This window comes from Trachurus trachurus, assembly GCF_905171665.1.
Source record: "Trachurus trachurus genome assembly, chromosome: 9".
Lineage (NCBI taxonomy): Eukaryota > Metazoa > Chordata > Actinopteri > Carangiformes > Carangidae > Trachurus > Trachurus trachurus.
The window spans coordinates 3583880-3655968 of NC_139895.1; the positions used below are offsets into that span (position 1 = coordinate 3583880).

Here is a 72089-nt window from a genome sequence, read left to right on the forward strand (position 1 = left end):
TTCCCGGGAATCACAACAAGCTTTAGTCTTCCTCCATCGTCTTCCTCCATCAGGGAAAGTTTTTTACTGACATTATGAGTAGGCGCTGTTTTCAGCAGAACTGAGTGAGCTGGACGAAACTGAACCATCTGATGGAGAATCCTCAATAAATTATAATCTAATAATAATAAAGTTTTATACAGATTTCTATAAATGTTCACAAAGTTTGGTACAAAACAATATTTATTGCTTTATTTATTCATCTTATTGTTAGATTCTGTACAGTTTTACTCAAATTGAGGCCCATTATTGTCCTGTTTAACATTAGTGGATGTGGTTTGTGAACATAAATGGGCAAATGCAGCAAAGTCTAAATGTTGCATTCGAGCGTAAGTTATAAAATCTGCAAAAATGTTTTATAATTTGGTAAAAAAAAAAAGAAAAAAAAAAGAGGAAGAGCAGCTCCTTCAAAATGATCAAGTTTAAGTCTTTGTAAAGTAAATCACATTGAAAAGACACTTGAACAAACACTGGATGTATTTTTTATATTTTATGAATCAACTTTCTGGAATTTATTTCAAATTTGTGTCAAAAAAAAAGTTCAACTATGTAAAAAAAATCAATTTATTGACGATATAACAACAATTTGCTTCAAAATCTTTAAAATCATTTAAAACAAAAACTTAAAATACATTTGAATTATATTTAGCATCACATATGCCTATGCATCATATTTTGTGTTAAAAAAAATCTGATATGTCGTTGTCGTCCTAAAATATGTCAAAAATCTGTTTTGAAGGAGTGACACACACACACACAGGTCATTAAAAATTCCTTTTTCAGTAAAATTTTCCTTTCAGAGTTTAAAATGTCTCAACGTCCGGATGTTTCATCACATAAAGCAGAAGTTTCCTCTTCTGTGTCCATTTTTAGGCAACTGGAGATATTTTTAGATCAAGGAGGCGTCGTTGTTGTTTTTTAAAGAATGACATTTGAGTTTGCCAGTTTTTTTTATTTTTTTATTTTAACTGCTTGTCTCGACTCAAACGTCAATAATTCAATAACTTCTCTTCATAATTGGACTTTATGTTTCACGTTCAACAGATGGAGAATCAGTTCAGTTTGTGTTTAAATGTTCATTGTGAAGAATAAAATAAAATAAAATAAAATAAAAATAAAAATAAAAGTGAGTGAGTGGGATTTTCCAGCAGCTTCTCTGACATGTGAGCGAGCCGTGTTGTGTTGACAGTAAACTGATGAACATGTGAAGGTGAAGAGAGCGTGACAGCTCAGAGACAGCAGAGGAGACAGGAATCTTTATTTGTTCATGTTTACAGAAGAAAAACTTTTATCTTCATTGGATCAGATCAGAAATGCTCCTGAAATAGAAACACAAAAGAGTCCCTTTCTTCTTTTTCTTCTTCCTGTTTGTCCTGATGAGTTGTTGTTATTATTATTATTATTATTAAAGGGATAGTAGCATTTTTTTTAAAAGTGGGATTGTATGATCTACAAATAGCCCCTAAGTACTTTAATTGCAGTAGAAGACTCTCTGCACTCCTCCCGTTAGCAACGCCAGCCCATAATAGCCCTGCCCAGAGATTTACAACATACATTGTTGTGAACAGACCCAAAGAAACGGCCTATTTTCACAGCCTAAAAGAGGTTTTACCTGAAAAAAAAATACACAGTTCCATTGTTTGCTATAATATAATTTTTTCCAGCCCTTCAAAGTGCAGGAAAAACACAGTTTTTATTTGGACCTAACCAACTGCTGATCGGCGGGCGCTAACCCTGGGCGGAGGGATACGTGAGTTGGTTAGGTCCAAATAAAAACAGTGTTTTTCCTGCACTTTGAAGGGCTGGAAAAAATTATATTATAGCGAAGCAATGTCACTGTGTATTTTTTTCAGGTAAAACCTCTTTTAGGCCGTGAAAATAGGCCGTTTCTTTGGGTCTGTTCACAACACTGTATGTTGTAAATCTCTGGGCAGGGCTATTATGGGCTGGCGTTGCTAACGGGAGGAGTGCAGAGAGTCTTCTACTGCAATTAAAGTACTTAGGGGCTATTTGTAGATCATACAACCCCACTTTAAAAAAAATGCTACTATCCCTTTAAGTCTGGCGGCTGAGTGTGACTTCTACATCCAGTAATAACAAGTAGAAAAGCAGAATAAACATTTTGAACAAACACTCACATGAATCATTGGATCTGTTTCCAGAATAAAATGTGATTCCTGATTTAGATTAAATCACATGTTGCTTTGTAATTCAGACTCGTGTTTTTAACTTTTTATGACTAAATGAAAGTTTTTCATATGTTCATGTAATTATTTGATCTCTCTTTGTATGGTGTGTGTGTGCGAGTCCAAAAACTCAAATATCTTACCAAAAATATTTGTCTTATTTCTAGTTAAAATGTCATTTCTAGTCAAAATAAATCTCATTATACTTAAAATAAGACTAATCACATTAACAAGCAGCTTGTTTTTAGACCCTTTTTTTTTTTTTTACTTTTTTCAAGCAAAATTTCCACTTTAAATAAGTAGAAAAATCTGATAGTGGAGCAAGTTTTTCTTTCTTATTATAAGCACAAAAAAACCTGCTTTTACTGGCAGATTTTTCTACTTATTTCAATTGAAACAAGTGAAAATTATCTAAAAACAGGTTAATTTGTAGGTGATGAGTCTTATTTTAGGTGGAAAGGGATGAGTTTCGACTAGAAATGAGACATTTTTGACAAGAAATAAGACAAATATTCTTGGAAATATTTTGAGTGTTTGCATTGTAGTGTGTGTGTGTGTGTGTGTGTGTGTGTGTGTGTGTGTGTAGTAGTTGGTTTATGAATGAGTGTGATGGATGATTCACCTTCTGTGCAGCTGCTGCGGCTTCTAAATTACTCAAATGCAAATAGTTCTCTTTAGGTTTTTCCCACTTGAGCAACAGGGAGGGGAGGGGCCAGCTGCACGGGGCGTCTCCACGGCTACCTGAACTAAAAGTATAAAACCTGACGAGCTGCGGAGCTACAGCAACTTATTCTCTCTCAGCTTCACACACTGAAGAACTCCAAGACAAGAAGCGACACTACAGAGAACAACAACATGTACTCACGGACCAACAGCGTTACCATGACGGTTCCCCGCAGCACGGAGCCAGAGGTCTTCACCTTCGAGCGGATCCCGGCCCAGGCCACCGCCGTGCGCTCCTACGTGCCCATCCGGCCCAAGAGGCGCTGCACCCGGGTCATGTACCCGGCCAAGGTCCGCATGCACCTCCCGCCGCCGGAGAGGAGCCAGGCCAAGCGCTGGCTGCTGGTGCTGTGTCTGGTGGTGCTGTGGCAGATCTACACCGAGGAGCCGTGCGCCGCGGACAGCAGCCCGGCGGCCGCAGACTTCCAGCAGGGCTTCTCCTCCTTCCAGTCCGCGGAGGATCAGGCTCTCCAGCTGGACTCGGAGGAGCTCCTTTCCTCCTCCTCTTCCTCCTCCTTCTCCCCCTCCATCTCCTCCAACACCAACAGCTGTGAGGACGACGGCTCCGTGGCCAGCGACCCCAGCGCCAGCTACGAGCAGAGCACCGCGGGGAACGGCTACATGGTGGCTCTGCTGGTCTACCACAGGCTGGGCAGCGACAACTAAACAGTCTGCTGGGGGAAAACCACAATCCCGCCCCCCACCCCCCCTACCCCATGCTATGCTATGGGAAAAAGAACTAAACTGAGCCGAGCTGGAGATGGAGTTGCTCCTGAGAAGCTTCCGGAGAACAGCGGTGCGCCCTGCGCGGCGCAGCCGGGGAAGGAGCTCCATGCGCCGGCCTCACGCTGCCAGCCGCCCCGCTGACAGCAGCGGAGGTCGGAGGCCCGGGAAGGACACTTGACTTTAAGAAGAAAACCCTGAAACTTGAACTCACGAAAACTTGAATTGTTCAGCAACTGCACTTAATAGGCCTGACGTGGACATTTTTATTTTTACAAGTTGAATAATATTGTCACTGAAAACTGTCACTGCATTATAGGCCGAAAAGCTGAAAAACTGACACTGTCTGTCTGTCTAATGTGTTATTTAGTTATTTATTCCGTTATTTGCTATTTATTGATAATAATTTTATAATAAAAAGTCTAAAAGAAATTTCCTGTCTCTGTCCTCTGTGCTGGATCTGTGGTTTTTGCATGTTTTGTGTGTTAGAAGATGAAAATCCTGCAGCCTGCAAACGCCTCACCAACTCTGCATCACTTCATTCACTCACTCACATCCTGCAGCAGCAGACACTAAAACACACTGACAATGAAAACAGGTCGTTATTAAACCTTTTTACACTTTATTTGACACATCATCAGACTCTTTAAACCTTCACGGTTGTGTTGTTTGTAAAATAAATATTCAGGGCTTCAGAAAACTCAGATTTGCAAACACGCTGCAGAAAATCAACTTAGTGCAGAAACTCTTGACATGATTTGACTCAAAGAGACGAGTTTGCAGCTGAAGCAGGAAATTTAGGCTGAAAATCAAATGAAAGTTGTTTTCAAATCTTTCCAACCTGCTGCATCAGGAACATGTGTTGTGGAGCAGCGGTTCCCAACCCTTTTTTTGGCTCACAACCCCAATTTGACATCACAAATTTCAGGCGACCCCGTCGTCAATCAAGATGCACCAGCTCAGATGTTTTTATTTGCTGCATTTCATTTGAACTTGACTTATATTCGAGAAAGTGAAAGTATAGAATACAGTTGATTGAGATTGTGTGTGGTGTTTTTAGTTAGTTAGTTAGTTTCATTTAGTGTCCACGGTGTGGACATTTGTTTTTGGTCTCATAAAAACAACAGGCAGGACGACAGTGGCAGTTACATTACAACGCATCAACGGGGCCTGGTGTTCAGTGCCCCAATTGCATTAGGAATAAAGGAATTCTTTTTAAATATTACGATTTGCCCTTGGCACTTTGTAACGTCTACCAGAGGGAAGAAGTTCAAACTCCCTATTGAGTGGATGAGACGGATCGTTTGCTATTTTGACAGCTTTTTTCATAAGCACTTCCTCGTACATACAACTTAATTGTTTCTGTCTTGTCCCGATGATTTTTGAGGCAAGGTTTACTATTCTCTGCAGCTTGCTTCTTCCTTTTATGTTTAGATTACCGTACCACATTGCCATGTTAAAAGTTAGAATGCCCTCTATCAGGTTCTCATAAACTGTTTCCATAATGTTTACAATTCATGCAGGGCCATGCTTGTTCCTCAGCCTACAGAGATCAAGATATTTAGTTGTGGTGGGAATGAAACTGTTTCTGAAATGAGTTTAATCATAATCCCTAGGGTTAGTTAGTTAGTTAGTTAGTTTAAAAAAAATTTAAACTAAACAAAACACAACTGCGGCCCACACCAGTACGTCTTCCCCAGAATGGGGGAATAAATTAGCTCCATAAAATGCTTCTTTATAAAAGAAAAATAGATATTTATATAACTGTACACGGCATGTCAGCCACATCTGTATATATATATATATATATTTTAATATTTCAATGAATCATGTTTACTGTGGGCACTCCAGCACTCACTGTCCATTAATATGCATTGTCCCGACTAAATAAACAAATAAAGTAAAGTAAGTAAAGTACGTGGGGTTTCTCCTATTTTTTTTATTTAATTTTATTTTACCTTTTTATTTTATTTTTATGTTATTACTTATTTATTTTTAACAATTTGCTGATCGATAATAAGTTAGTTTACTTTAAATTTGGTGTAATAACTGTTCGTGTTTTTTTCTTTTTTTTTTTCCTTTATCATTATTATTACTTTTACTATTATTAAATATTCTTAGTTATTTACGATTACCCACTGGATACTTGTATTAGGTTATTATTGCTGACTTGATTACCAGTAATAGCATCTAACAACGTATTACCTACTATTATTTTTTTGTTCTATTTTTTGGTGTGTGGGTTTGTATATATATGAGATGGAAGAACTGAAGAAAGAAATTAAAAAAAATTATAAAAAAAAAAAAAAAAAAAAAGTAAAGTACGTGGGGTCCCGACCCCAAACATGTGGTCTGGAAGAACCGGACCTCCTGACCCCATTGGACCTTGCTGCAGATGTTTCCAGCAGTGTGAGCAGCAGACGGTTCCAGATGTGTGAGTGAGCTTCCTGCTGGCTGATGCTGCAGACGGAGCAGAAAACATTCCTCTGCTCTGCTCACTCACTTTCATTTTTTTTTTTGCCATAAAATGTGAGCGTTGCTGAGTCAGGTTACATCACAGCTCTGGTTCTGATGAGTCATGAGAAGACACAACGAGCAGCTCGGCCTCACGCGTCGGCCGTCAGCTCACTGTGACCTCATCACCGTCTCCTGGTGATGAGGTCACAGCTGGCTGAGGGCCACGGCCGCTGCCTCGTGCCGCGGGGCCTCTGGGGAAGCCTGTTGATGTTGTCGGTGGCGGTTGCCATGCAGGTATCCCAGAGTGACGCTGGATCCTGAGCTGTGGGACAGGTAACAGGACAGGTATGATGTGTATGTGCTGGGGGGGCACACGGTGTTCTCCTGCTGTGACACACATGTTCCATGAAACCAAACAATATGACAAGCGGATTTAACATTTAAAAGCTAAGTTTGACTGTCCAGAATTAACATTGTAGATATCAACAACGTCTTTCTGACTAGTCGTAACTACATTTTGAATAGTTGGATTTTTCATTCAAGATATCTGTAATTCAGTTTTGTCTCGACAAAAAGAACATTTCAGATATCCGCAACTAGGTTCTTCCTATAGGACAAATGACGTCACTTTTGCCGTTCATGTGTATGGGGTTTGTCATTGCAGATATCTGCTATGTGAATTACAGATATCTGTAACTGAATTATGACTAATACGAATTCCAGTTTGAGATATCTACAACGTCATTTTGACTAGTCATAATTCCATTTACAGATATCTACAACGTCATTTCACCCAGTCAAAACTTAATTTAAGATATCCGAAAAGGGACATGTAGATATCTTTAATTGAGGTGAATTAAAGATATCTTGAACTGGAACTATGACTAGTCAGAATCAAATTGTAGATATCTCAAACTGGAATTAGTACTAGTCGTAATTCAGTTACAGATATCTGTAATTCACATAGAGGATATCTGCAACTGTAATGTGTAATCTGTAATGACAAACCCCATACACATGAACGACAAAAGTGAAAAGTGACGTCATTTGTCCTAGGAAGAACGTAGTTGTGGATCTGAAATGTTCTTTTTGACTCGGCAAAACTGAATTACAGAAATCTGCAACACATATCCAGTCTGGCTTTTAAATGTTAAAATGGCTTGCCATAATACAAACGTAACAACCTGGTGGTTTGTTTCTCCTCAGTCTGAATCAACATGACTGACACCTGAGGAGATCTGGACCCAGAACAACTAGAAAGACGTTTATTTATTCAATTCATTGATTTAAAAGAATAGTTCACCCAAAATTGAAATTTCACTCATTTTCTCCCCCCCCTCATGTGGACTAAGGGCTGGGAGAAGTTTCAGAGTCCTCCGTGGCTTCTCTGAGTTACAGCGGGGCTCCGTGCAGCACTGCATGTCCATATGACGGTTGAGAACGGAGCTCACTTTTCTTCGTCCAAAAAGACACACCAAAAAACATCCAAATACCTCCATGCTGCTCGTCTGTAATGTCCCTCTTGTATTGAAGCCCCGACATGAGAAACTGTTCCGCCGGTCAGTGCAAATCACACAAGATTTGCACTGACACAGGCAAAGCAGTGAACTGAGACACTGGGAGCTTCCGCTACAAACAAGCTTAAAACCGAGACTTATTTAATTTTTTTCAGAAAAATTTCTCATGTCGGGGCTTCAATACAAGAGGGACATTACAGACGAGCAGCATGGAGGTATTTGGATGTTTTTTGGTGTGTCTTTTTGGACGAAGAAAAATGGTATCCATTCACAACCGTCATATGGACATGCAGTGCTGCACGGAGCCCCGCTGTAACTCAGAGAAGGCACGGAGGACTCTGAAACTTCTCCCAGCCCTTAGTCCACATGAGGGTGAGTAGATAATAAGTGAAGTTTGAATTTTGGATGAACTATCCCTTTAACAAAAACATCTACCTTTATACCGTATGGAGCTTTAATATGCAGGTTTGGTACCAGTCCTTTTCCTACTTCATGATTGAAAAATGATCAAATGTCACAGAAACACAATTTAACACAAAGTGAAACAAACCATCACAAAGACATGATGCATTTCACACCGACACCACAACACAACACAACACAACACAACACAACACAACACCACACCACACCACAGTGACACTGAGGTGAATGAGGTGTGTATCTTTGAGGTGCAGTGTTAAAACTGAGATGTTGGTTCGATTCTCAGTTCCTCCAAAGCCCACGAGTGGTCAGTCACTATCTCCCACTCTTCATGTGTGTGTGTGTGTGTGTGTCACATCAGAGGTGACGTCACGGCGGCTCTGTGTGTCATCGTGGTGGAAAAACACCGGTGATGACCTCAGCCCAGACGCCAGGGCCTCCGAGGGGCCCAGAGCTCCAGAGCTCAGACACATCCAAGACGAAGGAGAAGAATAACGTATAGAGACCACAGGTTCCTGAAAACTCCTCCTCTGCTCTGAAACTCTGGGCTTAGTGGGTTTTTTTTTTCTTTTTTCTTCTTTTTCCTGGAAGTTTCTCAGTGGAAACTAACTGGATGTAGGCCTGTGGTGCGTTCAGGGATTCTTCTTCTTCCGGGATCCTCCTCTGCTGCGCTGCTCTGGGCTCGTGTGTTACATAATTATGAGCTGAGTCCAGTCTGAACCTGCCCCGGCTTCACTGATCAACATCAACACACAAGTGCAGTGAAAATCATCTCCAAACACCTGCAATGATCCGATCCGCAACAAAAAACACTTCAAATGAACTGATGAAAGGTAAAAGTAAAAGGTACTTTATTTGTCACATATACAGCTAGTACAGTGAAATTCTTTCTCTGCATTTAACCCATCCCGTAGAAGCAGATCTTCACTTCAACTGCACACAAGCAGCATTTAGGAGAAAAACTACAGAAAAAAAGTAAGATATAAACAAATCAAGACACATTCATCATCAATAACAGTAATAACTATCAATCATGCATATTTGTTTATCTGTAAAAGCATTTTATCACTTCATCTCAGACACAAAATCAATCAATTTCAATTTGTTAATGAATTTGTGATCAATTTGACTGTTTCTACATTTTCTTTTTACTCCTTTATTGTAATTTACAATTAATTATGTTTCATATTTTATTGCTCTGTAATTAAGTTTGTTGTTTTTCCAAAACACACTAAAAGTTTGTTTTACTTGTTATTCAAAATGAGTAATATTCACTGATGAAGAAAAGTGATCCATAATTTAATCAAGTTTTTCTTTAAATTGAAAAAAACAGAAATGAACAGAAAACACAATCACACCATAGCCTATTATATAGAAAACTATTTTACACAATCATCTCTATGCTCAGATACAAGTTCATTAACCACATGGAGGTTTGCATTTGAATTTCGTTTATACCTGGGTATGAATGACAATAAAGGAATTCAATTCAATTCAATTCAATTATTTCATAATTTAGTCATTATTAAACTTTTTAAAGTTAAAAGTAGAGATAAAACCTTGTTGCTTTTCTTTCTCGTTATTATTTTGGTTTTTATCCGTTTCTATTTAGTTTCATTTCTGGTTTGGTTTCCAGAGGTAGTTTCCCAGTTCTTATCTGGACAGAGTTTTTCTGTGGTTGGAGGTTTCCAAAGAGGGAAAAAAACAACAACAACAACAATGAAAACATTCAACGCGACTGACGTTTTTCAGGACGTGTTTTGGTTTTTCCTTCTTCCACTAAAACGATTGTGGGTCAGTTTCCTGATACCGGCTGCTGAGTTGACCTTCAAAACACCGACCGCACTGATAACGCACACCGACACACAACAACAGAGTCACAGTGGCAGCCCAGCCTGTATTTACTATGAGAGGGTTTCCAGGAAGCTGATTACTGTATGTGAAAACTCAGAGTGAGTTCGTCCTAAAAGAGAGGAAACTCTGGGTTTTCCTTCCAGAATGACAGATAACTTCAACTCTGTGTCAGTCACCATGGTAACTGAAACACTGACTGTGTTTACATGCACTTCAGTACCCCGGTTTTAATTGGATTTTTTCAGTACCCCGTTTTTTGATCAAATTCGGGGTATGGTGTTTACATGAACTTAGAGAAACCCGGTTATTCAGTATCCCTGTATACATGATAAATACAGTATCCCGGTTTCTGATTACTGCGTCTTACGTGCGTGTTTCATGTTTATTGTTTACAACAGGAATCGCAACTACTAGGAAATATGTAGGTCAGAAAATTTACAAATTAAAAATGCTGCCATATTACATAACTTGAAAAGAAAAGAAAATGTAATGCAGACTGATCAGTTCATTGTAAAACATGCATTTATTGATGTAAAAGTGGTGATTTCTGTACACATGTTAGGCTACAGAGCCTCCAATACACACATGAAGCTTCACTTTTCATTCAAATAAACTTCTGCTACTGCCACAATTGTTAGATTTCATCAATGAGACCAGCATTTATCTCCTAAAAATAATTTAACCAGCCGAAAGTAAACATCTAAAAACCTACGGGTAAGTTAATTAACGATTGTTTTCTCCCCCGAGGTGAGGGAGTAGTCTGGCCGGCGAGCACGTCAGGAGACGGGGTTGCTGTCTCTGTGATGTCCCGGTCACAGCTCACACACGGGGAGCTTCACTCCTCCGAAAAACGTCGTAGCAAACTTGTAAACAGCCGTCGTTTGGATAAATTGGCCGCATATTGGGGATCTAAACAGTTACTTTCTCGCATGAAAACATATTAAAACTTAATAGTCTCCTCGTTGCTCCAGAAATGCGCTCTTGTTGTCGCCGCCATTTTGTTACGTAACGTATCTATGGTAACGGTTACGTCAGCTGGCTGAGCAGTTTTCAGATATCGGGGTACGGTGTTTACATGCTCTAGTATCCTGGTTTCTTTCGGAGTTCTCCAGGAAAATTGGGTTTCTCAAAATCGGGATATGAGCTTATCCCTGATTTCTGGAATCGGGAAATGGTGTTTACATGCGCAAACACAAAAACGGGGTACTTAAAAAACCCGATTAAAATCGGGATACTGAAGTGCATGTAAACGCAGTCACTGTGAACCTAACCTGCAGCTTTACTTGAAGAAACCCTGACGCCTACTGGAGTAGCTCGGTTCATTTCTTATGGGAAGTGTCAATGCCCCTGCAAAGCATCTTGGGTATAGGCGACGCAGCGTGTCCCAAAAGTTGACCACGATTCAACTTTATTTATTTATTTGTTTATTTGAATGGGACAGTGCACATTAATGGACAAAAAAACATGTAAATGTGCCGGATTGTAGCAAGGTGCTAATTTCCATCCGGAGTCCCATAAAGATAACAACAGGTCAATAACAGTACACATTACATATAATAATGTAGGCAACACAAAAATACAATGAAGAACATATTGACAAACACATTAAACACAGGTAATAGGGGGGCCATAAGAGTTTTGTTCTGGGAGATAAAGTGCATAAGTGCTGGGTTAAAGTGACGAGTGCTAACGTGCAAGAGTGCATAGGTACCAGGTTGTATTGCACGATGCCCTATAAGAAAGAATATAAGTGCTAGTGTAGCCAAAGTCATATCTGGCCCTCTGCGTTGTGTTTCTCACGGCCTGCCCTAGGTGGGGTTCGATCCCACGACCTCCCGCACCGGAGGCGACGATGCTAACCTCTTCGCCAAGAGGTTAACAACCACTTGGCAGGTTGGTTAGCATGTCTTTTATGGGTGGAGTGAGTGCACATCCGCTACACTAGATAGTAGCCTATTGCAGAAGGCCCTAAAGTGCACATCAGTTTACAGTCCCATTGTATTGCATAATGCCCATTACACCCAGTTGCACAAGCAGAACTGTGTAGATGTTGCACACAATGAGACAATACCGTGTAATAATAAAGTGCTACAGTGCTCTAATGTAAATGAATCATGAGAATCATGAAATGAAACCTTACAACAGACATGACATCATGCAGGAAGTGATGAGCTGTTCAGGTGTTTTGTCACTGTGACTTGCTGTTGTGTTGTTGTTGTTGTTGTTTGTCATGATATTCCTCTGGCTGTGAGCTGTCTGACTAACAGGACTTTATCAGCTGCTGAGGTTCAGCCACACGGTGATAACACACTCAACAACATCACAGCTCTACGCAAACTCATTCTGTTTACGTCTGTTTATCAGCACACACACACATAGAACTATATAATAAACAGTAGAAACAGCTGCAGTAGGCTAGAAGTCACTTGAAATGTTTTTGCATTAAAGAAAAATTGTGACGCTGTGACGATGTTTGCGTCACTATCAACCAGTTACTAATCGGAAGTTGTAGTCACCCCCCCACACTCACACACACGCACACGTGCAGAAGAACTCCCAGTGGAAACTTTACGCCCAGCTACATTTGCGTGATAGTTCTTCATACACAAGAGGCAGTTTCTCCAAACACACTTCATTCATGATCTCCCCTGTAAACACGCTTAGGCCTCTGTGTGTTACATCTGAAATAAACCTGAGGTGAAGTGAGGACACACTGAGAAAAACAACTCACATCTTTCTGGTCTGACACCGGATTCAAGTTCAGCTAAGCTAAGCTAAGCTAGACTGTTGTAGAAGAACAGCAGCATGTTTACTTTAATTCAAATTGGTGTTAGCATGTTAGCATGCTGTGAACAACATAGTTAACTTCATCTTTGAAACATGCTAATGTTAAGTCCATAATTATTAGACCACCTGTGTCTCATGCTGTCTTATGGCGCATTTCCACTAGCACGGCTCGGCTCGGTACGGCTCGGCTCGGCACGGCTCGGCTCGGTTTGGTTGTGTTTCCATTACAACTGAGTATCGCTCTGAGTATCACTAGTGCCGCCGTGACGTCATTTACACGGCGCCGAGCAACGCTCTAAACTCTGTAAATATATAACTTTAGCAACATTTGAATCATTTTCAGGCGAGAAAGTAGTCGTTTAGATCCCCAACGTGTTGAAAATCTGACAAAATACCAGCTGTTTACAATTTTGTTTCAACGAAGTCGGCGTTACTAAAGCTAGCCATAGTGAGCAACGCACTTCCGGTTATTTTCACAAAATAAAATACCCGTTGCCTTTATCATAAGGAAAGCCATTATGATAGAATTGGTGCTTTTACTTTGTAAACAGGAAGTGAACCTACCCTCGCCGTAGCTAGCTTTAAACCGCCGTTTTGACTGCTCTCGTCCCGTTAACGGCACGTTCAATATGCCTTACCGGAGAGTCTTGCCAGCTCTGAGATCGGCCTGGTTCATTGTAAAACATTTATTTATTGATGTAAATGTGGTGTTTTCTGTGCGTACAGACCCCAAGGCAGTGCTGCTCTTCTTTCTAACCACAAACAAACTGCTGCTACAGCCACAATTGTTAGATTTCATCAATGAGACCAACATTTAAGAGTTTAACCAGCCGGTGGTAAACCTCTAAAAGCCATCGGGGAAGTTAATTAGCGGTCTGTTCTCCTCGGGGTGATGGTGGTAGGCTGGCCGGCGGAGCACGTCAGGAGCCGGGCTGCTGCCTCTGTGATGAACCGGTCGCTGCTCGGACCTGGAGCTTCACTTCTCCGAAAAACATCGGGGCAAACTTCTAAACAGCCGTCGTTTGGATAAACTAACCGCACATGGGGATCTAAACAGTTACTTTCTCGCATGAAAAAATATTAAAACTTAATAAAGTCACGTAATAACAGAGCCAGTCTCAATATTAGAAATTCTCTGGTAATAACAGGCTTCAGCAGGAACATTTCTGTTGTCGGTCGTCGCTTCCAGTGACGACACTCATCGGCCAATCAGTGGAAGGCAGTCGGCTGACGTCACGTTTTAGTAACGCTTCGGCTCGCTTGGAACCAGGGCTGAGGTGATACCAAAAATGTACCCGGTTGCAGGTACTGCGTGCTAGTGGAAACACGCAATAGCGCGCCGAGCCGTGCCGTACCGAGCCGAACCGTGCTAGTGGAAATGCGCCATAAGTATGCTAATGAATGCACTACATTTTGTTTGTTCGTTTACTCATTAGTAACCATGCTAGCAGCATGGCTATTACAACATGAGATGTTTGAATTTATGCAAATTACTACTGTGGAAATGTTATTATTATTGGCTGTATCTTTGTTTACATGTTAATATTCAGGTTTTTGTTTGCCTGTAGCTATTTTACCTTGTTTATGTCTTCCAGCATGTTAGCATGCTAATGCAAGCAGTACCCTAGTTATTGCATGCTATGTGCATGGGAGCGTGCCTATGTTCCCTCAGCCCTATGTTCCCACTGGACTCTCTCTACCTATCTGGACTCTATCTATCTGGCCTGTCTAGCCTCTACCGGGTCTTTTTACTAAACTTAACCAACTATTTTCTTCATTGCCTAAACCCAACCAATGGTGGGACCAAAGGGCTGTGGGAACATAGGGCCTAATTTTCAGTGACAACAAAAGTTAGAAATGTGGGAACATAAGGCTGTGGGAACATAGGAATGACCCCATGTGCATAAACTATTCTGCTTATTTGTCACTAGCCATTAGCTTAGCTGCTGTTATCATTGTGGTCTAGCCTACACCAAACATATTCATTCAGAAACAGGTTTTTATAAATGACAGCATAACGAAGAGCTATAATCAAATTATTCTTTTTCTACAACGTCTTTTGATAATGTCTCACCAATCTTCAGTTCAGGTCTTTAATCTCCGGTCTATAATCAAATAAATATATGAAGTTAGTGATCTGATTGCTTCCTCTTCATGTCCCCACACGTCAGGGTGAGCCCAGAGCTTCAATTTAACTAATTAGAGTTAAAGGAAGGTAAAAGCTCTGCTGGTGGAAACTACCCAAAGTGTATGGAAAGAAGTCCACCCAACAACCAACAACTAGACTAAACCACTCCAATAACTATCAATACTACCAATAACTAACAACTAAAACAGTTTATTTGCAGGAACCTCTCTGCACCAGAGTGGACAGACACTTTTAGTTTTTTATCGACACTGATCTGCAGCTCTCTTGACTTTCCTCCGTCAGATTTCGTCAGTGGTGTTTCTTCCTCTTTCTTCATCTTTCTTCCTCTTCTGCTGACTCTGATCCAGGTGAAGATAAGAGGAGGAACCAACTCAGAGCAGCTTTTTCTCTTTTTAGCCGAGTTAACGAGAGACACAGAGAAAGTTTTTATTCTTTCCACACCTCCTCCCTCTCCCTTTTTTGTCCCTCCATACCAAGCGGGTGAGTCATCGCTGGCAGAGACCGGAGGGAGGGAAGGCTGGAAGACCAGGAGCTGAAAGGAGGAGGAGAGAAAGAAAGAAAGAAAAAAAGGAAGAAAGGTTTTTAAGTGGGAGATTCCACAGATACATCAGACAGGAAGCAGAAAATGATCGGGTAATGATTTCTCAATAATGTTGAGCCATCACTCACAGTGACGTTGGACCCTGAAAAACATGGGAAATAATGTTCAGTGGAGCAGAAAATCCATCACATTTCACTGGTAAAGCCTCAGCAGATAAGTGAATCTCCTTTATGAGTGAGTGAGTGAGGTGACCCAGGAGGCACCGAAACTGTAAAAGAGGAAAATCCCACAATCCTGGAAAGTCTAACAGGAGTTAGTCAAGAAAAACCAACAACAACAAGCTTCATGAAAACCTGTCATCAATAGCCTAACTAATCAGACTGGAGGAGGATTATCCGCAAAGGTTGTTATTGTTATTAACTGATCGATAAAGCTAATGAACTACTGGACTTGTGGTAATCTACCTTCAGTTTGACCATAACAATATAAAACCTACCACATCAACCGTAACAGAAGAAACGAGAAATATTCACTGGAAAATATTTTGCATCAAAACCATTCATAAAGAGCCTATAAGCGGAAGCAGGAAGTAACGCTCGCCATGGGACCTCAATTCGGAATAAATCTCCATGTAAATGAACGGGAATCAACATTTTATTTCGTGATCTGATTAAATTGTGATTAAATTAAACCTAATTTTGGAATTGGAACACCATTAGGATTTATTCCAATGGTTCCTAATGGTTTTACATCCTAATGGTTTTTTCTAATGGTTCCTAATGGTGTTCCAATTCCCATTAGACCATTATAGGCACCATTTTTTCTAATGGTATTTTACTGGATTTTTCAGCAAGGTACCTATTTAAAACATTGTGTTTCATGCCAAGAAATCAGCAGTTTGTTGTTAAACTATTATAAAATAAAATTCAGAAGAATCCATAACCAGACAGACTACAGGTGGCGTAGGTGACGTCACACACCACATGGCGCCATTTCCCGTGGCAGCTACTCCACTGCTACTGCACACTAAATACATTCTTCCGTTGCCGTTTTACGACAAACTGCTGATTTTTTGGAATGAAACATGATGTTTTAAGTAGGTCATGGTCATATATTTTTCTCATGACACAATTCAATCAGATCATGAAATAAAATTGACTCCCGTTCACTTGCATGGAGATTTTTTCCGAATTGAGTTCTCATGGTGAGCTTCTCTTCTGCTTCCGCTTCGGCTCTCTATCTATGTGAATATACGTCAGACATGACAATTATGAACCAAACTTTGTTTGTATGTCAGTGGTTCGATGCCTGCAGGTCGAGCCTTAAACCGGTATAACACACACACCTACATGTTAATTATCTCTCACTTAACCAACAGCAGCTTGTTTACATGAGCCAAACCTGCTGTGCTGCTGTCGCCTTGTTACCAGCTCCACTACGTCCAACACAGCAGCTCACTATCGATCGATCTGATCACTATCTAAACACTATCTGATCCTGACAGCCTCCTCCACACTTCGTCCTTTTGTTACGGTTGCTTTGGGTTGTGAGCGGGTATTTTTTGTTATGATGATTGTCAGCCTGTTAGAAAACATGTTATTGACCCGAACGATCGGCTATACAGTTACCTCATTCATCACCAGCCAGACTGGCCGGTAACTTTTTATTGATACCCACCACAGTGAATTTAAACCCTCATTTGGCGGCTTGGTGGGTTCATTTAGAGCCTGTGCATAACATTCACTGACTGTGTGAAAGGACTCAGAATGAAAACATGACAAATATGTCTCCAGTGTGTGAGGACCTTTACAAGAATAAATGATTTCTTATAAATACTTTGATTTTCCTTTGTTGTGCCCGAAAAAACGATGCTAACACGTCGACGGACTCTCAAGACAACAATATAAATGCAAGAAACACACAACAACCAACCAACAATCACAACATGCAACATTTATGAACATATCGTGACAATTCCCTCCAAAAAAGATCATGTGATGAATACACAAAACACCAAATGTCTCTTTTTCTGTCAGAATCAAATCGTTTTAAATTGTTTTGAGTGAGTAGTTCAAGTTCAAATTCAAATTCTCTGTCGTCCCTGGGTTTTAAATGTTCAACCTTTACACCACAGAGTTTCGTCAGTGGTTTTCTAAGGATCTTTGGAGACAACGTTCATAGTTGAAGGTCGCTGCACCAAACTATCGTTTTTAAAGTAAAATCTCGCGCGATTTGCGCCGGCGTAAGTGCAAATCCGGCGCAAATCGCGCGAGATTTGGACGGACCAGGAAGAGCAGTGAAGGAGCTTCCGCTACAAACAAGCTTGAAACATAGACTTATTTAATTTTTTTCTGAACAATTTCTCATGTTGGGGCTTCAATACAATATATATCATATCATATATCATATCATGCAGTGCTGCACGGAGCCCTGCTATAACTCAGAGAAGCCACGGAGGACTCTGAAACTTCTCCCAGCCCTAAGTCCAAATGATGAGTGAAATTTGAATTTTGGGTGAACTATCCCTTTAACTATAAAACTCTTCCCACTAAACCCTCTGACACCAGAACCTTCTGCCTCTCACTAAACCTGTTGAGGTCTCAGATGTTTCATGATGAGTTCTTTTGCAACACGGTTCAAATATAAACTTGTGTCATCAGCGTATTTAATTATCTTCAACAGGGTTTTATCAACGTTAAACTGGTTTGTGTGAACAAGGTGCAGCAGCAGCAGCAGCAGCAGCAGCATGTTGATATTAATGTTGAGTTATGATTAACAGACTCTCACTTCCTGCCTAGTTTACATTCCACCGGTGTACGGTATGTGACGAATGACAGGAACGCTGGTGACATTGCTGCAGTCTGTGTAACAGTTTCTATTGGACTTCTGACTCAAGTTCAAGCTTCACTTCATTCGTTCCTTTATGCAGGAACCAGTTTTTCATGAGGTGAAGTTGGTACGGTGGCCCTGAGGGCTCAACTCCCTGCAGAGTTAGGAAACAACCTGCAAAGACACAAAACAGGGAACAAATTCAGAAAAAAAACACACACAAGCTGCAACGACTCCCAACACAACAGGAAGTGTTTGTGGGGACGCAGTAAAGTAAGTTAAGGACTGTTAGCTTAGCATTAGCCTTTAGCCTGGTCCGTCCGTTTTTATGTCCCTAGGCTCACGGTATGTTCAGTATAGTTCCTGTGTGACCCTCACAATGAATCTATAAGAGTAACATTTACACATATACATTCATATAATCTAATCTGAATGTTTTTTTTTTAATTTTCGTGTCATGCCACCACTGTGGCCCATCCCATATGGGATTACAAGTCACATTTAATGACAAATAGCCTCCAAAAAAAAAATTAGACAGTCCTTCCTGTTGGTATTACCTGCCACACAAGTGTGACACATAAATAAACAATTTAAGATTACTTTCAGTTCTCATTGATATTTATCGCTCTTCGTCTCATTGCCCAGGCCTTTTCAAGGAATAAAGAAAATGCAAATATATGCAACTGAAAAAGATGTTTTAGCTTCTCAGCATCGTCTAACCACACAAATTTGTTATTTGGATCTAACCTTACTAAACAGTTTTTGTCTTATACAGTCATAGAAAGGACAGTAGAACAAAAAAAGGAATTTCATTCTCCACCTCTTGGATGTCACACAAAGTACAAATTCTATTCTATTCTATTCAGCCTGCTGCTGTGCTGTCTCAATATGAAGACCAAGAATACCAGCTCTAAACTGAGCACACAGGGATCTTTTCTTTTTGGACAAATTATGCAAAACATATTTCAAAGGAGGTTAAATCGAAAGCAAGAACATTATGCAAAACATAATTTTCTGGGCCAAATACCTGTTTATAATATAATATAATATAATATCTACTGGTAAAAATGCAGTATTTTATTGTGTAGTAGCCTAGCTAGTTCGTAGCAGTGTCACATCTCCTATCAGTGACCTACTTTAACTCTGGGATGTATAGATGAGTCTGGCTCCGCCCCCCAGTGACCTTTAATCCCTGTAAAGGTCACAGTGGAGTCCAGATGTCTGTGAACGCCTCGCTGTGTTAATCACCTGAACTTAAACTAATAAGCGGTTGGTACAAAGAGCTTCATGTGGCGCAACACTGAGCTGAGTAACTTCACTTCCTGTGGTCACGTGTTGCCGCGGAGACAAAGAAAACCCTGGATTAGAGAAATATGTCAGGTATCTGTATAGAGAGGGAGGGGGAGAGGGGGGGCCGGGGTGGAGCTGCATTCAGGTGCACTCTGTTATTTACTCAGTCTCACTGGTGTTAATGCAAGCTGGTTCCCACACCTCCCACTAGAACGGACCAATCAGAGAGCAGCGTCTGCTTCATACCTGAGAGGCCCCACATACCTGGCCGGGCACAGACGTGGGCAGCAAAGTGTGTGTGTGTGTGTGTGTGTCATATCTGAAATATCACAGTAAGGTGCAGCATGATGTAACTCAGTGCAACACCTGAACGCCTCACCACCTGTTGCATTCACTGCAGCTTCCTCCGGCCGGAAACCGGAGCTTCCTCTGATCCTGAAACCACATGACATCATTCATTCATTTATTCGTTCATTCATTCTTTCATTCATTCTTCCGTTCATTCATTTCTGACCGTGTAGCCAAAATCTGAATTATCAACAAGAAAATTGACGAGAGTAACGACAAGAAAACATTAAATTTGGACAGTTTTATTAATGCTTTTACCTTTTTATCTTTTTTAAAAAAACTTTTTATTCATTTTTTTTTTATTTGGTCAATTTTCCTTCTTTTACAACCTTTTTCAACTTATTATTATTCTCCTGTTGTTTACTGTAATTTTTCTGTGAAATTTTTTATAAAATGATGTTTTTAACAACATTGTCATTACTTCAGTTTCCCTGTTGAATTTTCAATCTCTATAAACTTGTGTCCAGTTATTTTTCGTTCTGATTTCTCTTCATTAATTAGATTTTTTTTGTTATAACGTTCGTGAGCTGAGTAACATTAAAGCTGAATGCAACTGTTACTCAATCTGTTCAGCTCTTTGTGCAGGAGACACACCCCGACACTCCCTCACACACACACACACACTGTTAACACACACACACGGTGCAGGTATTCAGTTGAATCAGATTTGATCTGATGAAACGACATTTTGAAACAAAGATGAGTCTAAAAGTTTCTTTCATCTTCTTCACCTCAATGTCCGTTTACTCAGCGTGAACAAGAACAAGCAGCTTCACTTCCTGTTCCGTTTTTACTAAATCACAGCTCAGATACTTTTCCTCTGTACATTTTATTTTATTTTATTTTATTTTATTTTATTTTATTTTGTTGATGTATTACAGGTTTTATTTTATTTTGTTTTGTTTTATTTCGCCATGTTGGTATTTCTTCTAAATTCATGTTGGTGTTGGTTCTGTTTTATATATGATGAATACAGAAATATTTATTAAACTAACTAATTTCTGTGTTTTATTGTTTCGATCCTACATGTCTGTTGTTGTGAGTTTAATTAACGTTTGTGTCTCAGTTGTTTTTGTTTGTTTGTTTGTTTGTTTGTACTGTTTATTTTGAATATCAAAATAAATAAAGTGAGATTGCATAGATCTAAGTGTGCGGAGATCTCTTTCTTCAGAATATGAAAATAACAAAATAAAAGGCTTCCCGATTTGCTACTGAACACGTTCTTGTCCAACATAATATAGAAATGTGCATTGAGGAAGCAAAAAAATTAAATAAAATAAAATAAAACAAAGAAAAAGGAAAATAAGTGACATATTCGAAAATTAAACATTAATTTAATTAAAACAACTTCCCTCCGTTCGTTCACACAGAGACAGAAATCCGTTCATCATGAGAATCGTTTTCTGTGAAACCTCTCTCACGTTTCTCTGAAGTGTTTCATTGAGCTGAAGTGAACTCCACTTCCTGTTCCTGACAAATCCACCTCGTCTTCCTCATCCCGCTCTGTGTGTGTGTGTGGATGAGACTCACCTGTCTCACCTGCACCAATCAGAGCGCGGCTGAGCAAGAAGCAGGAAGTGTGTGTGTGCAGTGGAAAACTACGGGAAGGAATCAGCTTCAGCTTCACATCTCACACACACACAGACACACACAGTCTACATTCACATCAATCCTGAACACATCTAATCTGTGATGAAGATGCAGATCAGTCGTTTCCTTCAGAGTTCATGACTTCATTGTTTATCTTCATCAATTTTTTTTTAGTCGTTATTAAAAGTCAGACTGGTGAGTTGTTTCCCGGTGTCTCAGCCGACTGGACACATTTCTGTGGTCTGGCGTCAGTGTGAAGTGATGAAAGGTGAAACCAGGAGAGAAACCGACACAAGCTGAGACACATCAGAGACCACAACAGGAAACAGACCAGCAGCAGTGACATCAGAGGTCAGAGGTCAGAGACTGGAGCTCAGTGTCGACAACGCTGTAGTTTAATCACAGTTCTCATGTAAACACTGAGTTTTGTGTTTAATAAACTGAAGTAAAGGTCAAAAGTCAAACCAGATAAGGTCACAAGAGCCTGTTGCTGTTTCTAATACTTGAAACATCTCATCAACATGAATATGAGTGTGAATAATGTGAATAATGTGGATGAAATAATCCAGGAATTTGACATGAAAATAAAAGATTAAATAAAAACTGATGTGAAATGAAGGAATTAAAAAAAAACACCAACATAAAGCAAATGATAAACAATAAATAAGATTATATATACAGTAAGAGTGGTCATGTGTGGTCACTGCCTGCCGGTGGCCGCTGAAACTGAATGTTTGTGCTGCCAGTCGGACTCGGATGTGTGTTGTCAGTGCCTGGACTCTATGCTGGACGCGGGAAGTTGCTGCATAGGAGGAGTGGGTGAGTTGTTTTCGTCTCTTTTCAATAGAAACCAGGCTAAGCTAACAGATGTTTGATGCTTCGTATTATGGGCTGGGACCCTGTTTGTACTGTTGATGATGTTTGGTGCTGTTCTGAGCATTATCTGTGGCCATGAGTGGTGTTTTGATCGCGGTTTGTGCGTGGAGAAAATAGACTTGCTAAAGTTGCTACAACTAGAGAAGCTAGCGGTTAGCAGGCTTCATCTCTCGAGGGGGGGTGTCTCTCTAACTCGGTGTCACGGTGTGTTGGACCATGGGTTAAATTTATGCCGGAATAACCCTTAAGACTTGTAAAGCTAAAGACCTGAAGACCCAATGAGCTGAAAACCTGGAAAACTGGAGGACCCAAATTCCTGGAGATCTGACACTCTACAGACCTAGAGACCTGAAAACTTGAAGACCTGAAGACCTAAACACCTTAAAGCAGAAGTAAGTGGAATGTTTGTGTTAATATAAGTCTTAAATAGTTGTATCTTCCGACAGCAATCACTTATATAGAGTGTTTGGTCTGAAACACGGGTCTGTCAGTCACTCTGCTCTGCTGTAAGCCGAGGAGAAAACTTTCCTTGTATCCTACAACCTTTATCCAATGAGGAGAGAGAACGGCATAAAGGGGCAGTCCTCTCTGTGTGTGCAGCCAAGGGATGCGCGTGAATGTGGTGACGTAGGGACGAGGGCGGGGACTGCTAACTCCATCGGCTGACAGGAAGTTAGACAAAACCACCGGATCACTTACTTCTGCTTTAAGACTTGAAAAGCTAAAGACCTTAAAAGGTGGTCCACCTATAGGAGAGGTGGTCTGTTGATTCAGTGTGTGTCTGCAGGCAGCTGGAATGTGTCCAGATCAGCCTCTGTGTGGCCTCAGGTCCTCCCCCACGGCCCGAGGTCTGTCTGGATGAATCATACAGCGTGTGTGTGTGTGTGTGTAGATAACAGCAGGAAGCACAGTGACGACCTTCCTCTCACTCTGCTGATAAACACAAACTCTCCCCCGCGCTCTGATCTGATCTAGGAACAGCAACTGGGTTTCACAGAGAGGAGGAGAGTCTGGGAAACAGAGCTCAGAGGTCAGACAGGTGAGTTACTGACAGGGCTCGTATTCACACAGACTAAAAGTAGCTCTTAGTGACGTAACTCACTAAGAAAATTCTCAGAATTCCCCCTTAAAGTTAAGACTAGGGCGTTGTAAAGATAAAAGTTATTCACGGTGCATCTCAGCCCTTCAGAGCTCCTGAGGTGAGTAACTGTTGAGAGGAGGGAGGAGGACTTTTAAGAGGCCAAGGAGTTTCTGAAGCAGAGAAGGAAATACAATGCAGCGGCCTGGCTCCTACATACTTTAACTTAACTTTAATTTCCCTCTCAAATCGTTACATGCAAAATGACCAGCATGGCGATTAAACATAAGCAGATCTAATAACTATCGGCATGTGAACATTAAATTAAACATAAAATTATTTTCACCATTAGCCTGTGCTGTGATCGGTGAATATCACTATCCATTCATCACTAGGAGTGCATTAAGGGTTGTTTCCCCTCCTTTTTTCGAACAACTTTATCAATTGATTAAAGGTGTGGACGACTGAGGGGGCGGGGCTTCTTTGAGTGACAGGCGTGCAGGTAATAAAGCAAACATCAGTTAATAACATCACATGTTGTGTTACGTGAAATAAAAGAATAATTTTATTCATTTGTTTGCAGAACCGGCTCCACACAAGCTCCTCCCCCTTCCTGCTCTTTGACCATATTTGGATTAGCTTCGAGGAAGGGGGGCGGAGCCACACACGGCCAAGACGGCGACAGTGGAGCATCCAACGTGACAACGCTGAGCCCCAGGATGTTTTACCGACAACTGAGATGTCTAGAAGTGATGACATACGTAGATGCCCACGCTGGCTCCTGATTGGCTGACGTGTCTCTGACCTTGTTGTCATACTTACTTTGTGTGTTTGAACTCTGCTTTTTTTTTCACAGATGATCCCCCTTTTTTTTTAATTTTTTTTTATTGAAAGTTGTAATAACAACAAATAATTCAGTCATTCCAGTTATCATTTCTGTACAATTGTAACAGTAGAGTTACACATATATGACAGCATAATAAGAGTTTAACAAAAGAGGGAAACAATCAAATTAACAACAAATAAAAAAGGAATTTCTTGATGACAGACGTCGTAATCCCATGAGAATTGTAATTATAATTGTTGTGACAGATTATTGGTTGAAAATATTATTATATACATACTATATATTGCATATCGGAACGTATTCTTGATGTTGCATTCACGTGAAATCGGGCAGACGTCAGACAGACAACAGACGCTGCATGTAACAGGATAAACAAGCGTCTATGTCTATGTATGCGTCACCCACTTATGTATTTGTAACGACTTGTAACAACTCATTCTAAGGTACCAGAAAGCTTTCATTTGTATGCGGGTGTGATTCCACTTCAGTGAAATACGTATTTTTGAAAGACATATTTGATTTTTGCTAATAAAAAACCAAATAAGTTACATACTGGGGCTTTAAGAGACTTAAAATAATAATCAACTTCAATCAAAAACAATTTAAATGATGGTGATGAATTTTGAAATTTACATTCATGGATGTGAAATTTCCCTAATAAAATATAAAGGTTGACTATAGTACATACCGTAGTTTCTTTTCTTTGAATTCGAAATAAGTAATAATGTTCTTCCCGGCCTCAATGTTGATTTTACATTTTGTTTTACATCATAGCTCTCAAGTTCTTTCCAAAATGTACTGCTTTATGAACAGCCATAAAACAAATGAGTTACATTTTCAAGTTCAATCTTACAAAAGGTAGGCTACATTTGTTATCGATGTTGAGGAATCTTGAAATATACATCTAAGATGGGTATATGTCATGTAGTATTTTTAAGATCCACTTGCTGTTTACGGCGGCTCAGTGGAGGCAGATGACATCATTATGATCATGTGACCTCCATCTTTGTTTTGAAGCTCAGAGGATCATAGTGGACGATGCAGGTTGTCGTGGTTTTTGTTGAATCTCTTCATGCAGATTCAGAGTTGGTTTCATTCGTCTAAGTTCAGAGACGATGTGCTGGCCACCACGGGGTGAATGAGGACGGTGATGATGATGATGATGATGAAACAGACCCGTGATGCTGAGGAGTTTCCAGCTGCTCGCACAGATTTAGTAAAGTTTAAAGAAGTGAGTCAGACAGAGGACGATCTCTCTCTCTCTCTCTCACATGACTTTGATGTTTAAAGCAGAAACAAACCAACGTTCAGTTTTCTTGTTTTTTTCCCCTCAGACTGAGTTTATGTAACTGGCTCTTTGTGTTTTTGAATCATCTTTATTTAAACACTTTGACGTCACAAACACTGTTGTGTGTGACATCATCACTCCAAACTGAGATGTCACCTTGACTCAGGGAGTTATTATCAATTATTACAGTAGGCTATTTAAGGCGGTTTCATAGAGTTAAAACATTCACCATCCGTGACCTCTGACCTCTGTTGTATTTTCAAGTGAAAAATTTAAAACCTGAAGAAACTGAAAATACTTATGTGACCACTTAAAGGAAAAGTAAAAAAAAAAAAAAAAAAAAAGGGGGGGTCTCTAGAGAAAATATTTAAGGCATTCCTATTTACAACAATGAGATTTGACCGCAGTTATTTGGGTGAATGCTGAAAGCATTTAACAATGTTTCCAAGCGGTCAGTTTTAAATATATTTCGTACAAATCTTCAACGATTCAAGTAATTTCCAACCATTTCATACAGCCTCCTTCTGACATGTTTTAGTTTTACTCTTCAGATATTGTTTCAAGATTGCTTCAGCGGTTTCTTCACTTAATTCAGCATTGTTTCAACAATTTATTCAGCTCATTGCAGCTTTCAGCATTCAAGCGTATTTCCGTCAGGAAATGCATTCTCTAGTTTGTATCTGCTGTTTCCATGGAGGTTGTTTTTGTTAGATCCTTCAAGTGTCAAACAAACAAAAAAAGTCTTAAATAGGCTACTTCAGTTTAAATCTTAAGGAGAAAACTTGAGGTGTTTTTATTTTAAGGGAACTTCAATGAGACTTTGAGGAAACTTCAATATCAGAGTTCCAAACTCTTCAAACTCAGCTTTCCAATTACTTTGTACAAATCTTCAACGATTCAACTAATTTCCAACCATTTCATACAGCCTCCTTCTTGCATGTTTTAGTTTTACTCTTCATATATTGTTTCATCTTTTCAAGATTGCTTCAGCAGTTCACTTAATTCAGCATTGTTTCAACAATTTATTCAGCTAATTCAGCTTCCAGCTTTCAGCATTCAAGCGTATTTCCTTCAGGAAATGCATTCTCTAGTTTGGATCTGCTGTTTCCATGGGGGTTGTTTTTTGTTATTGTTAGATCCTTCAAGTGTCAAACAAACAAAAAGAAGTCTTAAATACTTCAGTTTAAATCTTAAGAAGAAAACTTAAGGTGTTTTTATTTTAAGGGAACTTTAAGTGAGACTTTGAGGAAACTCTTCAATCTCAGAGTCTCAGGAGATTTTCCACTGATTTCTTCTGATGTAACTTTGTAGTTTTTTAGTTTATCATCACTTCCTCTTTTTTTTCTTTCTTAAACGCCGCCACAGAAACCGTGGAGCTCAGCTGGGATGGATACGAGTGTCAACGGCAGCAAGAGGAAGAAGATGCAGAACCTTCATCAAAACCAATGAAAACTAAAACAACAACAACAGTCTTATCATCTGGTTGTCATGGTGAGAGGTCAGAGGTCAGAGGGCTCACTGCAGGATGACCTCTGACCTCCGAGCTGTGAAGAGTCTCTGAGCAAAGCTGGGTTTTCTCATCTTGTCACCTCCAGCGTCGAAATAGTGTCAAAAATAAAAGCTCGGATGAAGTAGTGGGAGGAAATAAAAAGTCTTTTCACAATAAAATCCTCACAACAGTCACAGTTATGTCACCGTTTGTTTTAGACGACATCGTGACTGTTTATTTATGTAGTAAATAATCAGTGTGTGTGTGTGAGTCAGTGTGTGACTCCTGAATATTCAGTGTGGAGTGTATTCAACAGTTATTTTCCAACAACTTCACAACGTTGTGACGTAGAAAGTTGTGGATCCCCTCTGTAATTGCCATCTCTGTAATGTTGTGTATACAGTGCAGAGGCCTCTTGCGTCATCACACAGAGAGGGGGAACTGTCAGGGAGGAAGTGATGTGGAAAGAGAGAGAGAGAAGGAGAAAGAGAGAGAGAGAAGGAGAAGGAGACAGCGCCCCCTGTTGGAGGAGTCAGTGATGGACAGAGAGAAAGTGAAGAACTTCACCTTCATCACTTTACTCAGAGTAGATGAAACTCTGCCGCCCCCTACTGGACACAACACACACTCACACACAAACTTTTTACTACACAGGTTGTTTTTTTTATCATCTGGTTGTTGATGTTGATTTAATAATTTTTTTAAAAACATAAATGTATTGTTTTTTTGTGTTAATACAACAATTTAAAGGGATAGTCATAGCAGTAGGTTCGTTACCTTTAAAGGTGTACAGAAATGGCCGTTTATCCTGTTTGTCGCGCCGAGTTGTCACGAGCTGCAACACGAGTTTACTCGAGTAAGGAAAACGAATTTGATTGGTCGTTATCGAGCGGGCGGGATATTCAAAGCTTGAGACCGAGCTCCGTGTGTGTGTGCATGTCTCAGATGTTTGAATGACGGTTGACGGATCCAATATCAGTGGCTGGTGAATCGTGTACAGGCTGACGTATAATCCGTGCGCCTGCATCATCCAATGCGGGAAAAAAAATACATATATTCATCCCGGATTTACTCAAAAATAGAATTTTGCACAAAGTTTGGCCTACAACGTCTGAAAGGTGAGTTATCACATTAATTTTATGATCCAGAGTGGGCTCAAATTCAATTTTCTTTTCTGTACACCTTTAATTGTCGGTGCAAGCTGTTTTTAGAACGGCGGAGCAGAGCCGTGAGCTGCTCAGAGCTATGCTACAGAGGCTCATGGGATTTCTTTGGTTTCCCTCATCAAACTCATCAAATACACAATCCAACAACTCCACAACGCTCTGGTGGACAAGTTGTGACCTGCACATTCACCACGCTATGAGATAATAACACAACGTTACCAGACAGAGTTGTTTTAGAGGGAAATTCATGCAAAACCGCTGATGCACGTTGCCTTCAGGGACAGTTTTTCATCATCAGTCTCTGTATTTTCCTCTAAAACAACTCTCTCTGGTAACGTTCTGTTATTATCTCGTAGCGTGGTGAATGTGCAGGTCACAACTTGTCCACCAGAGCGTTGTGGAGTTGTTGGATTGTGTATTTGATGAGTTTGATGAGGGAAACCAAGAAATCCCATGAGCCTCCGTAGCGTAGCTCTGAGCAGCTCACGGCTCTGCTCCGCCGTTCTAAAAATAGCTTGCACCGACAATCAAAGATAACAAACCTACTGCTATGACTATAGGGATTATGGCAATGGGCCGATTTGCCAAAATGTTGAACTATCCCTTTAAACATCCTTAACATATGGAAAATATTAAAGAAAATAGTAATAATACTGAAAAGGACCAAAATAAATGAATAATTAAAGTAAAGAAGAAGATTGAAGATTGATTTAATTGAAAAATATAAATAAAACCATAATAATTAGTCAACAAAACACTGTGCAATGCACCTAAAAAATGTAAATAAATAAATAAAAATAATCGTTAAAAATAAAAAATAAAAAAGTACTCACATGTCCAACAACAAATTATTAAATCCATTTTTTTCCATTTATTTTTAATTTTTTGTCCTGAACTTGAACACACCCCCACCCCTCCCTCTTCTCCCCCCTTTCCCTCTTCCCTCTCCCTCTCCCTCTCCCTCCTCCTCCTCCTCTTCCTCCTTCCCCCTCTTCCTCCTCCTCCTCCTCCTCCTCCTCTCAGACGGGATGTGATGTAAATACACAGCCGTTTTTTTTTTTTTTTGTTCCTCGCGCACTCACTCAGCTCGGCTCGGTCCCTGAAGTCGGAAAAGAAAAGAAAAAAGTGTTGAAAAGTGAAGGAAGTCGGAGCGGAGAGACCCGGACCAGGACCAGGACCAGGACCCCGTGGGAGCGTTACATTCCTCCACCATGATCCTGTAAAGCTGCTCCGCCCGTCCGTCTGTCCCTCCGTCTGTCCCCGACAACAACCCCGACCTGCCGGGGCCGGAGCGAGCCGAGCCGAGCCGAGCCGAACCGAGCCGAACCGAAGCTGCTGTTGTGGATCCGGAGGAAAACCTGCGGACAGGTAACGGAGTGTGTGTGTGTGTGGTGTGTGTGTATGTGTATGCGTGTAGCGGGTGGAGGAGGAAGGTGAAGCCGGGGGGGAGAGGGAGGAGGTTTGGGGGGTTGACAGCGGAGCAGAGCCGCTACTGAGGCCTAGACCAGACTACAGAGTCCTGCAGAGTGCAATCGAGTGCAATAGAGTCCTGCAGAGTCTAATAGAGACTTAAAGTGTCCAATTGAGTCTTACAGAGAACTAAAGAGACTAATAGAGTCCAACAGAGTCCTAAAGTGACTTACTGAATCCAATATAGTCTTATTTAGTCCTAAAGAGTCCAATAGAGTCATGCAGAGTCTTACAGAGTCCAACAGAGTCCTAAAGTGTCTTATTGAATCCAGCATAGTCTTATTGAGTCCTGCAGAGTCTTACAGAGTCCTAAAGAGTCCAATAGAGTCTTATAGAGTCCTGCAGAGTCCTAAAGTGTCTTATTGAATCCAACATAGTCTTATTGAGTCGGAAAAAGTCCAATAGAGTCCTGCAGAGTCTTAAAGAGTCCATCAGAGCCCTGCAGAGTCCTGCTGCATGTGGTTCTGGTTCTGGTCAGGAAGCTGCTCCACTCTCAGACTGATACATGATGATCATGTTGTTAAAGGTTCAACAGTGGAAACAGAGAAAGGAAATAAACATGGAGGAAACAGACAATGTTGACGGGTTGATAGTGAGTAGAGTCACCTGCAGGATAATAACAACAACAATAATAATCTTTATTTATGGAGCAACAAGTGATCAAACCAATCAATCAATCGAGTTAAAATGAGGAGAAACTGATCGGAAACCGATACGTAGAAATCCAGTGATTCTCTACTTGTAGCTTTGAGTCAGTGCTGTTACCATGACAACACTTCTCCTATAGCTCTGATGTTAATCAATAATCTATATATCTGGATCAGTTCTACAGTGTTTGTGTGTCAGTGGTGAAGTCGTGTTGCCTTCACTGACCTCAAAAAAACACCGTCCAAGTTTTAAACAGTTCTTTATTGTCAGTGTTGGACAATAGGCTAATAATAATAATACTAAACAGTCATCGATCAATAAAAGTATTAATAAGTGAAGTCCGGGTCTGAGGGCGGTTGGGGGCTGCGGGGGATCTGGTTCCTGAGGTCGGAGGTCAGACAGGTGGAGCTGTTTTCTCCTCTGGTCCTTGAACGTCACACGACTCAGACCCGGACCCCCCTGGTTCGACCTTTTACTGGTTTCCTATTGGTCGGAGGTTGTTGACAGGAAGGACCAGGTGCTCTACACGGTTACTATGGCGAGATGTTCGCTTTTGTCCTCTATGATGAAGATGGTGTCGCCATAGCAACATATCAGTCAGTATTGATCAGTAGCCTATTGATCGATCAGGTCTGTGGATTTGTTAGACAGATGGTTGAAGATGTCGCCGCCGTGCATTATGGGAAATGATGAGGACGTAGTTCACTGTTTATAGTTTAGTTCAGTTTATTAGTTTAATAAGGGGCAGTGTGCAATTACATTAATCATTTGCAGAAAAAAATTAAGAGATGGTTGCACCAGATTAAACTCACAGCTAATTTCCATCTGTAGTCCCTACACATTACATAAAAATAATAAAATACACAGAATTACACAGACCACAAGCTACTATACAAAGGTGAGACATAGAATGACACAATTAGACAATAGACAACACTTAAACAATACAGAACCATGTATGAGGTAGGCAAAGTGCAGAGTGCTCATAGCAGCAAGGTGTTGATTGTTATACTGTATATGTGTGATGGGCAAAGATATAGATAGATATATAGATTAGATAGCCTATAACTGATTATTATTGATTATAAGAATCTTCTGCCAGAGGGAAGCAGCTGCCTGCAGGTGTGTGTCGGTGTGTGTGTCAGTGTGTGTGTGTGTTGCTCTGTGTGTGTCAGTGATTTCACAACAGCAGCAGCTTCAGTGTTTGGCTCAGACTGTGAGAGCAGCTCCAGTGTGTGTGTGTGTGTGTGTGTGTGTGTGTGTGTGTGTGTGTGTGTGTGTGTGTGTGTGTGTGTGTGTGTGTGTGTGTGTGTGTGTGTGTGTGTGTGTGTGTGTGTGTGTGTGTGTGTGTGTGTGTGTGTGTGTGTGTGTGTGTGTGTGGACCTGGTGTTCAGGACATCAGTACGAGTCTTGGATCATATTTGTCTGGTCTTGTGACTGAAGGAAAAACCAGAACCAGAACCAGATCCAGGTCCAGATCCAGGTTTATGTTTCTGCACCAGTTCACAGGAGAAGAAGGAGAAGTTTCACCTCTGGACTCTCTCTCACCGTCCAATCAAACATCGTCCTCGTGTCTCCACCTGGATCCTGCTCACTGATCAGTGTCTGTGTGTGTGTGTGTGTGTGTCTCTAAACGACCTGAACCTGAACCTCCGTCCAGTGAAGTTAAAACTCTCTGAGTGATGAAGCTCCCATGATGCCTCTGGGTGTAAACAACACTTCACACACACAAACAAACAGTCGAAGTGAAGCAGCAGTGTGTGTGTGTGTGGTGTCCATGTGGTGTTTGGTGTCAGAATTCAATTTTCAATTTTCCTTTCATTGTCCTATGACGGAGTATTAGTAAAAAAAAAACACAGACTTAAGTCGTACATTTCCAAGTTTGTGATTTTTTTATTTGTCAATGTGGCCCTAGTACTCCGTCACTGTAATGGTTTAAAGGGACAACGAGGAGTTATGGAAAAGCGAAGTGTTTTCACACTACATTTATGAGCCTCCGCACCGTGAAATTCTTTGACCGGCGCAAGACAGACTCATGTTTTCATTCATCAAGAATTAAAGTCAGAGGTTGGAAGACGATCACATACCGTCGTAGTTCCCACCATAAACGGCGATTCTGCGGCGTTTTTCTCATGACTCGCCACAAAACCAAAAGTAAAGAAACGCTGGTCGGCTCGCCCAGCATTTCCACCACCACTAATAATAACAAAATAACTATAGAGACAAAACCATAGATTTATCTAAAATGGACCATTAACAAGTGGTAACGTAGATTCATCCACATTAACGTGAGACTTTTTTATAACCGAATAGAAACTCCTTGTTGTCCCTTCAAGAATCAGGTGCAAAATATTAATGTATGTATATATATATATATATATATATATATATATATATATATATATATATATATATATATATATATATATATATATATATATATATATATATATATATATATATATATATAGTACAGGCCAAAAGTTTGGACACACTCAATGCATTTCCTTTATTTTCATGACTATTTACACTGTCGATTCTCACTGAAATTCCACTAATGAACCCTGACAATGCACACATGTGAAGTGAAAACCAGTTTCAGGTCAGGTTCACCTCTTGAAGCTCACCAAGAGAATGCCAAGAGCAAAAAGCAGTAATCAGAGCAAAGGGTGGCTACTTTGAAGAAACTAGAATTGGAGGGGTCAGAGATAGAGGAGGAGGAGGAAGAAGGAGAGGAAGAAGAAAAGAAGAAAGAGAAGACAAAGAAGAAAAGACATGTTTTTAGTTATTTCACACTTTTTTTGTTAATTCCACATGTGTTCATTCATAGTTTTGGTGCCTTCAGTGAGAGCAAAGGAAACACATTGAATGAGAAGGTGTGTCCAAACTTTTGGCCTGTACTGTATATACGTATATATATATATATATATATATATATATATATATGGTACTACATTATTTATGTTGTTTATTTGACAAATTTGAATTGAATTTAAATGACATTTTGTTCCTGAATCCACCAAACAGCTGGATCAGAACTGCAAAACTATTATCAACACAAACTGAGGATTTGATCCAGATAGTTCAACATTTTGGCAAATTGTCGGAACGTTACCAGACAGAGTTGTTGTAGAGGGAAATTCATGCAAAACCGCTGATGCGCGTTGCCTTTAGGGACAGTTTTTCATCAAGCAGTCTCTGTATTTCCCTCTAAAACAACTCTGTGTGGTAACGTTGTGTTATTATCTCATAGCGTGGTGAATGTGCAGGTCACAACTTGTCCACCAGAGCGTTGTGGAGTTGTTGGATTGTGTATTTGATGAGTTTGATGAGGGAAACCAAGAAATCCCATAATGAGCCTCTGTAGCGTAGCTCTGAGCAGCTCACGGCTCTGCTCCGCCGTTCTAAAAATAGCTTGCACCGACAATTAAAGGTAACGAACCTACTGCTATGACTATAGGGATTATGGTAATGGGCCAATTTGCCAAAATGTTGAACTATCCCTTTAGTGGAAACACTCAAACCTGCTGCGGCCTGGCAGAGTGGGCGGAGCCTAATGTTACCTGAGGCTCCGCTCGGATTCTTTCTAATTTCAAACACATTTTTTATTAGTGAACGTTGTGTCCATGCTCGTTGTGATCAAAGTAGATCTGCAGTGCATCATGGGAGGTGGAGTCTGAATCTGAACATCCCAGCATGCACCGGGGCACGGTTCGGATGGATGGACCCGGTTTGATACAGGATCTGTGTGTGTGTGTGTGTGTGTGTGTGTGTGTGTGTGTGTGTGTGTGTGGTAAGAATGCAGCTCTAACGCTTCAGGTGGGTTCGATTCCCGTCGCCTGGGCCGTCACTTCAAAGCTGGACATGTTAAATCAAGCGCTCCTCCACATTCTTCAGATGCCAGAGCGGAGCACCGGGGTTCAGACTCACACCGACAACTGGGAAAGTCCACCTTAAATCAAACTTAAGAACATCTTGGAAACTCCACCTTAATTAAAACCGGTAGCATCCAACATAACAACTGCAAACGTCCACCTTAACAATGTGAACCCTAAATGTCAACATTAGAACCTTAAACACTTTGACTGTGCACCTTGACACTGTGAATTGTGACTGTCCACCTTAAAAACAGTAAACATCCACACTACAACTTTAATCGTCCACCTTAAAAACTGTTAGTGTCCACCTGAGCATTGAGTTTAACACTGTCAACGGTGAGCGTCCACCTTGAAAAAACAGTGAGCGTCCACCTTTAAAACTTTGCCTGTGGACTTAGCATCCACTTTAACACAGTCATTGGTGAGCGTCCACCTTAAATAACGGTGCGCGTCCACCTTAAGAGTGGCGGTGAGGTCAGTGTGTTTGAGCCTCGTCTCTTATGTAACGTGTTTCTGCTGCTGTGACCTACAAACGTCCAGAGAACGTTCACGCTGTCGAACGCAGCCGCACCGATGTTCAACAATGTGAACAACGTTTCCTGTGGAGCAGCTGAGTCTCGTCACACACAGCTGTACGTGTGTGTGTGTGTGTGTGTGTGTGTGAGTGTGTGTCACATTGTTTATTGTGTTACATAATCAGACAGACGCTGCTGCAGCTCCACAGGCTGAAAACAGCAGCTTCGCAAAACACAGGCCTGTGTGTGCGTGTGCGTGCGTGTGTCCGCCCCCTCTCAATTCCTTCAACTTCACCCAGTCTCTTTGCTCCATAAAAAACTGGGTTGTCCACCTTAAGAACTGTGTATGTTGTCGTGTACATCTTTCAACTTTGTGCATCCACCTTAAAATGCAGTGCAGGCATCACCATTTCTGTCCACTGTGAAATACAGTGCAAGTCCACCTTAAAAACTGTGAACCTCCACCTTAAAACTGTAAATGTCCACCTTTAAAGGACCCCCCTTAAAAACTTTTAACCATGAACGTCCACCTTAAAACCTTTGAACTGCGAACCTCCACCTTAAAACTGTAAATGTCCACCTTTAAAGAATCCCACTTAAAAACTTTCAACTATGAACGTCCACCTTAAAACCTTTTAACCACAAACCTCCACCTGCATCAGCTGCTGAAGTATGGCGACTGGTTTTTGTATCAGGCGATGGAGCAAGAAGCACATTGTCATGGAGACGGGGAGGATGTGACATCATTTAAAGGGATACTTCACCCAAAATCAATAGTTCACCAATCATCTACTCACCGTCATACCAAGGAAGGGTTTGGAGAACTTTCAACACAACGGATTTTCATATGATGGCGGCGGATAGAGTTAACTTTTGAATGGTCCAAAACACACACTATGAAACATTCAGATACCTCCATACTGCTCGTGTGTCCCGAAGCCCCTAGGGCTGTCACTTTTTATTCGATAATCGAATATTCGTTCGAACCTAATTTTTCTAGAAAGTGACAGCCCTAGAAGCCGCCACATGAAAAAGTTGCGCGAGATTTGCTGCGAGATGTTCTTCCGTGTTTACGTCATACATCCAATGGTTTACAACGACCAACAAACATCTCTATCCGCCGCCATTGTGTGAAAACCCGTCACCAGCCGGACCCCCCATGGAACTCCTAAAGCGTTTTGATGACTCTGAAAGTTCTCCAAACCCTTCCTTGGCATGACGGGGAGCAGATGATGAATTGGTGATTTATCGATTTTGGGTGAAGTATCCCTTTAAAGCCCCAGTATGTAACTTATTTGGCTTTTTATCAGCAAAACTCAAACATGTCTTTCATAAATCCGTATTTCACTGAAGTGGAATCACAGCTGCATACAAATTAAAGCTTTCTGGTACCTTAGAATGAGTTGTTACAAGTCGTTACAAATACATAAGTGGGCGACGCACCGAACCGAGGCGGCCATGTTGCATTGCCACTTTTTACGTTGAGTGGCAGCGTGACCGTATGTAACCACGGAAACTCAGCGGAGCTGTGGGCTCGGCCTGTTAAAACTGTCACCACTGTGTAGTGTGAGGAAGGACGGAGGCACTGGTGTTGCATTCAGGTGCAGTCAGGCAGACGGCCGTCGGCAAACCAACCGGATGTCCTTTTACTCCACCAGAGAAAGACCTTAAAACTAGAGCACTGTAAAAGAAAGTAACGACACCACCATTGACTCCCGTGGTAAGGGTTTTTGCGCCCCGAGTGGCAGGATATGGGTATTGCAAAAGCGCCCAGAAAACCCATTCACTCCAATATATGTGTGTTGCCCACTTCATTTCATTCATTTATTTATTTAAAAAGGACAGTGTGCAGTGACATTAGTTATTGAAACAATAAAAAGATGGCTGCACCAGATTTAGCGGAGCTGCTAATTTCCATCAGTAGTCCTGTAGCGACAAACATCAAACATAACAATTACGAATTGACAGACAAACGGTTACGACAGACATGGCAGTTGGTAAGCCTACATAGTACATAACAACATGACAGTTTTAAAAGCCTACCTGAAGTGCGCTAAGAGGTGATTAAAGGAATAAAGTATTAGAGTGCAATAAAAATGTATCAAATACATGAGTTTTACATAAAGTGCTGAGTGTTCAAGTGCATAGGACTTGCTTGTAAATTGATGAAAACGGCCGTGTTTTTGTTTTTAGGTGTCTTGGTCATATCAAATTATTTGTTTATTACAAAATGTAGATTGAAACATTAATGTAGACAACTGTTTTTTTTTGTGTTTTTTTACTGGCCTATGTGTTAATGTTTATCTGTAAAGGATCCTCAATGATGCTATTAACGTGGGTGATCTATAAATGTCCTTAAATTATTGAAAACACCACACTGCTCATTCACCAACAATGCAGAGATGTCAGTTCTTGGGCGCTTTTGCAATACCCATATTCCTCCACCAGGAGGCGCTTCCATTGGACCAATGCGTGTCGTTAATCTCTTTTCCAGTGCTCTAGGTAAAACGTGGGTCAGGTAAACAATACGACATCACCATGACAACATATTGTCACGCCTGTATTGTTTTGCCTCGTGCTGGCCGACCACTTGTTTACATAGACGCTTGTTTATCCTGTTACATGTAGCGTCTGTTGTCTGTCTGACGTCCGCCCGATTTCACGTGAATGCAACATCAAGAATATGTTCCGATATGCAACCGCACCGCTAGATGGGGGCAATTCCTACATATTATACCTTTAAACATGGATGGGCGACCAATCAGAGAGCAGCTTTGACCCTTGACCTTTGGTTCAGACCGCTGCACCTGGATCGCCGTGACCTCGCTGGTCTCTGATTGGCCGACGATGTCGAACACATTAAAGTTTTAACTTGTGTGTTCGTCTCTATTGTTTCTACTGTGTCTGTTTTGTTCTCAGTGAACTCTGGAGAGGGAGGGAAGGGGGGAGAGGCGGGGGAGGAGGAGGAGGGGGGGGGGGAGGAGAGGGGAGTTGGAGAAAGGCATGTGGATTCCTGTGTTTGTGTGAGCGAGAGACATAGACACAGACAGACAGAGAGAGAGAGAGAAAGAGAGAGAGAGAGCTCTGGGTTGCGTTGAATGTCAGGAATGTTGAGGCTTTTGGCTCTGGTTTGTTCTGAGGGAGAAGGAGGAGGAGGAAGAGGAGGAGGAGGGAGCGGAAAGGGAGGATTGAGAGGGAGGGAGGGAGGGATGAGAGAGGAAGGGAGGTGGAGATAAAGAAGAAGCAGAAAAAAAGGAAAAGAGGACGAGAAGATCTGTCCGTTCTTCTGTTTGTTGTGTTTTGGTGTCGAGACGCTGCAGTTCCTCCACTGACCACTAGAGTGATAGATAGATAGATAGATAGATAGATAGATAGATAGATAGATAGATAGATAGATAGATAGATAGATAGATAGATAGATAGATAGATAGATAGATAGATAGATAGATAGATAGAGACACTTTTAAGGTGGAATGTTTCCTTGCATGGCGCCCAGTGTGATTGACAGATTGCAAATAAATCAATCCACCTTAAATGCTGCCATTCTAAAAGAGCAGGACGGCAACAGGAAACTGTCATCGTCATTGATATTGATGATGATGCCTTTGTTGTTGTTGTTGTTGTTCCTCTTCTCCTTCTTCTCTTTCTTCTTCCTCTTCCTCTTCTTTCTCCTCCTTCCTCTTCCTCCTCCTCCTCCTCCTCTCTGTTTTCTCTCTCTCCCTCCATGTGTTTCTCTCTCATGTGATTTTGCTGTAGAGATGAGCAACAGAGCAGGAATCTGAGCTGCAGCCAACACATTACACACAGCTCTACCTCTCTCTCTCTCCCTCTCTCTCTCTCCTCGAGTCGCTGCCAGAGAAGAAGAAGAAGTCGAGCTCGGCTCCAGTGAATGACATCACTTCCTGAGCAGAGACGATCATCGTCTGAGAGAAAGACACTAGGGACGAAACAAAGAAAGAAAGAGTTCTGTGACTTTATGATGTCACAACAAAGCTGTCACCAAGCCCCACTCACCTGAGCAGCAAGAGAGAGAGAAAAAAAGAAAGAGTAAGGAAAGAAAGAAAGAAAGAAAGAAAGAAAGAAAGAAAGAAAGAGTCAGGAAATAGAGAGAAAGAAAGAAAGAAAGAAAGAAAGAAAGAAAGAAAGAAAGAAAGAAAGAAAGAAAGAAAGAAATTGTCAGGAAATAGAGAGAGAGAGAGAAAGAAACAAAGAAAGAGTCAGGAAATAGAGAGAGAGAGAGAAAGAAACAAAGAAATTGTCAGGAAATAGAGAGAGAGAGAGAGAGAGAGAGAGAAAGAAACAAAGAAAGAGTCAGGAAATAGAGAGAGAGAGAGAAAGAAACAAAGAAATTGTCAGGAAATAGAGAGAGAGAGAGAGAGAGAGAGAGAGAGAGAGAGAAAGAAACAAAGAAAGAGTCAGGAAATAGAGAGAGAGAGAGAAAGAAACAAAGAAATTGTCAGGAAATAGAGAGAGAGAGAGAGAGAAAGAAACAAAGAAAGAGTCAGGAAATAGAGAGAGAGAGAGAAAGAAACAAAGAAATTGTCAGGAAATAGAGAGAGAGAGAGAGAAAGAAACAAAGAAAGAGTCAGGAAATAGAGAAAGAAAGAAAGAGTCAGGAAATAGAAAGAAAGAAAGAAAGAAAGAAAGAAAGAAAGAAAGAAAGAAAGAGGACACAATCAGGACGCAGTGTACCTCATCACTGTGATGTCACAGCGGCCTCTTCTGACTTCTGATTGGTTGTGAGCAGCAGCTCAGACGAAGCCGCGGCGTCTGTGAACGTTTCCTCTCTGCAGCTTCAGCACTCAGAACCAATTATGATCATTGATCATTGATCAGCTGATCACTGGGTCGTGATCAGGTGTCTGACGTGTCAGCGAACAGGAAGTCAGTGGTGGACAGTAACAGAGTAAATTTACTTGAGTACTGTACTTAACTCATTGAGTGCCGCGCTCCTTTCCAAAGTTTTAGTCAAGTGTACCGGCAATTTAGACCATTTTTGACTTTTTATGTAGAGCCATAGTGTATTCTATATTATTGCCACCAACACAAACTGTGGCTCATTTGAAAGGTGAAACTTTCTGCTTCAAATGGCCACAAACCGTTTGTTTCTACGTGCCTCCGTTCCTGAGAAAACTCAAGCTAAACATGGCTGGTTTTCACCAAAATCCCTGCTAAAGTCCCCAAATTTACACATAAGGTGTGTTAAAGTGTCTATTTTCATAATTAAAAAAAAAAGAAGCAAAAAACGAGAAATCTCGTTTTTGGCGCTCAACGCATGGGAACGAAAAACGAGAAATGACGTGGTTGGCACTCAATGAGTTCAGTACATATCCAGAGGATTTGTACTTTACTTGAGTATTAGATTTCTTTGGTACGTATTACTCTTACTTGAATACATTTCCAAGACAAATCTTTTTACTTTTACTCCTACTACTACTCTTACTCCGAGTTAATTTCTAGGAAGGCTGAAAAGTTACTTTCAGGTCTGCTCTTTCTTTCTTTTTTTTTTTTCTAAAATACTATTGTCAAAGAAGGAAACCCTAACCCCTAAAAGCAGCACATCAGTGCAGCTGCTTTCAAAGAGTTCATTCTCACAAACAAGAGTTAAAAGCTCCTTACATTCATTTAGAAAAAAATATAGTAATTAATTGATGTGAAAAATGAGAAATTTACTCTTACTCTTACTTGTACTTTTGGATACTTAAGTACCTTTAAAAGCAAGTACTTTTTTACTCTTACTGGAGTAACATGTCGTCTGAGCTACTTTTACTTGTAACGGAGTACATTTTGACGAGTAGTATTTGTACTCTTACTCAAGTACTGGGGTGGAGTACTCTGTGCATCTCAGCAGGAAGTGATGTCACAGCTGTGGCGTCTGTGTCCGTCAAAGCTTCGGTCAGAGTGTGTTACACAACCGCAGTGAGTGGGCCGAGTGTTTGTGTTAACGTTGTGAAATCACACACACACACACACACACACACACACACACACACACACACTCGTCCCTGTGGTGGCTCCGGCTGAATTTCCCGTTGCTATGGTTACAGTGAGTCCTTCCCACTGCCGTGTTCTGGTTCTGACCGGACCATGTGACCGTCGGTCGGCCATGACACCTGGTCGTCGGACTGAGGTTGGTCATAGTGACAGGAAGTGACATCATCATCTCTCTCTCTCTCTCTCTCTCTCTCAGAGATGTAGCGTGTGTGCTGGTGTGATCGGCGGACCATGATGCACCTCTTCCTGCTGCTGATCCTTCAAGCCAGAGCAGCGTTCGGACAGATCGACCCCGGTACGCACACACACACACACACACACACACACACACACACATGTTTGATGTGGACTCTAAAGTTAACCAGACTGACGACTTTGCCCTTTGTGTGTGTGTGTGTGTGTGTGTGTGTGTGTGTGTGTGTGTGTGTGTGTGTGTGTGTGTGTGTGTGTGTTTTACAGGACATTGTCGCTATGCCTTGGGCATGGAGGATGGACGAATCGCGGACGATGACATCACAGCCTCCAGCCAATGGTACGAGACCACGGGACCCCAGTACGCCAGGTAAATGTTATGTTATGTTATATTATATTATATTATATTATATTATGTTATGTAATGTTAACTAATGTATATTGTATTATTATTATTATTTTCTTAGTCGACCAATTAGTCAACTAATCTAACTAATTTGCCGCTGTATTATCCACTGTATTTGTATCATTGCATTTATTGTATTCAGTATATTTTATTCTATTCTAAAGCCTGACCACCAGGGACAAAGACTGCGAAATAGCTGAAGCTAGACGTCTTATATGCATCACATTTTCCCATTTTTTGTGGCAATGTTGTATGTATCGTCCCTGTTAAATAAACATTAAAATAAAAAATAAATAAATAATTGTTGCAGATAATAGTGTTTCACGTTAATTAACGAGACTTATGGTGTTTCGGGTCTGGATCGAGTCCACACGGACATTAGAGGAGTCCGCTCTGCCCGACTATGTGTGGGCCTGTAGTTTCACACGTCACACAGCTTATGAACTTGATGAATAGGGACCTGCCTTGTTAAAAAAAAAAGATCACAGTGAGTGATTGTCACAACTTCTTGTATCTGGCCCTTCAAATGAAAAGCCCTCTAGCCTTTCATACACAGTTCCGTCATATAGATTTTTACTTAATTTGACAAGACCCGGCCCCAAATGTTCATTTTTTTCTGCAACCAATCGACCAATGAAATTTTGGGCGACTAATGCTTGGTCCACTATTTGGGCACAGCCCTATTTATTATACTATGTTATGTTATGTTATGTTACATTACGTTATGTTATGTTACGTTATATTATATTATATTATGCTATGTATAGTATTGTATTATCTTATACTATACAATATTATGTTATATTATATTATATTATGTTTTGTTGTGCAGGCTAAACCGTGAGGAGGGCGATGGTGCCTGGTGTCCTGAGCCTTCTGACAGTCAGTACCTGCAGGTCAGTATGTGTGTGTGTGTGTGTGTGTGTGTGCAGGGGGAACATGATCGTGCACCGTCAGTGTAAGAGGAGCTCAGAGCAGGGAGGTCACAGGCTGTGATGCAACTCTAGACTAATAAAGTTATATTTAAACTCTGTCGTCAGCGACTTCACACTTCACACGTCTCACACAGCTCGTCGTTAACGAGGAGTTTCATTCACTAACGACTGACTCATGTATTTTTATTTAATCAAGACATCACATTCAGCTCTGACAAATAGAATAGACAATTCTTTTCTGAATTTAAGGAGTTGGATGTGAAGTAACAATTCTCTCTGATGTGTCACATGACTTCCTGACGCGCTCTGATTGGTCCGTTCCTCAGGTGGACCTGGGCCGGCTCACCTTCCTGACCGTGGTGGGGACTCAGGGCCGATACGCCCGGAGCTCGGGGAACGAGTTTGCGCGAGCGTATCGTCTCAACTACAGCCGGGACGGACTGCTGTGGAAGCCCTGGAGGAATCGTCAGGGCAACACGGTGAGTGACGGGCAAGGGCGAGGGGGGCGGGGTTTAAATCTGAGGCAGGAAGACTGAGAAGAATGAGGAGAAAAGCTGCAGAGGAAACGGGAGCCGGAGCGATAGAAGGAAAAGAATGAGAGAGAGGAAAGGAAAAGAAAATGATGCTCGTTAACTCTCGTATCACAGGAAATTACATTCAGACGCCAACTTCCTGTTTCTGCCCCCTGCTGCTACAGCAACGGCATTAGGACACAGTTTAAAGGGCGTGGGTCGTGTTTTTATCTGACCGGACTGTTTGTTTTCCTCTCAGGAAAAACCAGCACAGATTCAAAGAGGGAAAACAATGAAAGAAAGATCAGAATTCATTCATGAAGGAGGAAAATATTCCCGACCAATCAGCAGACAGATGATGAGCAGAGGCGGAGCTTTGCAAATATGGATCAGACACTGTTAGTGTTTGTTGCTCTGACTGGTTTAGTTTTAGTTTTATTTAACACAGTTTACAGCTCATGCAACCAGAGCCAAGAGTCGCTGGTTCGATTCCCAACTGTCTGTTCTGACAGCTCCTGACAGATAAAATCATATATTAGTGTATTAAAAAATTTAAACTTAAAACTGAATGTGGCCAAGAAAACTGTCTGAAGATGAAAGAGAAGAAGAGTTCTGTGACTTTATGATGTCACAACAATAGATAATAGAATAGATGGATAGATGGATGGATGGATGGATGGATGGATGGATGGATGGATGGATGGATGGATGGATGGATGGATGGATGGATGGATGGATGGATAGATAGATAGATAGATAGATAGATAGATAGATAGATAGATAGATAGATAGATAGATAGATAGATAGATAGATAGATAGATAGATAGATAGATAGAGATGGATGGATGGATGGATGGATGGATGGATGGATGGATGGATGGATGGATGGATGGATGGATGGATGGATGGATGGATGGATGGATGGATGGATGGATGGATAGATAGATAGATAGATAGATAGATAGATAGATAGATAGATAGATAGATAGATAGATAGATAGATAGATAGATAGATAGATAGATAGATAGATAGATAGATAGATAGATGATGTTTGTCGTCTGTCACCAGGTGATGGAGGGAAATATAAACGCCTACGCCTCCGTCATCAACGACCTCCATCCTCCGGTCATCACTCGCTTCGTCCGTCTGTTCCCGGTCACCATGCTATCCACCACCGTCTGCATGAGGGTGGAGCTGTACGGCTGCCCCTGGGACGGTACGACACACACACACACACACACACATACACACACACACACACACACACACACACACACACACACACACACACACACACACACACATGGACAGTTCATAGACCTCTGTATGCAAGTACAGGCCTATGCAAATTATTGTGGCTGAATTTGTCTTAATTTATGTTACTTTGTAAAAAATGTCATGTTGTCTTAGCTGTTAAAGGGACAACGAGGAGTTTTGGAAAAGCAAAGTGTTTTCTCACTACATTTATGAGCCTCCGCACCGGGAAATTCTTTGACCGGCGCAAGACGGACTCATGTTTTCATTCATCAAGAATTAAGTCAGAGGTTGGAAGACGATCACATACCGTCGTAGTTCCCACCATAAACGGAGATTCGGCAGCGTTACAAACATAAATAATAATAACAAAATAACGATAGAGACAAAACGATATATTTATAGAAAATGGGCCCATTAACAAGTGGTAACGTAGATTCATCCACATTAACGTGAGACTTTTTTATAACCAAATAGAAACTCCTTGTTGTCCCTTTAAATGTTTTTCTTTGGCAATATTTGAATTATTTCATTGCTGTTATATTGCATTGCTATTTTATATTTGTGTGTATTTGATTAGGCCTACATTCATGCACTGATCATTAAACGGACCAATCAGAGGTTAGGTACTCAGCAGTACTTGAGTAGCTTTTTCACCAAGTACTTTCTACTCTTACTCAAGTAAATGTTTGAATGGCTACTTTTTACTTTTACTTGAGTAACATTATTCTAAAGTAACTATACTCTTACTTGAGTACAATTTTTGGCTACTCTACCCACCTCTGCACACACCTGTCAATCAACCAACCAATCAGACGTTGACATGCCCCTCCCCCCCCAGATGGGCTGATCGCCTACAGCGCCCCCGAGGGTCAGCTGATGATGCCGCCCGGCTACCCCATCGCCAGCCTCAACGACTCCACGTACGACGGCGTGCACGAGAGGAGGCAAGTCTCACACACACACACACACACACACACACACACACACACACACACACACACACACACACTGTTAAGGCCCAGGGCCCAGTTGTTCAAAGGTAATCCGATCGGATTTTGGATAAAGGATTGGATCAAATCTTGAAAATGGGTTGTTCAAAACCAAAAACGGATTCTGAGATCGGATTAGATCACGTAATCCAATCTTGGTTTTGATCTGGATCAAACCCTCAGTTTGCGTTGTTCAAAACTTTTCAGTAGGATCGGGATAACTTTGATCCAAAAAAACAGGATTATTCTGATCCAGAGCCGGCCCAAAGCATAAGCGAACTAAGCACCTGCATGGGGCCCCGTGACTATTGGGGGGCCCCCAAAAGGCAAGAAACTTTAGTGCGTAACTTTTGTCGATCCTTAGAGAAACACTGCGTAATTACAAAATTTATTCAATTATTGTTGCATTTCAAATTGTTGTTGCACTTTTCCATTGCAGTATATTTAAAACCAAATATTTTAAAAAGCAGATTATGTGTTTACAGTAAATGCATTGTCTGTTGGTTTATTTTGTTACTTTTACCATAGGTGGCATTAAAGATTAAAATGTAAATCAACCCCCAGGCTGCACTTTTAGCTGAATTTGGTGCCATTTCAGAATAAAAAACATAAACCTGCCAGGATATGATGATTCATAATGACAGAGTAAAAAATGAAATAGTATTATTGGCAGTAATAGAGGGCACCAAAATAAAGATTTAGCTTAGGGCCCCATGGAGGCTTGGGCCGGCCCTGTTCTGATCCCAGCAGTATGGTGGATTCAGGAACAAAATGTGATTTAAATTAAATTCAAACTTGTCAAATAAACAATATTCATAATGTAGTATATATACATTTATTGATTTATATTTTGCACCTAATTTTAAACCACAAAATTTAATGATTAGTAAATAATGTTAACTTTTGAATATTCTACAACTGAAAAACTTTCCCCCACCTACTTTTCCCCAAACTGAATTTTAAAATTTGAAGTTTGAATTTTGAAATTTGAATTTGAAACACATGGGTAAATATTCACAATTTCACTAATGTACTGTATATTTGCTTTTTTTAAATTTATTTTAACAGCCCAACCAGATGGAGTCTGTGTTTAAAAGACATTGAAAACGGAGTGTATGTATTGTTTTCTGTGCTCTTTGTTGTTTCTTCCTTCATTGTGATGCACATCCCATCTAGAGCATCATTATCCAGATTTGGTAATCTTGAAAATTTGGATTTGGATCAGACTGATCCAATCCAACTTTGCGTTGAACAACTGGGATAAAAGTAAGACGGATTATGTGATCCTGGATAGAAGAAAAAAAAGGGATTTCAAAATCCGGATAATTTTTACACCTTTTGAACAACTGGGTGGTCCTGGTGATTGATTGACAGCTATGTGGTCCAATAGGAGGCTGTTTGGCGGGATGGGTCAGCTGACGGACGGCGTGATCGGCCTGGACGACTTCCTGCTGACGCGTCAGTACCACGTGTGGCCGGGCTACGACTACCTGGGCTGGAGGAACGACTCGCTGGGAACTCAGGGATACGTGGAGATGGAGTTTGTGTTCGACCGCCAGAGGAACTTCACCTCCATGAAGGTGTGTGGTGATGATAGGAAGATGTTTTGGTAACTCTTCAATCCATAGGCCGCTAGTTATGTGATAATGTCAAGAAACAGCCAATAAATAACAATTAATTGTGTAGTAATGTCAAGAAATGCTAATATCATACTAATGTCGAGAAGTATCGCCAAGAAATATCAATTGATTATGTAAAAATCACCCAGAAATATCAGTCAATTACAAGGACTTGGTGGAGAAAAATTCTCGCCTTTCCCAAAACATTCAAAGCACAAAAAGCATGTGTAATCTTTAGCCTTTATGAAAAACATGACTATGAACGTGACCGTTATTTCTTGACATTACTACGCAATTAATTGTTATTTATTGGCTGTTTCTTGACATCAAGTAATTAGCGGCCTGTAAATTAAAGGGTTACAGATATCTCTATTGAAATACTGATAAAAGAATATAACAAAAACGACTGGTACAGTTCACTTCTCTCAGTGCATAATTGACTGTTTCTGATCATATAAAACTGAAAAGAAAAGAATAATTGTAACAAAATCTCTAACATATCACAGTCTCAAAAATCCAAATTAACTCTAAAGCAAGACAAGAGTCAGGATAAAAGAGGGAAATACATAGTTTTAAGTGTATCATTGTGTCCAGAGGTTTGTCACTGGATGCAAAAATCTGACCCATCATTGCACTCTGTTTTTAAATCAGATGTTACACTTCCTTCAGTCTATCCCTGATAGTTTCATTTTTAGTTATTGAACTATTGTTATTTATTTGTATTACTGCTTGTCTTTGTAATTTTGCTGCCTCTTGGCCAATTCGCTTTTGAAAAAGAGATTCTATATCTCAATAAGCTTTACCTGGTTAAATAAAGGTTTTTTTTTTTAAGTGAATTTAGTGTCAGTTTAAGAAGCTTTAAGTAAAGTAACACATTAATCTATAACACAGAGTTGAGATAATTGGACAAAATTTTGTCATATAACAAATAATGAACCTCCACAGTTCTAAACTCCTCCTCCTCTCCTCCTCCTCCTCCTCTTCCTCCTCCAGGTTCACAGTAACAACATGTTCACCCGCGGCGTGAAGATCTTCTCCTCCGTGTCCTGTTGGTTTAAGCCCCGCCTCATCGCCGGCTGGGAGGCGGAGCCTGTGGCGTTCAAGACGGTTCTGGACGACAGGAACCCCAGCGCTCGCTACGTCACCGTGCCGCTCAACCGCCGCGCCGCCAAATCCCTCCGCTGCCGCTTCTACTTCGCCGACGTCTGGATGATGTTCAGCGAGGTCTCCTTCCAGTCGGGTAGTTCGCTGCTTTTATTTCAGTTCAGTTTTAGTAAGTTCAACAAGTCATGAATCAGTTTTATTTTAGTTTTTATTATTTTTATTTAGTCGTAGTTTTAGTTTTTCATGTGTTAGGAGAAAGACTCTGTGAGAACTCTGGAGATGAACTTCCAAATTTCTGGGATTTTACCCTTTTTAGTTGCATCCCATAAATCTCCCAAATTTAGTTCTTGTTTTTGTAAAAATTGTCAATTATATATTTATTTCAGGTTTCTAAATTGTTTTTTCACTGCTAGTTTTAGCTTTAGTTGTAGTTTTAGTTAAATATAAGATCCCTGATGTACACACACACATCATTAGTCTTTTAAGCAAAGCAGAAAACTAAAACTCCTTGTCGTTTGTCCCTCAGAGGACACCATACTCCCGACCCAGACGACGCTGCTGGTGACGTCTCCTCCAGCCAATGAGGAGAGAGAGAGCACTGTGACGCCCACGCCAAAGATAGGTATGACCCTTGACCTCTGACCTTGTTACAGTGGAAGGTCTTTCAGCAGCAGAGAGGAGGAGAGGCCAGGGGGCTGATGGGAAATGTGGTTTAAGTTTGGTTAGTGGAGGAATGTTGTGATGTCACAAAGCAGTCACACTAATGCTGCGTTCGAGACGACTCTCAACTCTGAATCTCCGAGTTGAAAACTCAGATTTCAAAGCGTTGGAGACGCACCACGACCAGAAGAACCAAAACATGATGGACCGGGGAAAAACGTTGCATTCAAAGTGCTTCACGTAGCTAAAAACAAAAAAAGCATTTTAAAACAATGAAACAGATCATTTAAAAGTGAAGAACAATAACAACATGAATTCACTGTGTTCAGTAACATCAGTAGGTTTCTCTGTAACTGTAGGTAAATATTCTAGATTTCATAACGTTTTAATGTATTTCGGCATTGAAAATGCATTTTAAATAATGTTTTACTGTTGACATTTGGTGTGTGACATTATACAAATGATTATCGGCGAAGTCAGGGTAGAGTTTTTTCTCAGACTTTCCCGACTCAGAGCTCCGAGGTGACAACTTTTTCAAGTAATAGGTCGGAACAATCCAAGTTCTGAGATGTTTCAAACACAGCATTAGCCCCGCCCACCACCGCCTGGACCTTCCATCCAACATCTTATAGGATTTGGCTTCTCTGAGTGTTTTATTCTGAAATCTGCTCTGTTTTTTATTGGATCGGTCAATAAGAACAGTCAGCCAATCAAAAGAGAGGCTCAGAGCCTCCTCCTCTCTTCTGATTGGCTGAAACCGTTACTAGAGCTCCAGAGAGAAGCTGAAAGAGGAGATAAAAAACTACATTGAGGTTTTCTCTCTCTCTCCTCCACAGAGGCGGTCAGTCCTTCAGCCAGTGACCAACCAGACGACGGGAACACGCCCATCCTGATTGGCTGCCTGGTGACCATCATCCTGCTGCTGGTCATCATCATCTTCCTCATCCTCTGGTGTCAGTACGTCTGCAAGGTGCTGGAGAAGGTGAGGAGAACAACTGACTGACCAAAATATACTTAGATCAATGTTTTTAAAATCACACAATAAAAGAAATAAAGCTGCACAAAATGTAAAAACACTTTCTGGTTTTGTTTTTTTCTTAGATATAATCAAACATTTCTTTCACCTTTCCTCCTCCAGGCTCCACGTCGCATCCTGGACGAGGAGATGACGGTCCGACTGTCGTCCTGCAGCGACACCATCATCCTGCAGACCCCCCCTGTGCCCCCCCGCTCAGGCCACACCTCCACAGGTACGTGGCCGTCGACAAGGGACAGACGTTCTCCAGAATTCAGGGCTGATTCATCATAATAATTATTATAATAAAAAAAATGTATTTGAGTAGAGACAGTGCATATTAATGAACATTGGTATAAAATACTGCAGTAAATATGCCGGATTATAGCCGAGCCGCTAATTTACATCCGTAGTCCCTAATAAATAAATAAATAAATAAATAAATAAATAAATAAAATACAACAGTACGCCACAAGGAATAAAAACAATAGTTAGTTAGTTAATTTATTGACACAAATCATTAAAAACATAACGTTTGGGTCCAAACAATAAACAATAAACAATATACAATAAACGATAAACAATAAACAACACAACACAACACAACACAACACAACACACACACACAAAAAGGAAAATAATAGAAAAAAAGAGGGAATTACACACTTAATATGTCCTCCCATCTCCCATCTAGTTTTCCAGCATTGTCAAACAAGCCTGTAACATAGTTAAAATCTTTTTATCTGTCTTTGTGAAGAGAGAGCTCAGCTCTGTGGAGTCATGTCCATATTTTGCACGAATGTCACTTGTGTGAGGGCACAAGAGCAAATACAATACTTCTTCTTCATGTGACTAACTCAGGCGTTGTTGTGATGTCGCCCTCAGGCTCCGCCCACACTGACCCTCACTATGAGAGAGTCTTCCTGTTGGACCCTCAGTACCAGAACCCGGCGGCGCTGAGGAACAAGCTGCCGGAGCTGTCGCAGAGCGCCGAGGCCTCAGGTACACACACACACGCACACACACACACACACACACACACACTGCCCCCTGCTGGCTCTGTCTGGTTTCTCCTCTGCTCATTGAAACTTCACTTCCTCCACAAACTTCCTGTCTTTTCTCCATTTTCTTTGCATCTTCATCCTTTTTTTCTCCTCGGTGACGATGCTCTGAACCTTCACACTCGTTCTTTTCTCCAGTGTTTCTCTCCGTTACCTCCTCTTCTTCTTCTCCTTCTTCTCCTCCTTCTTCGTCCTCCTCCTCCTCCTCTTCCTCCAGCTCTCCTCCTCGGTAACCCTCTCTATGATCTCCTCCTGCTGACTTCCTGTCACATGACGTCAGGCTGGCTGCGTGGTAAGAGCTGAAAGGTGTGACCTCATGTCTGACCAACTTTATTTATACAGCGCTTCATAATGATTACAGACTATTGATTAATAATCTATAAAGCATTCTTCCTACATTGATACTAATTAGACTTAATTAATCTCAGTGCTCCTGTTATTATGATACATCAACAAATAATCAAGTAAGTTTTGTTTCTATAGTAAATAAAGTAAATTTATGTTGCAGTTTCAAAGTGATTATTAAATTAAAACCTTTATTTTTAGTTGAATGGTTTCGTGTCAGTGTGTCCTGGTCTGCGTTTGATCAATCATCACATGATGTTGTTTTCTAAAACTACTAATTATGAACATTTAAGGTCATTTTCAGCTTCTGTCAACAGTAAATCTAAATAATATTCATAACATTGTCAAACTGTGTTCTAATGATAATCATAATTGTTAAAGGGATAGTTCAACATTTTGGCAAATTGGCCCATTGCCATAATCCCTATAGTCATAGCAGTAGGTTCGTTACCTTTAATTGTCGGTGCAAGCTATTTTTAGAACGGCGGAGCAGAGCCGCGAGCTAAATACAGAGACTGCTTGCTGAAAAACTGTCCCCGACGGGAACACGTATCAGCGGTTTTGCTTGAATTTCCCTCTAAAACAACTCTGTCTGGTAACGTTGTGTTATTATCTCATAGCGTGGTGAATGTGCAGGTCACAACTTGTCCACCAGAGCGTTGTGGAGTTGTTGGATTGTGTATTTGATGAGCTTGATGAGAGAAACCAAAAAAAATCCCATGAGCCTCCGTAGCGTAGCTCTGAGCAGCTCACAGCTCTGCTCCACCGTTCTAAAAATAGCTTGCACCGACAATTAAAGGTAACAAACCTACTGCTATGACTATAAGGATTATGGCAATGGGCCAATTTGCCAAAAATGTTGAACTATCCCTTTAATAACCTCTGGTCTTTCCGTCCGTCAGCGTGCGGAGGCGGCTACGCTGAGCCTGACGTCACCCAGTGCACACCGCACCAGTGTTTCCACAGCAACGCGCCGCACTACGCCGAGACGGACATCGTGCGGCTGCAGGGCGTCACCGGCAGCAACATGTACGCCGTGCCCGCCCTCACCGTGGACTCCCTCACCAGGAAGGACATCTCCGCCGCCGAGTTCCCACGGCAACAGCTGATCTTCAGGGAGAAGCTGGGGGAGGGGCAGTTCGGAGAGGTGAGGGGGCAGCGGAGTCAGCGAAGGCGTCGGTCAGGAGTTTGACGTGTTATTAACTTTAACCCGCTCTCCTGCAGGTCCACCTGTGTGAGGCCGAGGGACTCCCAGAATTCCTCGGGGAGGGGTCGCCGCTGCCCGACAGAGACGGACACTCGGTGCTAGTGGCAGTGAAGCAGCTGAGGGCCGACGCCACCAGTCAGGCCAGGTAACTGTGCGCTCGGGTCATTTCCTGTTTGAGATTCGTGTCAGTTGCGTCCAGGAGCTTTTTTCGCTTTTCTTTTTTTGCTGTGGTGTGCTGGGGTGTGGGCATCAAGAAAAGGGATGCAAACAAGCTTAACAAGCTGATAAAGAAGGCCCAGTCCGTTGTAGGGGTGAAGCTGAGTACCCTGGAGGAAGTCACTGAAAACAGAGTCCAAACAAAATTCCTCAGGATCACTGACAACACCACCCATCCCCTCCATAAAACACTGGACTGTCTTAAAAGTACTTTCAGTCACAGATACAGACTCCCCTGCTGCTCAAGAGAGCAATATACTGTAGACATTCATTCATACCCACTGCAATACAGCTGTACAACTCCTCAATCTGATTAATTCATTCATTCACCATAAGCATCCTGGACCCAGCACTTCTTAACGTTTTAACCTTTTACACGCATCTCTTATTCATATATTTATTTTATTTTGTGTTTTAATACACAATGTGTTTTTATGTCTTTATGTATTTTTACTCAGTGTTTGTGATCTGTGTTGTTGTCTGTATTGTCTTGCTGCTGCTCTGTGACATTTTAAATTTAACCTCGGGGATTAAATAAAGTAGTTCTATCTATCTATCTAGGAGCTGCTGTCGACCGCCACACGTCTGGTCACTGCAGCACCAGCTGTTGAACCAGCTCCACCTGTAATTAGACTAGTGCTTTGTTCCGATTTAGCGGCTAAACACATACAATTGCTGCATTTTTGTTATGGGTCGTTTGTGTTCCCATGGTAACAGTGCCAAGCTCAGTCCTAAATTGTATACAAATGTCATGTGCGAACCAACTGCTTCTCATTGGTCAGAAATCTTACCAGGAAGGAGGAGGAGGAGGTTACCCAGGAAAACCAAAAAAACATGGAATAGAGGTCTCAACGGGCTGGAAAATTAAAATCTGACCCGCGGTTGAAGCCTGGACCTGACCTGATCCGAGTAATTTGTGTATATCTTCAGACCAAACCCGACCTGAACACAGCCCCCAAAAAAAGGAAGCCTACTGGAGTCATCTTAGGTATATAGTTTTGACCCAAACGCGGCCCTAACCAGCACGCCCGGTCGTTGAGAACCATTCAACATCAGCAGCTTGTTGTGTTGGCTGCTGAGTTGATTACGTTCTCACTGCAAACGAACCAAGCTCCAGGGCTTGAATGGAAGTGAACCGAGACCAGACCACCACTTCTAAGCGATCTCGTCCCGCTTGTTTTATCCTGTATCTGAGCGTGATTGTCATGTTCACATCAGAACCAAATGAACCGATCTTTGTGGTGAAATGCTCCTTGTTTAGCTACCAAACAAGCCAGGTCTGACTACACCCTAACTGAAAATGTTTCTCCACCAGGAACGACTTCCTTAAGGAAATAAAGATCATGTCTCGATTGAACGACCCCAACATCATCCGGCTGCTGTGTGTGTGTGTGTCGTCCGACCCGCTGTGCATGGTGACCGAGTACATGGAGAACGGAGACCTCAACATGTTCCTGTCGCAGCGGGAGATCGAGAGCACATTGACCCACGCCAACAACATCCCTTCAGTCAGGTTGGTAACACACCTCTTCAGACCTGCTAACAATAAACCAAGGTGCCTACATGTGGACTGAAATCTTCTCCTCCCTCCCTTCGTGTGTCCAGTCTGTCCGACCTCCTCCACATGTCGGTGCAGATCTCGTCGGGGATGAAGTACCTGGCATCTCTGAACTTCGTGCACCGAGACCTGGCCACTAGGAACTGCCTGCTGGACCGCCGCCTCACCATCAAGATCGCCGACTTCGGGATGAGCCGGAACCTGTACAGCAGCGACTACTACCGCATCCAGGGCCGGGCGGTGCTGCCCATTCGGTGGATGGCCTGGGAGAGCATCCTACTGGTGAGGGTTTAACAGGAGACAGGGGTAAAGGCAATCAAATTGAGCTTGTTATTCTTGAGATTGGACTATCTTGGCTCCAGAAGACCCAGTTGGGGTATGATCCAGGTTTTTCAATGGAAGTCCAATTGGTCATGTTTGGTTCTTTTAGATTATAAAGTTTATCTTTCGGGTTGACAGAAACCCTGTGGACCTCGAAGACCCTTGTAGAAGCTGTTAACTTTGAAAGTTCAATCATGAAACATAATAATTAGACCTGTGGCCTTTCTATCTACTCTCCAGGGTAAGTTCACTACAGCCAGTGATGTGTGGGCGTTTGGTGTCACCCTGTGGGAGATCTTCACTCTGTGCAAGGAGCAGCCCTACAGCCTGCTGTCTGATGAACAGGTCATAGAGAACACTGGCGAGTTCTTCAGGAACCAGGGCAGACAGGTGAGCTGAAGCCAAACCACCTGCAGTATAAAGAGTTCAGAGTGTCTCTAAAAGGTCCATCTAGAGCGGGCCTAGGCAACATATTCCACAAAGGACCGTTGTGGCTGCAGGTTTTTGTTCGAGCCAACCAAGAGCACATAGTTTAACCAATCAACTGTCTGAAGTCAAGTCTGGTGTGCTGCGGCTTGGTGGGAAAGAAATCCTTCAGCCACACCGGACCTTTATGTAATAGGTTGCCCATGCCTGGTCTTGATTTTCTTGACGTTTTTCTTGATCTTTATCTCTCAGATTTTCCTGTACGCCCCTCCGCTCTGCCCACCTTCTCTCTTCGAGCTGATGATGCGTTGCTGGAGTCGGGATATCCCCAACCGACCCTCCTTCGAGGGACTTTACCAGGCCCTGAGGCCCCACGTCAACCAGTGAGCCGAAGCCGCTGGGATGTACCACTTGGGCTTTCCTTGGTGTGCATCTTTGTGCATCTTCGGACTCCTGGGAGACAACAGAACTGACACAAGAAGACTGACTGAAGACTGGTGTGAGCGGACTGGCAGCGCTGTGGTCAGAAGGTTGGTTCGGCTTTGTGGGGATCACAGCACATTTTTTGAGAGACACAATGGAGATAGGAAGAGAAAAGGCCAGTCCAGTCCAGTCAGAGGAGAAATGTTTTTAAAAGATTCAAAGTGAACAACGATTTCTAAGCTTTTCTTAAGTTTTCTTTCATTGCCAGTTTTACAGTTTCACCCATCTCTTTGACCAAAACGTCTTGTCGGACTATTTCACATATTATCTCTTCATAAAGCCAAAGGTGTCCTGAACTTAATTTTCTTCCTCTCTGGACAGACTCTTGGGTCTGGGTACTTTCTTCTGTCCCTGTGGTTTTTATTATTATTATGATTATTATTATTATTATAATTTTATTATTGTTGTTGTTGTAAAGCACTGTGTGTGTGTCTCTCAGTTATTCATGTTCATATATTAACCCACACTGGAGTTAGGGTTAGGGTCAAATTGTAGTGTAGGATTTAATTTTTTTTTTTTTTTTTTTTTTTAGATTTTTATTCTATTTTATTTTATCTTGGTTTATTGTATTTCACTTGTTTTGGTCTTTTTATTTGTGGATATGAATGTTCAGCTGAGGTTAACGTCACGGTGCCGAGAGGCTGCGTTGAAACCTGTGTGGTCCACGGACTGAAAATCAGTTGGTGGGGAACTGTGGGTAGGTTGAGAAAGAATCACAATCAAAGGCACTTTGAAATTAAAAATAACATTGTGCCTTTTATTGTTGCCAAAGAGTAACAAGGATTGCTAGTGTTAACATAATGATATTATTATAACATATACAATATTACAGCAAAAACACCTGCAAGTTGGTGCTGTTATTCAAAGTGCCTTACATCTGTAGCAAGGGTGGTGCCAGTGGGAATTGAGCCAATATTAACAACTGCTGCAATCACTGCTGCACCTTTCCTAATGCCCTCAAAGAGATTGTGTCTGCAATGTTGGACAAACAAGTCTTTATTGAAATCTGTACAGATTTTTACCGCATAGCATTCAAAAGAGTCTTGTTTACAGAGCTAATGCAGGGTGCAGATGCAGCACAGAACAAAATGAAAACAGAGCTGTGGACTTCACTGTGGTCTTCAGTAAATCTGCGGGAAAGGCAGATACAGAGAAAGAAGTGTTGATTTTGTGTCGTGATGATGGGTTTTTACATTTCAAGCCAACACTGCAACTGGATTAACGTTTCACTTGGATTTGTGACAGTGAACAGGCTCGCTAGCTCTCCAAGTTAGCAAACCTGCAAAGTGACAGTTGTGCCACGTTCACGTCATATCAGACCTACCATGACCACGTACTTGTAATTATGGTAAAACATCCAATTTGTAATAATGGCCGTCAGGGAAAGTGTAGTTTTTATATCCAACTATCCATGTAAGTCTGTTGCTTAAGGTAAGTAAATGCTGAAATGTTAGTACATTGTATCATGGCATTTTTACACCTCACGTCCAATTCTGCAAAATCAGCTGTCACCCAAGGTTATTTTAGTTTTTTCTAGTAGATGTTCTTCGCAGAAATGTTGTTGTGTCTTTCCATTTAGTTAAGTAAGCGTTCAATGTTTAAATAACTGGAATCTCCAGTCATGAGTGTGAGGAGGCAGCACAAGAAGAACCAACGTCTGCCATTAAGGTTAAATGCCAATGTGGTCGCGGTATTAGCAAGCTAGCTAACTTGAAGCACTGCCATGTTAGTCGCTAGTTTACCAACAAAACTTTGCAAGTATCAAATCAAAACCAATGTCAGCGGGGCGTTGGCATGCATGCTAACTTGTAGTGTTTGCATGTTGCTAAAATCAACACCAACATGAGCCATACGTTAGCAAGCTAGCTGCCTTGAAGGGCTAGCAAGTTATCACCAAGTTCACCAAAGTATTTTCATCACCAGTGCCTCTAGTGCTACATATTTTCGCAATGTGTCAATTACACTATGTTGTCAACATCTTCTCATGTGTTAATGTGGTAAACACATTTTCATTTTTTATATTTCTTCACTTTACGTCCCACTCTGTTTCTGTGTTAGGCTCTCAGCTAGCGCAGAACATGTTAAACAGTATTTTTTTAATCGAATTGTTCATTTTGTCTGAAAAACGGACATCGCAAACCAACATCATCACCTTCACATAGAGAGGGAGGAAGTGCAAACATGTTCAGTTTGATCATCTTTGAGTGTTTTTATGTTGTTACAGTAGTGTTTTGTTACGTGTACTGTATCTTCTACGAGTGTTTGATGATGAGCGTGTGTGTTTAAGAAACGACTTGTGAATGAGTGTTTTCAACATTCCTTTGAGCACTGGGAGCGAGTTGGGATTATAGTGGTTGACCAGAGTTGCTCTGTTGTGCCAAATTATGTGATTAAACGGGAGAGAACGGATTTTTGTTTGTTTTAAGACGAGAGGAAAAAAAGTGCTGGAAGTAAGGAAACCACTAAACTCAATCTCCCAGAGTCCTCTGCTACAGTGAGCCTGTGTATTTTGTTCTGGTTGCATAATTAGAGAGATAGACAAGTCTTTTAGTTTGATAGTGTACAGTATGTGATCTATAATATCTCAGTGTGTGAATGCAGATTAGGTGTGATAATTGATTATCTATCAGAATTTAAAGTAGCTATTTCTCTGATTATTTCTATTCTGGAAAGGTGTTGGGATTTTTTGTTTTTTCTTGTGGTTTTTCAGCAGCTTTGAATCTTTGTTTGTTTTCCTGCTGTTTTCTCCGGTTTCTCATCCACACTGTCTCAGACATATATATTGTACATAGGCTCGTAGCTGTGTATATTAATATATTGGGAGGTGGGAACTTTGTGTTCATTTGTCCCAAGTCATTTTCATTTTCTGTACCCTCTCATGTCTCCGTTTGTTTTTCTTAATAATAAACAGTAAATCTTGTCAAACAGAGGAGATGACACTGTGTCTGTTTGGAACATAGTTCGTATTTATGTAGAACACATCCTCAGCTCCAGTCTGGTCCACATCTGTGTCCACATCTGGGCAGATTCCAGGTGATACTGTATCTTTCAATCTTCACAAACCACCTGTAGATCTTGTCTGTGTGTTCCAGTATTGGTCCAGATGTAGAAGTAACACCTAACATATAGGCCCTGGAACACATGCACTGCAAAAAGTCACAGTGTTTGCAAAATGTTTCCAGAACCAGTGTTTGCAAAATGGTACCAGAACAAGGACCAGGTGCGGGATCGGAACCAAAACTGATCTGGACCCAACGTGTACCAGGACTGTAATCGGGACCCTGGTCTGGGAACACATCGGGATCCCCCAGTCAGAGCGGGACAACAGCCGGAAGAAAGGGAAGTCTGGGGCTCACTGGTGGATCTGCTGCCCCCAAGACCTGACAGATGGATGGATGGAGACCAGCCAGTGTCAACAACATTGTGTAGTCAAGGTAACGTGATAGATAGTCCATGGGCCAGACCAGATTTTGGTACCACTCAGAGTGGCAAAGTCTAGTAACATTTTTTGAAAAGGTACATGTCCATAGATGATATTTTGGTATGATAACCCATCCTAAGTGGTAGCTTTTTGACAGTTATCAGCTCATAAAGTTATCAACCCCCTGCAAAAAATAGGCCTCTAAACGCAGGGGGCATATCTTGTTTTGTGCTCATTTTCAGACCTTTACTCATATGTTATGAGGCCATGTTTGGTAGCATTTTAAAGTGTACAATCCCAGCTTTCATTTAGACCTAGTTTTGGGCCTATCTACAAAATATAAAGGTCACATGGTCAAAGGTCAATCTGTCTCAACAACTATTTTTCCACTATTTTCGCCTAAACTGTAGTCTTTCTTTTAACACTGTGAAATGTAGGAACAGCACTGACACAAATAACAAAAACTGAAATACTCACAGGACTGTAACAATTCAGGAAATGCATAATCTTCCCATAATTTCCTACTATGAGGGATGATTATGGGTCTTAAAGTGGAACATGGGCCCAGGCGAGAATTGTCAATAACTGCTAATTCCTCTGTATTTCTCAAAGAGTTTTTATGTTTTCTATACATCTTTGTCCTAGTTATAATCATCATCATCATTATAGTCCAGAGTGAAGGCAACTTCTTCATCCTCCTCCACCCTCTGATTTGTTCATTTGTTCATTTCTGTACACTCGAGATTGTTAGTGAGGACAGGGGCATGTCCAGAGTATTTTCTGGTGGGGGGCACATGGGGTAGCAACAGTGAATCCGGGGGCGTGGGGGGGTGGGCACCCAAGTAACACCCAAGTAACAAAAATGAAGGCTACCACTGATCGCTCTCTTCAATATTTATATTGTACAGTTACACACTATTTATAGTATGTCTTGTAGCATTAATGCCTATGACCTTTTCATTTTCCGTTGGCAGTGTCAACATTAAGATTATAATCAATCAATTACTAATCAACTCTATGTTATTAAAGGTGTACAGAAATGGGCGTTTGTCCTGTTTGTCGCGCCGAGTTGTCACAAGCTGCAACACGAGTTTACCCGAGTAAGGAAAACGAATTTGATTGGTCTTTATGGAGCGGACGGGATATTCAAAGCTTGGGGCGAGACTGAGCTCCGTGTGTGTGTATGTGTCAGACGTTTGACTGATGATGGATCCAATATCAGTGTCTGATGAATCGTGTACACGCTGACGTATAATCCGTGCGCCTGAATTATCCAATGCGGAAAAAAAATATCACACTTTCATCCCGGATTTACTCAAAAATAGAATTTTGCACAAAGTTTGGCCTACATCGTCTGATAGATGAGTTCTTACACTAATTTTATGACCCAGAGTGGGCTCAAATTCAATTTTCTTTTCTGTACACCTTTAACAAAAAGCTGAATAAGCAACATAAATTCTCAGTGAACAATATCTTATACTCTTACCCAGTAGTTAGAGCTCAGCTCTGGAGAATAAACATCTCAGTGTTTTGTGTAACAGTCAACATACAGAATAACCAGAACAAGTATTTCTCAAATATTGAAATTGACAACAATAACAATCTTACACCATTTTCTTTATTTAGTAGACAGAACACTGGGAAGTTTGCTGTATAGCCTACAACGTTTATTAGCGGCCTTAGGGCCGAATCTACTAAGATCCCAGATAAGGGGCGCTAAACTGCATGCTCGTAGTACAATTTTGCGTGTTTGGTTAGCGCAAGCAAAATAGGCGATCTACTAAGAGTAACCCGCTAAATGACGACACGCACAAACCGCAGTATTTAAATGGGGGTTTCCATGGAGAGTGTGGACAGAGATCTGGATGGCCACAAACGCAGAATGAAAATTTGATCTGATGGATTAATAGAGGGACAAATAAACATATTGTCGAGCTGCAGCAGAAGAAACAAGGGAGATTATATGTGATTGGTAAAACAAGAAGAGAACAGATGAAGTACAGAGAAGATGAAGAGAAAGGCAAAGAACAAAAGAAAAATGTGGTTCATCATAAAACCTCTGCAAACGAGGAAGAACTGCTGTGATCAGTGTTGGGCAGCAGGTGTCAACTCGGGTCTAAACGCCCTGACCAGAGGGATGCGTGTGCTAGATAAATCTATTTGCATCTACTCCTCCCAATATTTTGCACATTCTGGCAGAAACGCCCATATTTGCATATTCATTGAGGCAAACACGCTAAATGGATTGCACGTGCAATTTTGACCATTTGAGAGATGCAATCCTCGGTGCGCCCGCTTAGTAGATCAGCTTCAGCATGTGTTTGCGTGTGCAATCAAGTTTGCGGTTTTATACACACAAACCTTTAGTAGATCTGGCCCTATGGTCAGAAATGAGTGGGTCTGTACACTGAACATAGGAGTGGTTAAGAGCGTTTCACAGTGATTGACCAGGAGTCATTGACCATTTATGGGCACCTGACCCCCACAAGGGGGGCAGGTGCCCCTCCATGCCGCCATGGCAGACCCGCCCCTGGGTGAGGCAGGAGAAGTCTGGAAGCCTACAGGTCTTTGTATGTGGTTGAAGGGTCTGACGGTGCTGAGTCCAGGCCAAATTTACCCCCAGGGGACAGTAAAGTATATATCTACAGTATCTAACTATCTATCTATCAACCGGGAGTTGTTGTGGGTGTGGTTGTGTTGGTCACTGTAGCATGTACAGCAACTCCAAAGCTGATCCCACAAGAGTTCAATTGGGTTGAGGTCTGGACGCCAATCAGGTACCAGTCATACACCTGTGACTGACACACACATGGCAGCACTTGGAGCTCAGTACAAGAGTGAATAGGCTACCCACGGGAGGATATTGCAGGGGATTTTGGCGTTTTTGGGAGGCACTACCCACTCATCCTGGCATCCCAGCTCTTCTTAAAGAATTAACTTCAACCTGTGTGCTTGATTCCGTTCCATCTAGCTTCATCAATAACTGTCTCTCCATCATCACTCCTCTCATCACTTCAATTATCAACACCTCCCTCACCTCGGGTTTTCTCCCTTCTTTAATGAAGCTGTTGTCACCCCCATCCTGAAGAAACCTGGTCTCAGTCCCAACATCATGAACAATTTCTGGTCAATTTCAAACCTTCCATTTTTCTCTAAAATACGTGAACGTGTCATTTATGCCCAACTGAAAGCCCATCTCAGCTAACAACCTATTTGGAGTCTCAATTTGGATTCCATAGACAATACAGACAGCTCTTTAAAATCACCAATGACATCCTCCTCGCCTCAGACTCCGACCACCTCACCATCCTCATCCTTCTCGACCTCACCGCAGCCTTGGACACCATCAGTCACTCCATCCTCCTCTCCTGTCTTTCCTCCACCCTAAACATCACTGGAACTGCACTCTCTTGAATTCAGTCATATCTGCTCCTCCACTGTCCCCCTGTCCCAAGGTGTCGCCCAAGGTTCGGGGCTTGGTCCCCTCCTCTTCATCCTGTACTAACATCATCCATCGTCAAGGTCTCCAGTTTCACTGTTGCGCCAATGACATCCAGCTTTACATTTCTACAAAATCCATCACTACTACCAGCCACACCACTCTCATCTCCTGCCTCAATAATATTAAATCATGAATGCAACACAACTTTCTGAAACTTAACTATGACAAATCAGATATTCTTCATTGATCCCAAATCTCTCACTAAATCTACAGACAACTTCACCCTTTCCATTGACAATATCTCCCTAACTCCCTCCTCCCACATCCATAACGTTGGAATTTCCTTTGACAGCACCCTCTCCTATGATCGTTACATCGCTCAGATAGCCCGGACTGCCTTCTTTCACTTATTGTCTGATTTCGTCCCTCCCTTCGTCCTAACCCTCTCTGCTGCTGAAACCTTTATACGCCTTCGTCACCACCAGACTTGATTACTGCAACAGCATCTTTTATGGTCTCTCATCCAGAACCTTCAATAAACTCCAGTATATCCAGAATTCTGCTGCCTACCTGCTCACTCATACTTGTCCCCATGACCACATCACCCCCGTCCTCCAAAACCTTCACTGGCATCCTGTTTCTTACCGTATACAGTTTCGATGCCAACCTCCTGTACTACCCCCCATGACCAAGCATTGGACCTGGGACGACAGAGCCTTCAGCATTGCTGCCCCCTCCCTCTGGAACTCTCTCCCCAAATCCATTTGCAACTGTACCGACCTGTCCACCTTTGAGACCCTTATCAAAGTCTTCAAAATAAAATGTATTATTATTATTAGCTATTTAGCTGTGATACTCAATCCCAGTCCAACCTTGTCATAAAGGTGACTAATCAGGCTTTCCAACAATAATTGCTTGAATTTATATAGGCCTATCGCTTTTTGGCACTCAAAGCACTTTTACACAGTAATGGTGGTGGTAAGCTACAATTGTAGCCACAGCTGTCCTGGGGCAGACTGACAGATGTGTGGCTGCCAATGTGCACCAACAGCCCCCCTGACCACCACCAAACATGCATACACATCACACGAGGCAAGGTGGATAAGATATCTACGTTACGACAGCGACTGGGATGGGGTGGGATTCGAATCTCTGGTTATTGGACGACCCACTCCACCTCCTTAGCCACTGTCATCCCAATATAAAATACAACACTAACTGTATGTGAAATGATTGACTGAAATAACTTTTTCAAAATTTTTTGGGAGTTGTTTATATTTAGACATGCTTGTGTCAGAAACTTTGGTCTTGTTTTTGTACTGTGCGTACTGCGTAGCTATATGTTATTAATTGAAAACCCCAATAAAAAGACTATGAAGGGGAATGTGAGAGCCAAGAAAGAGTTATAGAGAGTTTATGTTCTATTCTGTTACATTGTAATAAGGCTTTTCTCAAGTTATAATGTCTCTAAATTATTTTGTGGTGCTGAAAAGATGAAGCAGCAGCTGTAGGGTGGACACAGAGCATTCCATGCCAGTAACCACTGGCGGCCATTTTTTTAAATGGCTGCCACAGTCATCAGAATTAAAATTTGCAGTGGCCCAATATCCAGATTCATTCAGCAATCAGTGTACCAAATTTGATGCTTTTATCACAAAATGAACAATTGTCTAGCTATGCCGTCCCACTATAAGGTTAATTGAGCCACCTAGAAAGTATGAACAAAGTTAGCTAAGCAAATAAATTACATCATACTGTATCTGATGGAGGCAATCCCAATATGTATTAAAAACAGATATGTCTAGAAAAGGCTATTTATAACTAATCTATCAATTATTATTTAAAGAGCTAGGACGCTCAAACCTACAAAGCTACATACTTTGGACTGGTGATGATGATGATTAGGGTAAAGATGTACAGTAGAGAGTAAAAAGTGCACGAAAATGTGCAAACTGCAAACATGCACAAATCAGAGGGTGGAGGAGGATGAAGAAGTTGCCTTCACTCTGGACTATAATGATGATGATGATGATTATAACTAGGACAAAGATGTATAGAAAACATAAAAACTCTTTGAGAAATACAGAGGAATTAGCAGTTATTGACAATTCTCGCCTGGGCCCATGTTCCACTTTAAGACCCATAATCATCCCTCATAGTAGGAAATTATGGGAAGATTATGCATTTCCTGAATTGTTACAGTCCTGTGAGTATTTCAGTTTTTGTTATTTGTGTCAGTGCTGTTCCTACATTTCACAGTGTTAAAAGAAAGACTACAGTTTAGGCGAAAATAGTGGAAAAATAGTTGTTGAGACAGATTGACCTTTGACCATGTGACCTTTATATTTTGTAGATAGGCCCAAAACTAGGTCTAAATGAAAGCTGGGATTGTACACTTTAAAATGCTACCAAACATGGCCTCATAACATATGAGTAAAGGTCTGAAAATGAGCACAAAACAAGATATGCCCCCTGCGTTTAGAGGCCTATTTTTTACAGGGGGTTGATAACTTTATGAGCTGATAACTGTCAAAAAGCTACCACTTAGGATGGGTTATCATACCAAAATATCATCTATGGACATGTACCTTTTCAAAAAATGTTACTAGACTTTGCCACTCTGAGTGGTACCAAAAAGTCAAATTTTGGCCTCTGGCCCATGGACTAAGAGTAGAATACAATAGAATGCCTTTATTGTGCCATAGGGAAATTCGTTTTCACACGCTGTCACTGAGCAACATAAATACATAATTTTTCTGGTCAATCCGGTCCTACTTACGATTCCAGTCCCAGCTCCGGTACTGGTTCCACTTCTGGTCCAAGTACTGGTACCGTTCACAGAGTCTTTAGGGGTCGGCATGGAACTGGGTGTCTCCACACTGTGTCCCCAGTCTGGTCCCTCACTTTATTGTGTCCTCAGAAACATTTTTTATTTTTGGGGGGGTGACTTGGCCAACGAACCGAGGGAACAGTCCGCAGACACAATAAACTGCACTGTTCTGGGGCCTTTAGTTGTTCTTAATTCTTCTTGACTTGACTTTCTTGACTCTTGACCTTCTGTTGCCTTGTGACGTTTTGTCAAACTGATGAGGCTGATTTTTGAATTTGAGTTGAGCCCTCAGGGCCACCGTAGCCTCCTGTTCCAGCTGTTTGATCAGGTACAGGCCCTGTCCCATTTCTCCACACTTGCCTGAGTGCACTTGGTTACGCACACAGTTTGCATAGTGTGCAAGGCAAGCATGCATTAAGTGGCCAAGTGCGGGGATATTTAAAAGCAATCGGGACAAACTTGACAAGTGCAGCCTGTCACCGAAGTGCCATTGTGCTCACTAGCACAACTTCGACACACACACGCACACACCACAGCAACAGTTTCAATAAACAGTGCTGCTGGATCACAGTCTCATCTATTCTACTCCAAAAGTGTCTCTATGCGCATAGTTACGTGATAACAGGTCAAAAATGATCAGATGTAAAAGTAAACAAAGCCTAAAGACATCAAAACTGAAATTGAAAAATATGACATAAAAGTATAAAATATATTAGATTATAAGATAGAAAGTCAAATTCATTTCATTGAAATTTATTCAGACTTCACCGCAGACTACACCAGCTGGTGCATTGTGGAATTTATACTTGGCCATACCGCTCCGATGCGGTCTTACCGTCAGTGTGGATGAAGTGCAAATCAAGGGCGCCGCTGCACTTTTGGTCGTTGGAGAAATGGGACACACTTAGTGCGCAGCAGCAGCAGCAGCAGTTTGTGTAGTTATGTGTTGTGTCAGCAGAGGGCAGCAGTGAGTCAGAAACCTCGGCATCACTGCAGGTATCTACTGTAACTGGTTCTTCAGAGACTTTGACTCTTTGATTCGGTTTAAACTGAAAGTTTTTCCTTCTGTTTTTACTGAAGCATCAACTCTTTAAGATCTCAGGAAACTGAACAGTGTGAATTCTGTTTTAAAGTTGTTGTTTTTTTCCCTCCTCACTTCAGTTTAGCAACAGGGTGCACACACGGTGGGCAGGAATGTTTCTGCTGCCATGACAACGGGTGATAAAAGCCAGCCTCAAAACTTTACAGCTATTAAATAAATAGGGATACAGTACTGTAGGTTCATAACATTTCCATCCACTAGGGGCAGAGGAGCGGTTGGAGACCTCAGCTCCTCTCAGCTCCGTTTGGGTTTAATGATGCAGAGATGTGAGAAACTCGCTCCCGGCCACACCGACTGTGGAGGCAAAGCTAAATTTGACAGACAAAGAAACCAAAAGCAGAGGGTTGTTTGCAGACGTGGGGCTCGGTGACCACAGCTTTCATAAGGGCCGTGGTTCAGCAGGAGCTCGGGGGCCAAAGGCGGCGTCATGAGGGATAAACGATGGAGCAGGTTGAGACTGATTAAACAGCAGCAGGAAGCAGCTCCAGGTGTGAAGGAGAAATGGCTTCCTGGTCAGAAATAAGCAGAACGAGTCATTTTGGACATAAATAAAAAAAGTTTTACGCAACCCAGAGAGCGAGGTGACAACAAACAGCTTTTATAACAGTGCAGTGTGATGGTGGAGCAGCAGCTGCCAAACCAACCTGGCTGCCGTGGTTGGTGTTGTCCTCCTGAATGTGAGAGAACATTTGGTCACAGTGAAGATTATTTTTGTCTCCTCGCTGTGAGAACGGTCACGTCCACAAACACACAGACACAATCTGAGGAGACGGAGAGTTAAAGTTCAGATAACACATGTTTATCTGGCTTCTTAATTTAAATCCAGCATGAATGAGCTCCATAAAGGTAGATGTTTGTATTAAAGCAGAAGTGAGTGATATATTTGTGTTAATATAAGTCTTAAATAGTTATATCTTCCGACAGCAATCACTTACATAGAGTGTTTGGTCTGAAACACGGGTCTGTCAGTCCCTCTGCTCTGCTCTGAGCCCAGGAGAAAACATTTATCGTATCCTACAGTTTTTATCCAATGAGGAGAGAGAACGGCATGCAGGGCTGTGTGTGCAGCCAAGGAACGCCGTGAATGTGGTGACGTAGCGACAAGGACTGTTATGGTGCGTTCAAGGAAACTCGTATTTTTCCGACCGTGAAGTCGTACCAGTTTACGGAAGCGCATTGCATTCACTTGATAAAATAAAATTTAGACACCTTATCTCGTAATTACGAGATCTTTTCTCGTAATTACGAGATCCTGATGTCGTAATTACGAGATCTTTTCTCGTAATTACGAGATCCTGATGTCGTAATTACGAGATCTTTTCTCGTAATTATGAGATCCTGATCTCGTAATTATGAGATAAAGAAAAAGGAATGTCTATAAGTCCGCTCTTGTCTCTATCAGAATTAACTGTCCGTGGTAGTACAGTGGATAGAGCAGTTACCTCTCACACGGGAGACTGAGGATCGAGTCCCGTGGTGGGGTTTATCATTTGCATGATGTTTTTTAATTCGGAATTAATTATTCTGAATTAAATAGTTTGGAATCAAAATATTCTCCTTCGAGTTTACATGGAAATAATAATTCAGAATTGGGGTTAACATGGAAAACACATTAAATCGCCTTTATTTAATTCTGCTTAACGTCTGGGGGTCGGGAAGCGTTCTGATTGGACAGGGGGTACACGTGTTACGTGTTTACGTCTACCGGAAGAAAACAAACTCCATTCTCAGTGTGTGAAGTGAACTGAGCTGCAGCCGCTCCGCTGCTCCTGAACGTAACAACTTAGAAGCAGAAAGTTTCTCCTCTTAACTGCCAGGATGGCCTTCCCTGGGTGGGGAAGGCGAAGCTCACTGATCGCCTCCCCCGCCTGGCCGCCCCCAGCGGCGGCGGTGCCGGGCTCACACACCCTCACTGCCAGGATCGCCTTCCCCGGGTGTGAGCCCGGCCGCCGCCGCGTGGATCCTGGCAGTGAGCTTCGCCTTCCCGTCCGGAGCAGCAGCAGCAGCAGCAGCAGCAGCGGCGGCTGGGCACCGGGGTCTGTGGAGCGGGTTCATGAAGCCTGGTTGTCCCGACATGACTCAACTCACAACACTGTAAAGTTATGTTGTGTGTCTTGTAGCCGAAAAGTAGGCTACAAGACACACAACATAACGTGACAGCCGCAGTGTTGTGAGTGAGTCATGTCGGGACAACCAGGCTTCATGAACCCGCTCCACAGACCCCGGTGCCCGGCCGCCACTAGAGCAGCGGCGGCGGCGGCCAGGCACCGGGGTCTTTTATACAGTCTGGCGTGTATGAACGGCACAATCGGTTAACGTGGGCCGGTGTGTCCCCCGCCGGCTAATAATGTAGGCTACAGTGACCTAATATACAAAACAAGAACGACATGCCCCACCAAGGATTCGATCCTCAGTCTCCTGTATAGTTAGCAATTGCTCTAACCACTGCACCACCGTAGCATTCATTTACTGAGACAACAAGAGCGGATTTATAGACATTTCCTTTTTCTTTATCTCATAATTACGAGATCTTTTCTCGTAATTACGACATCAGGATCTCATAATTACGAGATCAGGATCTCGTAATTACGACATCAGGATCTCGTAATTACGAGAAAAGATCTCGTAATTACGAGATAAGGTGTCTAAATTTTATTTTATCAAGTGAATGCAATGCGCTTCCGTACCAGTTCGATCTGGTACGAGTTCACCGGTCGGAAGTTACGAGTGGCCGTTATAGTGACTTTCACAGGTAAAACAGGTCGGAAAAACACGAGTGGGTTGCCTGGAACGCTACAAAGTCGTAAGTTGTGACTTGAAGCTGTAATTTACGATTTCAAAAGCCTGCCTGGAACGCAGCATTAGCCAAAACGACCGGATCACTCACTTCTGCTTTAAAGCTCCATAGAGTATAAAGGTAGATGTTTAAAGTTCCATACAGTATAAAGGTAGATGTTTGTATTAAAGCTCCATAGAGTATAAAGGTAGATGTTTAAAGTTCCATACGGTATAAAGGTAGATGTTTGTGTTAAAGCTCCATACAGTATAAAGGTAGATGTTTGTGTTAAAGCTCCATACAGTATAAAGGTAGATGTTTGTGTTAAAGCTCCATACAGTATAAAGGTAGATGTTTGTATTAAAGCTCCATACAGTATAAAGGTAGATGTTTGTATTAAAGCTCCATACAGTATAAAGGTAGATGTTTGTGTTAAAGCTCCATACAGTATAAAGGTAGATGTCCATGTGTAGTGTGATTATAAAGCAGCTCTAGGTTCTATATTAATACTGTGAAAGTATCAAAGCCTCAGTCCACAGAGAAATGCACACAGCCTGTGTTCAGAAACTGAGCCTTAAAACCAGCCATCAGGACTTCCTGTCACTTTGTGATGTCACAACTAAGCCCCGCCCCCTCACCACCTGGACCCACCATTCATCCAACGACTTTGCAGGATTTGGTTTCTCTGAGTGTTTTATTCTGAAATGTTTTTTTATTGGATCACTTTAGAAAACAGTCAGCCAATCAGAAAAGAGGCTCAGAGCCTCCTCCTCTCTTCTGATTGGCTGACACCGACCCGTTGTTTCTAGAGTTCCAGAGAGAAGCTGAGAGAGGAGATGGAAAACTACACTGAGATGTTTTGGAGATCTTCTTATAAACAGTTATATGCGACTTTATCAGGATTAAGATTTTCTTGATAAATCTTTGATATTCCATAATAAAAAACTTAAAGAAGCAGCAACAGCATCTTTAATCTGCGTCTAAACACCACATGAAGACAAACTGAGAGTTTGAGCGGTGACTCATGGCTCATTCATGTATAAAAACACTTTTGCTCTCAGCTGAGAGTAGAAGGATTTCGTTCTATTTAAGGCTCATTTCTGACTCCTATCTTGCCAAAAAGAAATTTTCTCTTGATAATTTAAGACTCAAAAATGCAAGAGTGGAGGAAATGGGGTAAATTATTGTTATAATGAAGCTTAATGGGGTCGATCAGATTAAACAGTTAATGGTGTATTTTTGGGATATTTTGCGTCTGCAGCAGCTAATAATACAAAACAAAAGAAAGTAAGCGAATAAGTCATGAAATAATAACTCATCATCTAACTCGTTAAATGTTGTCACAAATTCAGCTTGAGTTCCTCATCGACCTCATTTGACCTTCAACTTTCGTCCTTTCAGGTCAAAGTTGCTCGATTAGATCCAGTCGGCTCCGCCACGGTTTGATTGACAGGTGATCTCTGGGAGAAGTACAGTGAGCCGCCGCAGAAATGAGTCCTCTGACTCCTCTGATGTTTAATAGACGCGGTGTCGATCTGTCCTCTGGCGCTTTGACCCCGGGGTCAGAGGTCAGAGGTCAAGGCCGGCTGATGTGGAATCAGGTTCTGTCGTGTTTTTATTGAGCCTGGATTCTATTAGCTTCTACCGAGCGACTGTTTCTATTAAAAAGCCTCCTATCTGAAGCCGGCGCAGGTCTTTCTGCTTTGGTGCAGAGCTGGAATGGAGACATTAAAGGTGCATTTATAACAAAATCTTTATCACAGCTTCTCTCTTCAAGTTTCTCCTTAAACTTAACTGGATGGAAACGCAGCAGCAGCAGCAGCAGCGACTGAAATAACTCCTGGTGCTCGGGTTTTATACTTTATCCTCACTGTGAGAGGAGCCGGGACGGGTCGGCATCGCTCCAGATTTTTACTTGGGCTTGTGATAGTTTTGATCCCTCCATCATTGCCTTCTTTCCCTCTTTCCATTATTCTTCATTTGCTTCTTCCTTCCTCCTGCTCTTCCGTCCATCCTTCCTTCTTTCCCACGCACCTCTTTTCTTTGGCTTTTCACACCACGTCGGTTGTTGGTTTTTAATCTTTAGTATTTTGTCTTTTTATTATGTTTTATTGTGTTTATTTTACTGTACAGCACTTTGGAAACATGTGTGTTCATTTAAAATTGTGCTTTATAAAGAAAATGGATTGGATTCCCTCCTCCCTCCCTTCCTTCAAGCCTTACTTCCTCCTTCCTTGATTCCATTTCCTTCCCTTTTCCCCTTCCTTCCTTCCTTCCTTCCTTCCTTCCTTCCTTCCTTCCTTCCTTCCTTCCTTCCTTCCTTCCTTCCTTCCTTCCTTCCTTCCTTCCTTCCTTCCTTCCTTCCTTCCCTCTGTCAGTATCGGTTCTTTTTGAGATCAATGATCCACCTCAGTCGTTTTATCCTCTCCATGACGGTGCGTTCAAAGACCCTCTGATATCTAATGTCCAGAGAACAGTCACCTCCGTCTCTGAGTACAGACCCACACATGTTTGGACTTGGGAGTGTTCTCTCACGTGCATCACGTGTCTAATTTGCTGGATGCAGGTGTGACATTCACTGGCATCACTGCATCGGGTCTTAAACACCTCTTTACAGGCCGGGGTGAGTCTGGCTCTGCTACACACAGGTACACATACTGTATGTTCACGTATGTTCACGTATGTTCATCTATGTTCATCTATGTTAACTCGTTTGTATAAGCCCAGGCTCAGTGCCAGTGACACTGAGTGGTCTTGTGGTGTTCATTGTGTTTTAATCTCCTCTTTCCTCCGTTGTCATCCACACGCTCTGCAGCTGATGATGATGATGTTGGTAGTGATGAAGGCCGTGCTATTGTGTGTGGTGTTTCCACAGCTCTTTATGTGTCCTGTGTGCAGGAGGCCCCCGCAGGCGGCCGGCCCTCATTATGGAGCTCAGATCGGGCCGACACCTGCTTCTCATTGGGAGCTGCAGCCGCCGCCGTGCTGCCTTGTATTCCTGAACGGGAAGTGCAGAGCGCTGCGGTAAAGTCAGCCGCTTTGATCTTTACACAAAGGTCTTTAAAAAAAAACAGCTCTTGTTCAGCTTGATCACTTTTTCCTTAAACGGTGAAGGAATCGGTTAAAGTGTGCACACGTGTTGCTGCTTCTTCCAGCTGCTGCAGGAGGTGAGGCTCCAACACAAACGTTTACGCCTCTGGTAACACTTTATCTATTACAACACAAAGTTATGACGTCACATCAGATCAAGTTGTTTAATCATCCTAATATGAGACTAGAGTAATGTCCTCGTAGTCGTATCCTCCACCACCGTTACGTTACGAGGAAAACACAGGGTCCTTAACGTTACACAGAAATTTTGAAGCCCTGAATGTTACACAGAAATGTGGGGGTCCCGAACTTTATACTGAAAACACAAGGTCCCGAACGTTACTTGGAAAAAGCAAGATCCTGAACGTTACAGATAGAACGCAAGGTCCTGAACGTTGAGGGTCCTGTCACTATG

At 41.7% G+C, this 72089-nt stretch overlaps 2 protein-coding genes across 2 annotated transcripts; both read left to right on the forward strand.

Moving 5' to 3' along the window:
* Positions 1–3027: 3027 nt before the first annotated feature.
* ier3 (immediate early response 3) lies at positions 3028–3627 on the forward strand. Its single transcript, XM_083978208.1, has one exon. The coding sequence runs from the start codon at positions 3081–3083 to the stop codon at positions 3612–3614; it is 534 nt and encodes a 177-aa protein (XP_083834334.1). The 5' UTR covers positions 3028–3080; the 3' UTR covers positions 3615–3627.
* A 25643-nt stretch (positions 3628–29270) lies between these two features.
* Positions 29271–57926, forward strand: ddr2l (discoidin domain receptor family, member 2, like). The gene is made up of 20 exons (XM_083978460.1): positions 29271–29568; positions 40902–41000; positions 41165–41267; positions 42136–42199; positions 42565–42717; positions 43821–43968; positions 44848–44953; positions 46389–46578; positions 47611–47857; positions 48248–48343; positions 49218–49363; positions 49520–49631; positions 50282–50398; positions 50675–50749; positions 51705–51949; positions 52027–52154; positions 53541–53738; positions 53831–54065; positions 54345–54494; positions 54783–57926. Exons 2-20 carry the CDS (start codon positions 40937–40939, stop codon positions 54915–54917), a joined length of 2712 nt encoding a protein of 903 aa, XP_083834586.1. The 5' UTR covers positions 29271–29568; positions 40902–40936; the 3' UTR covers positions 54918–57926.
* The last annotated feature ends 14163 nt before the right edge of the window (positions 57927–72089 follow it).

Bases quoted from the DNA above. Each gene is read 5' to 3' on its own strand.
- ddr2l (XM_083978460.1), top strand. From the start codon at position 40,937: ATGATGCACCTCTTCCTGCTGCTGATCCTTCAAGCCAGAGCAGCGTTC. The intron at 42,718-43,820 runs GTGAGTGACGGG...GTCTGTCACCAG, and splicing joins GGAATCGTCAGGGCAACACG to GTGATGGAGGGAAATATAAA. The intron at 43,969-44,847 runs GTACGACACACA...CTCCCCCCCCAG, and splicing joins GTACGGCTGCCCCTGGGACG to ATGGGCTGATCGCCTACAGC.
- ier3 (XM_083978208.1), top strand. From the start codon at position 3,081: ATGTACTCACGGACCAACAGCGTTACCATGACGGTTCCCCGCAGCACG.